Source organism: Panthera onca, chromosome B1 (assembly GCF_046562875.1).
Source record: "Panthera onca isolate mPanOnc1 chromosome B1, mPanOnc1 haplotype 2, whole genome shotgun sequence".
NCBI classification, from domain to species: Eukaryota; Metazoa; Chordata; class Mammalia; order Carnivora; family Felidae; genus Panthera; species Panthera onca.
Window position 1 is genome coordinate 55,789,923 of NC_138342.1, and position 63,468 is coordinate 55,853,390.

At 36.6% G+C, this 63,468-nt stretch overlaps 1 protein-coding gene across 7 annotated transcripts; it reads left to right on the plus strand.

Annotated features, from left to right (window-relative positions):
- The first annotated feature begins 23,231 nt into the window (after positions 1–23,231).
- Positions 23,232–59,152, plus strand: YTHDC1 (YTH N6-methyladenosine RNA binding protein C1). Of its 7 annotated transcripts, none has more exons than XM_060654939.3 (18): positions 23,232–23,637; positions 28,287–28,322; positions 33,108–33,209; positions 33,832–34,160; positions 34,282–34,711; positions 38,925–39,014; positions 39,479–39,532; positions 40,091–40,185; positions 41,684–41,792; positions 41,871–41,988; positions 48,637–48,721; positions 49,689–49,855; positions 52,368–52,450; positions 53,689–53,725; positions 53,798–53,861; positions 53,971–54,033; positions 55,672–55,806; positions 58,143–59,152. In XM_060654939.3, the coding sequence occupies exons 1-18, from the start codon at positions 23,610–23,612 to the stop codon at positions 58,365–58,367; spliced, it is 2,250 nt and encodes a 749-aa protein (XP_060510922.1). In that variant the 5' UTR covers positions 23,232–23,609; the 3' UTR covers positions 58,368–59,152. The 7 variants fall into 7 exon arrangements, with proteins under 7 accessions (XP_060510922.1, XP_060510925.1, XP_060510923.1 ...); XM_060654940.3 differs by having other exon boundaries at positions 23,233–23,637; positions 53,822–53,861; XM_060654942.3 differs by lacking the exon at positions 39,479–39,532.
- Positions 59,153–63,468: the final 4,316 nt, after the last annotated feature.

Below are 63,468 nucleotides of genomic sequence, written 5' to 3' on the forward strand. Positions count from 1 at the left end.
AAAAGATGTGTGAACGGTTGTCCTGACAGGCCAAGGGGTCCCCAGAATTGATCCAGCCACATTAATCAGGAAAGGATAGTGACTCCATCAGCCGATTCTAGCAGATGGAACGACAGCTGTCTGTTTGGACCTTTCAGACCTTCTTGAATCAAAGAGCTCTTCCTTACAAAACTTCTCTCCTTTCAGAACTCTTACTGTTAGTGGCAAGACATTCAGAGCCTGGACTCATGCACAAGTAAACCACAGACCTCATCAAATTATACTGATAGATATTCAGACACTTACCTTCAAGTCTAGCATTTCCACCCAAATTGAGGTGACTGCATCATAATCAAGTTACATACCCTTACTTTTAAGTTAAAGCCTATGGACTCAACGAAGTTTAATTTTAGAGACAGTAAAAGAAGAAACTTTCCTTAATACTTATTTGAAAGACAGACAAAGGATTGTCTACCTACCAATAACAGGGCTAAAGTAAGAGGTCACTAGATCTTAAAGTTACAATAAACATCCAAAATTTGTTTGGATGAGCAAAACAAATGTTACATTTCTCATTACTTCAGATAATGAATAAATGCATTGTTGAGAAATACTAGAGCAACGAGTGACTGTAATTCACTTATGGTGAGAATTAAAATGTTCAAACTCACTAGCAAAAGAAATTCTTAGTTAAGCTTTTTTTTTGTTTAACTCTATCCCCAATGTGGGACTTGCACATTCGACCCTGAGATTAAGAGTCACATGCTCCATTGAATGAACCAGCCAGGCACTTCTGAAATTCTTAGTTTTTAATTGATGTGTCATTTTTCTTTTTAAAAGTACAAACTCATTAATCATGATTGACAAAGTTGGCTGTAAAGAATATAAACTGATATAAGTTTCCAAGAGGGCAATTTTGCAATAATTATGAAAAACTTCAACAGAATTCACACTGTTTGACTTAGAAATTTCACTTCTAGGAATTTATTTTAATTATCATAAAATGATAAATATGTATCAATATTTAAATTGTATACAAAATTGAAAATATGTATCAATCTAAAATCAAAATTCAAAGAATGGTTGAATAATTTATGATTCAGTGCTCTACTTCATATGAACCTACTTCTAATCTTTCTGTGTCTTTGAGGTTGGAAGGTAAAAACTACACTTCCCAGATGCCTTCACTGTTATGGCTGTGGATGGGTTTGTGTTCCACCAGTCAGGGACACTGGATCCACAGACACAGGACTCACAGCAGGGGCTGTTTTTGGTGCTGCAAACATAACAGGAGACTGCATTATTCTGACTGTTTCTGCCTCTTAGTTTGATGACTTCCCGGTGTCAGTGCTGCCTCAGGAATCAGGAATTAGCGGGCAAGTGGAAGTTCTTATAAGAAGTTCACTTAGTTCCTGCCATTCCAAAGAGTTTAAGCCATCGCACACCCAGTAATAAATTTCTGCTTAACTTAGGTAGAACAGTCTGCAAGTGAACCATATCCAACAACTCATTATACGAAGCAATTATGACACATCAATTTAAAAATCTCATTGTTGTGAGATTGTTGAGCACGATGGTCAAGAAAGAAATCTTTGGACATTTTGCAGTGCAACTTAGTAAATTTATTTAGCACGGGGCAGGACTTGTGGGTAGTGATGAAGTTTTGGGGTGGTGGGGGGTCCGGAGCCAAAGGCCAAGAAAGAATTCTTGAAGACATTTTTGGTGCAAAAAGGCGATTTTATTAAAGCACAGGGACAGGATCCATGGGCAGAAAAAGCTGCACTGCAAGTGTTGGGGGGGTAACCGTTTTAGGGAGTCGGGGGAGATAAAGTCTAGAGGGAGTTTCCAAAGAGACTTTCACATGCTAAAGACTTATCAGAGGCCTACCTACTTTCAAGCTAAGGTTGTTTTCCCCTCTAGCAAAGCATTAACATTAAGACAGTAGGGAGTTCCTGGACTTCAGACCACAGATGGGACTGCCTTTTTCTTGTAAACTGGTGGACATTCCTATAGTTTAACCTTTGTTTATTTGTCCTTTCCTGTTTTGGGGTAGCTGGGAGTGTCCAAGGAATATCATACATGTCCCACCTGGGCGGGGGTGCCTTTAGCCTGGACTTTGCCCTCTGCTTGCCTCACACTCCCTCATCAGGTAGAAAGAGCTGCACTTTTGCTGTATGTAGCTAGTGCTTATATGCTTAGTGTTCAAGGGGGAGGGGGGAGGGGATATGCAGGGAGTATTAGATCTTAAATGTCTTCTTCAAATTTCTACTCGTAAAACTACTTTCGGAAGATCTCTCTGGTGCTTATCATTCAGTTCCATATTAACTATCAATGAGATTACGTAAACAGTCATGAGACCCTTTAAGACTGTAGCAACCAGTACCTATTTGATCCTTATCGGATCTATGCAAGCTATAGGTCAGCCTTCTGGGCTAAAGGTGAACATTTTTCTGCTTCTATCCCTCATCAACATTGTCAAAATTAAGATTTAATGAGGTAGGAGTAAATGCCTAGCTTTTTTTTAACGGGCTCAATTTATTTTCCACTGATTTATCTATCATTACTTTCACCAAAAACTGTTTTCTTAAAGGGCCTCTATGTCTTTAAGAGCAAACATTTAAATTTGTGTATTAAGTTCAACCTGGTTTTAGGGAAAATTACAAATGATTTTCTAACTCAGGGCACTAAAAAGATTTCCCTTCTGCTGTTCACCTTAAGCCACTATTGCTATTCTAACCAATTTCCCTCCAAAGCATTTGTTTTTAGGAGTAATGCGGGTAATCATCTGAGGGAGCCTGTCCTTCAATCTTAAGACAGATTTGCTCAAACCCACAAAAACAGTGGAAGACCCGCATATCTCCTGCTTCCAATTGTTCAGTGAATTCTTGGGAAGAAATGGAAGGTGGGAGGGTGGCTTTGTTTTTTTTTTTTTTCATTTTTGTTAATCCTGAACAGTGAATCAAGTGGTCTTCTGCTTGTTATTTCCATTCCTTATAGGAGGCTAAGGGAACAGTACAGAAATGCCTTTCCCTCTAATATAAATTACACTTGCCTATGTCAAATGAATTAAACAAGAAGGCCATTAGACTGAGGTGGTTCTAAATGCCCTGTGGGCCCAGGTAAGCAAACCTAACCCTAAACTGGTAAATGCCTCAAGGTTACTAGGTCAAAAGCTAAGGACAACCAATCACAAACAGCTCATTAGGCTTTAAGCTACAGACAATCGATAATTTCCTTACATTGCTTCCGCTTTTTCCCTATGAAATCTCTCCCCAGCTCCTATGGATGGAGCACCCTACCTACTTTTGGCTTGGCACTACCCAAATTGAATTGATTTTTGCTCAAATAAACTCAAAATGTTTACTTAAATGTATCCGTTCTACAAGATAATTCAGTCATCATATTTTCGTTTGAAAACTTTGTAAACCTGGGACCACACCAGTATGTTCTGAATATATTTGTAGACACCTTTGGGATAAAGACTATGCAATGTAGGGGCACCTGTGTGGCTCAGTCAGTTGAGCATCTGACTTCTGCCCAGGTCATGATCCTGTGCTTCCTGGGTTCGAGCCAAGCATCCTGCTCTGTGCTGACAGCTCATATCCTAGAACCTGCATCGGATTCTGGGTCTCCCTCTCTCTCTGCCCCTCCCCGACTCACACACTGTCTCTCTCTCTCTCTCTCTCTCTAAAAAATAAGTCAACCTTAAAAAAAAAGGCTATGCAATGTAGATCAAAGCTAACATCAGTCATTCAGAGGATGGACTGCAAGGACTGCAAGGCAGTTTCTAAAAAATGTCACTTATTTTTTTTCTTCAACCTCTAGAAATGACTAGAGGTCATCCTGTAAGCCACTTTGTGGCCCTACCAGGTCTTTCCAGGCTGCCATGACTAGGAGGCAGTTTGGTATGCAGGCTAACATGAGATTAAGACTGGTTTGTTCTGGATTCAAGTTTGAGTTCTACATACTTTTGTTTGGCCAAATAAGTTAACCTGTTTCAGTTTCTTCATCTTTAAAAATGAAATTATATGAATATCTTCCTCACATGGTTATTACAAGGATTCGGTGAAAAAATGCATGCAATTACATTTTAACTTTTAAGAGTATAAGGTCCAGGGCACCTGGATGGCTCAGTCTGTTGAGCATCCAACTCTTGGTTTCGGGTCAGGTCATGATTCCAGGGTTGTGACATTGCGCTCCGTGTCAGGGTCCACACTGAGCATAGAGGCTACTTAAGATTCTCTCTCTCCCTCTGTCCCTCTCCCCTATTCATGCTCTCTCTCCCTCTCTTAAAAAAAGAAAAAAAAAAGGGAATAAGGTCCTAGGTGTATGTAAGTGGTGAAGAATTTGGCCCAAATTGAATTTACATTGCTTACAATCCTGATTCTTCTTTTATAATCATTATCTCTGTTAATGACATCTTTTATTTGCTTGTCAAGAACAGATATTATTTCCTTCTCTGAGCTACATATAATTTTGGTTCTTTTAAAATAAGCAACAAGAGGGATGCCTGGGTGGCTCAGTCCTTAAAGCCTCTAACTTCGGCTCAGATCATGATCTCACAGTTCATGAATTCCAGCCCCGTGTCGGGCTCTGTGCCTGAAACCCACTTCAGGTACTGTGTCTCCCTCTCTGCCCCTCCACTGCTCATGCTCTGTCTCTGTCTCAAAAATAAATAAACACTAAAAAATTTTTTAAATAAACTAAAATAAGCAACAAGAAGAAAATTTCAGAGCAGCAATAATGGTAGGACATGTTACACAGGGATTTAATAAGTAAATACAAGGAAAGTTTAAAATAAAATCACTAGTAATAAAATAAATCTCCACTTTATTTCTAGATAATAGAAGCAGTGTGAACTCTTTTCTCTTTCCACCCAAGGAAATATCTAGTCAGGCCCAAGAAGCCTGACCACTTATTGTGGGCAAACTTTATGTCCTACTCCTCTTCCCTCTAAAAAAACAAAGCCAGGGTAAAACTACCACCAATAATAACTGCAAGAACAACAACACCGATAATAAGAACAATAATGTCTGGTTTTTGAGCACTTGCTACAGTGTGCCGGATACCACACGTGCTCTACTTGTGACACTTGCACAGTAACTCTCTGAGCTGGGTGTTCTGATTCCCACATACCCTCAGAGATTAAGACACAGAGTGGAAACAGGTTCATTTGGTCAATAGCTCCTAAATGGCAGAGTCTAGATTACAATAGAGAGCCTGATTCCAGAGTCTTTTTTTTTTTTTTTTTTTTTTAACGTTTATTTATTTTTGAGACAGAGAGAGACACAGCATGAACGGGGGAGGGGCAGAGAGAGAGGGAGACACAGAATCGGAAGCAGGCTCCAGGCTCTGAGCCATCAGCCCAGAGCCCGACGCAGGGCTCGAACTCGCGGACCGCGAGATCGTGACCTGAGCCGAAGTCGGACGCTTAACAGACTGAGCCACCCAGGCGCCCCGCCAGAGTCTTAAAGAGGTCAAAATTTGCAGAGTTGGGTTGCCCACAAACCAAATTACCAGATACACAGAAGCCAATAGACTTATTTTAAAATGTAAATCCGAACAATGCTGTTCTTTTGAATCACTTGAGATGCTAGCTAAAATGGCAGATTATCAGGCCTATGTCAAGCCCCTGAACATGATCTCTAAGATTAAGACTAGGAAGCTGCATTTTCAATAAATTTTCCTTATGGATCTTATGCACAGTACAAGATTTGACTTTGGAAACTCCAAATCAAGAGGATCAAGTTCAAACTTTGTATTTTGGCACAAAAGCCAATGTCTTGAGCAGTGCCTGCCACAAAATGAACGTTCAATAAATGCTTGTGAAAAAAATAAAAACAAAACAAGCAGGCAGAGAGAGGAGGAAGTGGAGAAGGTAGGACTGGCTGCTTAAACTTTAGATAAAATTAAGGCTTAAGACAGAAATAAGGAGAATAGACTAGATACCCTATAGAAATTTTGCCTGCCCGTATTAATTCTAACCTTCATTTTGCCTTCCACCTTGTTTTTCTTTCTCCAAAAGGTAACATAGCCCTGGAAAAACAAATGCAATGATTAACTAAGTATCAATTTGACTATTTAGCTTTTATTTTATTTTACTTATTTTATTTCTTTTGGGAGAATGCAAGTGGGGAAGGGGCAGAGAGAGGGGGACCGAGGGTCCTAAACTGGAAGGCTGACATGAGTGAGCCCAATGTGGGGCTTGAACTCAGGCACCATGAGATCAAGACCTGAGCCGAAACCTGGCGCTCAGCCAACTAGCCACCCAGGCACCCCTAACTACTTAGGTTTTTAATGCTTTTTTTTCTTTCCTTCTCTTTATTATACCTTTCTTTGCTTACATTGGCATAAGAATGCTTGTTCTGATCAAATCCCTTTAGATGGAAGCATTAATTTACAGCTTGTGTTGAGGTCCTTCATAGGCATACACAGCCACACATGCACAAAAGTAGTGGCTGTGCATTCCAGTTAGCCCGCAAATTTTTTAAATGTTCCTGAAAATGTGGCCTGAATGCTACTTCAGAAGACTGGCACAATTGAAATCCAAACTTACCCAAGTAAAAAGTCTCCTAATGATATTTTTAAGAGCAGTTTTAGACTCACAGTAAAATAGAAAGGTACAGAGATTTCCCATGTACCCCCTGCCTCCACACATGGGTAGCCTCCCTCATCAACATCCCCCACCAGAGTGGCACATTTGTTACAAGTGATGAATCTACATTGACACATTGTTATCACTCAGGGTCCATTGTTTACATCAGGGTTCACTTTTCACTACATTCTACAGGTTTGGACAAATGTATTTATCATTATAGTATCATGTGGAGTAGTTTCACTGCCTTAGAAATCCTCTGTGCTTCACCTATTCATCCTTCTCCCACCTCTACCCCCCCCCCCCCCCCCCCCCCCGGCAACCACTGATTTTTTTACCGTCTTAATAGTTTTGCTTTTTACAGGTGTCATATATTTGGAATCATATAGTTTGTAGCCTCTTCAGATTGGATTCTTTCAGTCAGCAATATGCATTCAAGTTTCCTCCGTGTTTTTTCATGGTTTAATAGCTCATGTCTTTGTAGTGTCAACTGATATTCCATTGTTTGGATGTACCACAGTTTATTTATCCATTCAACTACTGAATGACATCTTGGTTGCTTCCAAATTTTGGCAATTGTGAATAAAGCTGCTATAAACCTCTATGTGCAGGTTTTTGTCTGGACATACGTTCTCAGCTCCTTTGGGTAAATACCAAGGAGCATGATTGCTGGGTCATACTGCAAAAGTATGTTTTTAGTTTTGTAGGAAATCACCAAACTACCTTTCAAAGTGGCTATACAACCTTGCATTGTTACCAGTGTTAAAAAGATAAACTGAGGCATATTAAAAAATGTAAGAGTTTTTTGAGCAAAAATGAATTCAAAGAGGGCAGTGCCAAATCAGAAAGTGACTAAGAGACCTCCGCTGATAGAAGCTAGGGGAAAGACACGTAGAGAAAGTGTGGAAGCAAAGAAAGGAAGTTGTTTGATTGGCTATAGCTTAAAGACTAGTTGGTTGTTTGTGATTGGTTGTCCTAAGGTTTTGATTTGAAAGACTTGAAGCATTTACAGGCTTAGGTTTTGATTTGCTTATGAAAGCCACCATGGTGATCGCGGTGCCTCAGTTTAATAGCCTCCCTGTTTGATTAATTTAACAGAAGACAAGGTTCTCTATCCATGTCCAAGGGTAAAATGCAGCCAGGCCTCAGGAAGAACTCCAATTGAAAACTAGATTACTATAGGTCTAACAAGATGTGTGTTTTCCCATTTCTGCTTTTCTCTTTGCATTTGTTCTTTTTTTGTTGTTGTTGTTTATTTATTTTGAGAGAGAGAGAGGGATGCTGAGTAATATTCTATAATTGTATAATATAAATGTGTATATATAGAGATGGAGAGTAATATTCCATTATATATCTATATCTATATCATCTATATCTACCTATATCTGATATACCACCTCTTTATCCATTGATCGATCAGTGGACATTTGGGCTCTTTCTCTAGTTTGGCTATTGTTGATAACGCTGCTATAAAATTCAGGGTGCATGTATCCCTTCAGATCAGTATTTTTGTATCCTGTGGGTAAATGAGGGTAAATACCTAATAGAACAGTTGCTGGGTTGTAGGATAGTTCCACTTTTAACTTTTTGAGGAACCTCCATACTGCTTGCCAGAGTGGCTGCACCAGTTTGCATTCCCACGAATAGGGTAAGAGGGTTCCCCTTTCTCAGCATCCTCACCAACATCTGTTGTTTCCTGTGTTGTTAATGTTAGCCATTCTGACAGGTGTGAGGTGATATCTCATTGTGGTTTTGATTTGCATTTCCCTGATGTTGAGTCATGTTGAGCATCTTTTCATGTGTCTTGGTCATTTGGATTTCTTCTTTGGAAAATGTCCATTCATGTCTTTGCCCATTTTTTAACTGGATTATTTGTTTTTTGGATGTTGAGTTTCCTAAGTTTTTAAGATATATTTTGGATACTAACCCTTTATTAGATATGTCATTTGTAAATACCTTCTCCCATCTGAAAGATTGCCTTTTAGTTTTGCTCATTGTTTCCTTCACTGTGCAGAAGATTTTTATCTTGACGAAGTCCCAATAGTTCATTTTTGCTTTTGTTTCCCTTGCCTCCAGAGATGTATCTAGTAAGAAGTTGCTATAACCCATGTCAAAGAGGTTACTGCCTGTGTTCTCCTGTAGGATTTTGATGGTTTCCTGTCTTACATTTAGGTCTTTCACCCATTTTAACTTTATTTTTGTGTATGGTGTAAGAAAGTGGTCCAGTTTCATTCTGTTGCATGTTGCTGTCCAGTTTTCCCAGCACAAGTTGCTGAAGAGATTTTCTTTTTTCCATTGGATATTCTTCTCTGCTTTGTTGAAGATTAGTTGACCATATAGCTGTGGGTCCATTTCTGGGTTTTCTCTTCTGTTCTATTGATCGATGTATCTGCTTTTGTGCCAGTACTATACTGTCTTGATAACTACAGCTTTGTAGTATAACTTGAAGTCCAGAATTGTGATGTGTCCAGCTTTGCTTTGCTTTTTCAAAATTGCTTTGGCTATTCAGTGTCTTTTGCGGTTCCATATAAATTTTAATATCGTTTGTTCCAGTTCTGTGAAAAATGCTGGGATTGCATTAAATGTGTAGATTGCTTTGGGTAGTATAGACATTTTAAGAATATTTGGTTTTCCAATCCATGAGCATGGGAAGTTTTTCTATTTCTTTGTGTCATCTTTCATAGGTTTCTATAAGTTTCTATGTCTTTCATAAGTTTTCTATAGTTTTCAGAGTACAGACCTTTTACCTCTTTGGTTAGGTTTATTCCTAGGTATCTTATGGTTTCGGTGCAATTGTAAATGGGATCAATTCCTTGATTTCTTTTTCTGCTGCTTCATTATTGGTGTATAGAAATGCACCTGATTTCTGTACATTGATTTTGTATCCTGCAACTTTACTGAATTTGTGTATCAGTTCTAGCAATTTTTTGGTGGAGTCTTTTGGGTTTTCTACGTAGAGTATCATGTAATCTGCACATAGTAAAAGTTTGATCTCTTCCTTGCTGATTTAGATACCTTTTATTTCTTTTTGATGTCTGATTGTTGAGGCTAGGACTTCAAGTACTATGTTAAATAACAGCAGTGAAAGTGAACAACTCTGTCTTGTTCCTGACCATAGAGAAGAAGCTCAGTTTTCCTCCATTGAGGATGATATTAGCTGTGGGTCTTTCGTAAATGGCCTTTATGATGTTGAGCTGTGTTCCTTCTATCCCTACTTTGTTGAGGGTTTTAATCAAGAATGGATGCTCTTCTTTGTCTTTGCTTTTTCTGCATCTATTGAGAGGATCATATGACTCTTATCCTTTCTTTTATTGATGTAGTGTATCATGTTGATTGACTTGTGAATATAGAACCACCCTTGTAAGTCAGGAATAAATCCCACATGATTGTGGTGACTAATTCTTTTAATGTACTGTTGGATTTGACTTGCTAGTATTTTGTCAAGAATTTTTGCATCCATGTTCATCAGGGATATTGGCCTGTAATTCTCTTTTTTAGTATGGTCCTTGTCTGGTTTTGGATTGAACGTAATGCTGCCCTTGTAGAATAAGTCTGGAAGTTTTCCTTCCGTTTCTATTTTTTGGAACAGTTTGAGGAAGAATAGGTATTAATTCTTATTTAAATGTTTGGTAGAATTCCCTTGGGAAGCCATCTGGCCTTGGACTTTTGTTTGTTGGGAGATTTTTGATTACTGATTCAATTTTTTTTTTGCTGGTTATTAGTCTATTCAAGTTTTCCATTTCTTCCTGTTTCAATTTTGTTAGTTGATATGTCTCTAGGAATTAATCCATTTCTTCCAGATTGCCCAGTTTGTTGGCATATAATTTTTCATAGTATTCTCTAATAATTGTTTGTATTTCTGTGGTGTTAGTTGTGATCCCTCCTCTTTCATTTGTGATTTCACTTATTTGTGTCCTTTCTCTTTTCTTTTGGATAAGTCTAGCTAGGGGTATATCAGTTTTATTAATTTTTTCAAAGAACCAGATCCTGGTTTCATTGATATGTTCTACTGGATTTTTGTTTGTTTGCTTCTATATCATTTATTTCATTTATTTCTGCTCTAATCTTTATTATTTCTCTTCTGCTGACATTAAGCTTCATTTGTTGCTCTTTTTCTAGCACGTTTAGGTGTAAGGTTAGGTTGCATGTTTGAGATTTTTCTTCCTTCTTGAGGTCAACCTATATTGCTATATACTTCCCTCTTATGATTGCTTTTGCTGTATCACAAAGGTTTTGGGACATAATGTTTTGGTCTTATCTGCTATTCAGTCCACATTATGGTCAAGAAATGTTTAGCTTTAAACATTCATGTTATAGCTTCAGTCACGCAGAGAAAATGATTCCCACTCTGGTTCCTGAATTCCAAATCCTGAGAGAAGTGACTTTGGACTTGTTCCTATTCCTACTTCATTTTCCTTAGCTGTGGCCAAGAGGTAACTATAACATACAAAAATGGGTACCGAGAGTTGTTTATCTGAGGGGCAGTTAAGGGCAGTAGGGTGCTGGAGCTGTCTTGTAATTGTTAGATTTTTAGAATTCTCAGAAATTCTGCAAGCTGGTTGCTTAACACAGGGATTATTAAAAGTTAGATTATATAAAGGGATAGTTAAGTATATTATATTAAAAACAAAAGTAACAAATCCCAAAACTCACTATTTCCTAATTTTTCAATTAAAATTTAGTATTACCTATGTTCTTGAGGTTATTTATGCTTACAACCATTGCTTCTGCAGAGTGGAAATAATATATAATGGTATTACTGCATACTTCTCAACTATGTATTCAATGATGTGATGTCTCATTGGTAGCTTGAAATAGGTGATAGTGGAAGTATTTATGCCACAGAAGTTGGTAAACACTAGAAAGAAGGTTTCTGTTCTGGAGAGCCAGTTGTTAAATATTTGCCAGCTCACCCCTGGTTAAAGGAGTCAAGATCCCCCCTTACCTTACTGTCTACTACTTTTACTATACTAGAAGATAAATTCCTTCAAACTGGTATGACAGAATTGATTCCAATACAATAGTTTCTTCTATGAATTGTGATATTCATAGCATGATTAGAATTTTATTGTTGATGAAGCTTCAAAGACACCCACATACAAATATATTACTTATGGTAGAATTCGTTCTTCAAATGATTGACTTCCACCATTTTTCTAATCTTATTATCCGTGGCAATAAGGATAGAGGTGAAGTGCCAGATCCTAGAATCAAAAGAGGCAGGTTCAGACTCTAGTTCTGGAATTTATTAGCTATGAACTTGTATCTAGTAATCTGTCAAATGAGAGTTAAATGCAAATGCACATAAAGCATTTTTTATAATGCTTTTATCATTACTCAGTAAATATTGAATAGCTACCTTGGGACATTATTGTCCAAGTATCCGTTGCCTTCATCTGTAGTTTCCCTAACTGTCCCAACACACATATATATGTATAAAACTCTCACCCATGTACAGCCTATAGCCTTGATATAACAGGCCTGTCCTCAATTTAGATTTTCAAGTTAGAATCTCAAATATATACTGAAAAAAATAAGTATTTTTGATTTCATTTTCATGTTTATATTCAATAAATATTGGTTGAATAGCTCCTTGTTTAATACAATGGGAGGATAAAGCTATAGGTAGGATAAGGACCAGACATTTCTAATTTTTCAAAAGATTTTAAAAATTGTTTATCATTTGTTTTCATAAACACTTTATAAACAATTGTACCATTTTGTCACTCAAATTGTATGCATTCCAATTGGGTTCAAAAAATTGGATGGCGGTTTTAAAGGTGAGTTACTGTTTACCAAGAGATGGCTATGAGTTTGGACACAAGGGAAATCCAAGTGTCATGGGACAACAGAACAGGCAGTGGTCACATGAGACAAACTGGGTGATATCTCAAAAAAAAATACATAAATAGTTTTCCTTTCTACAAATATACATACTTATAGAACACTGAGTAAAATTGAAGTCAATAAAAGAAAGGTAGAAAGAAGATGTCATGGTTAGGAGGCATGTTGGAATCCTTAGAAGGAGCAATGAGGTGCCCAACACACAGCCTTTTAGGCAAATGCCACAAACACAAAAAATAAACAACTGGAACATAATTTGGATATAAGAAATAGCTCTGATTGCTTCATAAGTGTCACTGACTTAATCAGTAGCAAATCAGTTACTGACTTAATCTCTAGCAAATATCTCTCAGAGGTGGAAATTTCTCGTTTCCTTCTCCTAGAATCAATCCATCATTATGGTGAGTTAGTGTTGATTCATTTTTTTTTTTTTTTTTTAACTTTGACTACTCTTTATGCCACTAACAGCACCTTTGTCTTCCATTCTTGACCCTGGAGATTTTTTTTTTTTTTAATATTTATTTATTTTTGAGAGACAGAGTGAGACAAAGTGAGAGTGGGAGAGGGGCAGAGAGAGAGGGAGACACAGGATGCGAAGCGGGCTCCAGGCTCTGAGCTGTCAGCACAGAGCCCGATGCGGGGCTCGAACCCACAGACCGTGAGATCGTGACCTGAGTCGAAGTCGGACGCTCAACCGACTGAGCCACCCAGGCGCCCCCCTGGAGATTTTTTTATTCATGGTCTTTGGCTTATCTATCACTTTTTCTGTGCTTCTGCATACTTTACTGTTTTTTTTTTTTTTTTGAGAGATAACTGACATATAACACTATATTCATTTTAGGTGTACAATCTAATGATTTGATATATGTATATACTGTGAAATTATAACCAAAATAAATTTAGTTAATGTCTATCACCACACATAGTTACACACTTTTTTTTATTGTGATGAGAACTTTTAAGCTTTACTCTCCTGGCAATTTTTAAATATGCAATACAGTATTATTACATATAGTCACCATGATGTACATTACATCCTTAAGACTTTTTTGTCTTCCAACTGGACTGGAAGTTTGTACCTTTTGACCACCTGTCCTTATTTTTCCTACCCTCTCATTCCTTGCATCTGGTAACCATTAATCTGTGCTCTGTATTTATAAGTTCAGCTTTTTTTTTAGATTCCACATATAAATGATATCATACAGTATTTGTCTTTCTTTGCCTGACTTATTTTATTTTATTTATTTTTTATTTTTTTCAATGTATATTTATTATTGAGAGACAGAGACAGAGTACGAGTTGGGGAGGGGCAGAGAAAGAGGGAGACACAGAATCTGAAGTAGGTTCCAGGCTCTGAGCTGTCAGCACAGAGCCTGACATGGTGCTCAAACTCACAAACTGTGAGATCATAACCTGAGCCGAAGTTGGACACTTAACTGACTGAGCCACCCAGTGGCCCGTATTTTATTTATTTTAATAGCATAGTGTCTCAAAGGTCCATCCATGTTGTTGTAAATAGTAGGATTTTCTTCTTTTTTTATATAGCTGAATAATATTCTATTGTGTACACACACACACTTATACCCCATATTTTATTTATCCATTCATTAATCCGTGGACCCTTTGATTGCTTCTCCATCTTGGCTTTTGTAAATAATGCTGCAGTGAACATGGAGGTGCAGATATCTTTTCAAGATAATGTTTTCATTTCCTTCAGTTAAATACCTAGAGGCAGAATTGCTGGATCATATGGTAGTATTATTTTTAATTTTTTGAGGAACCTCCATACTGTTTTCCATGGTAGCTGCACCAATTTACATTCCCACCAACAATGCATAAATGTTCCCTTTTCTCCATATCTACCCAACATTTGTTATTTCTTGTCTTTTTGATAATAACTATTCTAACAGGTGTGAGGGGAAACCTCATAGTGATTTTGATTTGCATTTCCCTAATGATCAGTGATGTCGAGCACTTTTCCATGTACCTGTTGGCTATTTCTTTTGGAGAAATGTTTTTTTCAGTTCCACTGTCCATTTTCAGTTGGACTGGTGTTTTTTTTTTTTTTTCTGTTTTCTTCCTTTCTTCTTCTTCTTCTTCTTCTTCTTCTTCTTCTTCTTCTTTTTCTGCTTCTGCTTCTGCTTCTCCTTCTATTGAATTGTATGCATTTTTTAAAATATATTTTTAATGTTAACTCCTTATGAGATATGATTTTCCCATTTCATAGGTTACCTTTTCATTTTGTTGATGATTTCCTTTACTGTACAGAAGCTTTTTTAGTTTGGTGTAGTCCCACTCACTTATTTTTGTTTTTGTTGCTAAATCCAAAAAGTTATTGCCAAGACCAATGTCAAGGAGCTTACCCCTATGTTTTCTTCTAGGAGTTTTATGGTTCAGGTCTTACATTCAAGCCTTTAATCCATTCTGAGTTGATGTTTGTGTATGGTATAAGATAGGTGCCCAATTTCATTCTTTGGCAAGTGGACATCTAGTTTTCCTAGCAGCATATGTTAAAGAGACTACCCATTCCCTGCTTTTCTGTTTATCTGTTTTTTATTTTTTTTTAATTTTTTTTTTTTACGTTTATTTATTTTTGAGACAGAGAGAGACAGAGCATGAACGGGGGAGGGTCAGAGAGAGAGAGGGAGACACAGAATCGGAAACAGGCTTCAGGCTCTGAGCTGTCAGCACAGAGCCTGACGCGGGGCTCGAACTCACCGACCGCGAGATCATGACCTGAGCCGAAGTCGGCCGCTTAACTGACTGAGCCACCCAGGTGCCCCGTTTATCTGTTTTTTAAAAGTAACAAATGTTTATTTAGAAATGGATAAGTAATACAAAGTCTCCTTCCTTATTGCTTCTTCCTCTCCTTTTGAGCAAAAGAGACACAGATGGGGAATGTAGGAGAGTGGTAGGTGGAGAGGGACATAAGGATTGGCTCCCCACATTCTCTTCCTTATTTCCCATGATGACATCCTGTTGGGCAGAGGAGAAAAAACAGGCTCCAGCCCCAGGTGTATCTTATGGCTATCCAGAGGACAATGTCCACACGGCCAGGCAGCTGCAGCTGGGCTCAATGAAACTCTGTAACGACGAAAGAAGCTGGCAAGGGAATAGGATGGGGCAGGGGAGGCTACATATTTACCATCCCTCCTTGAAACAGAGTCCAAGCAGTGATCCAGCTGTCCCCAGTACCTGAGTGACCAAGCACCACCTGTGGGTGCTGTCTCTGGCTAAGAGGGGGAAAGTGTAGGAGGAATGTCTTTCAGCTAAAGAGACCTAAATTTGTACCCATTCAAAGGGAAAGAAGGGGGGAAAAAGCAGCATTTTTAAAAAAGAACTGAAAAGTAGAACACCATCAGGTACAGTCCTTGAATTTCCCAGACCTGGGCAACCTCAGAGCTGGAGAACTGAGCTGGGCTCAAACCCTGGGTCTTTTCTGCTTCACAGATTTAATTCTGTGGAACCATGGGTTTCTAGGTTTTTCTTTTTCTCTGGGCTAGTCCAAGTGTGTCATGAGAGGCTCTTAGTACCGTAAGTCCCTTTTACTTTTAGTCTTGTGCCTTTCACAGCACTTGCTACTGGTTTTGTAGAACTCCGGAGTTCCAGCTCCCCAACTCGCTCCAGCTCTGTCAGCCTGGATTCCTATTTTAGCCCCCCAAAACAAGCAAAATACTGAGAATGAATGACACTGAAGCAGAGACACTGGTATTCAGGGGCTGTCCCTGGGTTCTATGGGCCCTATGTCCAGGTACACACGTTGGAGCATTTGAGCTTCAACATAGGAGTTTTGGGGAACACAATTCAGTCCATAGCACGACCCTACACTAGAATGAGCAAATTGAGGATGGGGTTACCAGAACCCAGATAGGATAGTATTGACTGCTAGGAATCGGGGCCGTGGATACAGGGACAGAGCTGACCTCTGGTAACCCTACATGAAGGGAGTCATGAAAATCAACAGTTCATTTCTTACTTTCCTCCTATTTTAAGATCTCATGCTTGTGCCTTCCATTGTTTGAAATCAACCAAAACCAAGGAAGGGAACCAACTGGGCAGTCCATATGGATCAGCTTTCTAAGGTACAAAGTAGGGTGGAGAGTGTGAAAAATGGGTTAGGATAGCCAGAGATATACAGCACATCCCTGTACCAAGATGCTATGAAGAAAAGAGAAGGAAAAAAGGGAAAAAAGCAAAAACCCTAAAGACAAAACATTACTTAAACTTACCTTCTCAGTAAAATAAAGAAAACAGTAATGCCTCTGGGGTTAGATGAATTGAGGTAAAATATAGCCAGCATTCAGAACCGACCAGCACAGAGTCAGTACTCAATAATGTGAGCTACCAATATTATTGAGAAGTAAGCAGAATAGTTTTGGAAGCCCAGATTTCTTTAAACATCCAAGGAGTAGATAATTATTTTTTTAAAGCTGTGCAAAACTCTGTTTTTTTTTTAATACTTATATTTTGAAAATCTGTTTCCTATTGTGAGAATTAAATCAACATAATTTCTGTTAAAGGAGGCAAGGCTGCCTTCTGTGGGATGCATAAAAACTAAAAGAAACTTGATGTTGACATCTGGATGCAGGAAAAAGGGTTCAGGTACCTGTTCAAATCAGAAGATTAATACATTTCAAAATGTAAAATGCCCTCAATATTTAAATAGTATTCTTATTTTTATTGAGTTTTTTCTATTTAAAAATATAATTTTGCTGTTATTAAAAATGTTTATTGAATCTGATTCACAAGCTGGTTGTGAAGTTTAAATGACATAATACATGTGAAAGGTGAGTTCTAAGTAAATGCTAGTCAAGCGTTATTTTAAGATTCTATAATATGCTGGATTGTGCTGGTGAGAACTTAGTGCTACACCAAGAACTCTGCTTCATACATTCAATAGCTCAGCAGCATTTACTGTGGTATAGTTAAGGTGATCCTTTTTCATTCTTTGGCAGTTCCAGAAGAGCCTTCAAGCAATTCTTTACCAGAAAAGACCTAGTCTTACTAGGAACCAGATATGAATTCAGTCAAATTCTAGACGGGGGTGCAGAACACATATTCAAATATATTTAATGATTCCCATCAAGCTATCTTTGATTTTTTATACTACTACTTTGGATGGGTTCAGGACATTCCCTCTCTAAAGTTTTGCTTCTGATTCTCTTTTCTAGCTTTCTGCTCTCCTCCTGAGGATTTTCAAGTCCTTTGGCCTTTCCTTTTTCTGGTCAGGCCAGAGAGACCCATTTTCCCTTGAAAGGCTTTTTTTTTTTTTTTTTTTTTTTTAACTTTGTTTTTCCCCAGCTTTGTTGAAGTATAATTGACAAATAAAACTTGTATATACTTAAGGTGTACAATGGGATATACATATATATTATAAATGGTTATCATAATCAAGTTAATATAGACACATCCATCACGTCACACAGTTATGCTGTGTTTGTTTGGGTGTGGTAAGAAAACTTAAGATCAAGTCTCTTAGCAAATTTCAAGTGTACAATAAAGTACTGTTTTTTAAAATATTTGTTGATTTTGAAAGAGAGTGAGTAAGAGAGTGCATGCTTATGAGTGGGGGGAGAGTGCATGCTTATGAGAGGGAGAGAGAGAATCCCAAGCAGGCACAGAGCCTGACTCGGGGCTCAAACTCACAAACCATGAGATCATGGCCTAAGCTGAAATCAAGAGAGTTGCTTAACTGGCTGAGCCATCCAGGTGCCCCTGCAATAAAGTACTATTAACTATAATCACCATCCTGTATATTAGATTCCCTGAACTTATTCATCTTGTTACTGAATGTTTTTAGCTCTCCTGCTAATATTGTGTTCTGTTATGCTAAACTTCTTGATTGTGTTATTTTATAAAAAGACAAACTTACAAGGCGTAAGTGAAGATTATTTTCAATTACTATTTAGCTCTGATAGGATAATTATGGATTAGGGAAAATGGCATTTTGATATAAACTCAATTTTTTTGGCTGTTTCTCTTGCTCTTTCTTTAAAATTATTACAGAAAATCTCAAATATATTTTTTAAAAAGTAGAGAGGAGAGTATGTCTGTCCATCACCCATCTTCAGCCCATGAGCAGACTTGTTTTATATATGACCCCCATCTATAACCCCTGCTCTTATATAGTGTATTTTGTAGCAAATTCTAGATACCATATCATTTCATCTGCAAATATTTTAGTATGTGTCATGAAATTGAAAGAAGTGTTTTTTCAACATAACTTATTATAGCTAAAAAAATTAACAGCAAGTTTTTAAAATTATAATTCAAAGTTTTCAAAGCTTGTTGATAGGTACACGTGAGTATATGTATGTGTGTGTACTCATGTGTTCAAATTAGTCCCTAAATAAGGTCCAAGGTATTAGTTTCATAGAGCTGCTGTAATAAAGTATGAGAAACTGGGTGGCTTAAGACAATAAAAATTTATTCTCACAGATCTGGAGGCTAGAAGTCTGAATCCAGGAGTGGACAGGGTTATTTATGCTCCTTCTGAAACCTGTAGGGGAGAATCATTCTTTGGCTCATAGCTTCTGGTTTTTGCCTGTTACCCTTGAAGTTCCTTGGCTGCATCACCCAATCTCTGTCTCTGTTGTCACATGTTTCCTTGTGTGTCTCTATTACAGTGTCTCTTTTCCTTTTATATGAACACCAGTCATATTGGGTTAAGGGCACATTCCACTTTACTATTACCTTATTTTAATGAATTACATATGAAACAACCCTATATCAAAATGTTTGCATTCTGAGGTACTTCAGGTTAGATCTTCAAAATATTATTTTGGGGGACACAATTCAACCTATAACATTCATGAATTATAATTGTTTTATATTTTTAACATTTCTTATAATACTCCTGTAGAGTTTCTTTTTTTTTTTTTTAATTTTTTTTTTAACGCTTATTTATTTTTGATACAGAGAATGAACCGGGGAGGGTCAGAGAGAGGGAGACACAGAATCCGAAACAGGCTCCAGGCTCTGAGCTGTCAGCACAGAGCTGGACGTGGGGCTCAAACTCATGGATCCTGAGATCATGACCTGAGCCGAAGTCGGTCGCTCAACCAACTGAGCCACCCAGGCGCTCCACTCCTGTAGAGTTTCTTATTGCTAATGGTATTTGCATGGGATGGCTTAAAATATTCACCTGTGCTTTGCCTATTCTCTGGAGCATGATTTTTCAGCATGAGCACTATTGGCATTTGGGTAAGATAGTTCTTTGTTAGTGGGTAGGGGTGTGTGTGGGAGTTTTATAGGTTTGTGAGCCTTATAGGATGTTTAACAGCATCCTTGGCCTCTACCCATTACACACTAATAGCGTGTCACACCTCTGTTGTGACAACCATAATTTTTTCAAAAATTGCCAAATATCCCATGGGGGCAGAATCATCCCTGGTTGAAAAATGCTGACAGACATTCTCCTGGGTTTTGTTTTTTGGCAAGATTATTTCATAGATAATGTGTTTCCATCAAGAGGCACATAAGATCCGATTGTCTTTGTTATGTAAATTAGTATCCTTTAATAATCATTGCCTTGATCTGTACTTCATTAATGGTTGTAAAATTCTAACGTCCTAGTTCTGTGATTTTTCACTCTGGCCATGTATTAGCTGTAATTCTTCCACAGAGAAACTTTCCTTCATCAATTATTTGATTGGTAACCCCAAGATACAGTTCTAATTGGAAACAAGATCTATGAAGATTTCTCTTTGTTTACCAGTTTTCAAAATAATGAACTTGTTCCCTAGCATTATCTGAAGAGGACTGAGGGGTTTTTTGGAACTATTAGGGAATTTATGGATTGAAACATATTTCAATGCAGTTTTATCTTTACCTATGCTCAAAATGGCTCATACTTGGCCATTGGCCTATTGGCCAGTGGGAGCCACTTTAGTTAGCAACTCTTCTGAGTCATTTTGACAGGATCCTAGAATTCTTTGATTACTGCTTTCTGGTATAGCAAGATGTCGCAGGTTCATATTGTACATTTGCCGTCTCTAGATCCATATTCTTTAAGACTTGGGACTGAGTCTCCATTACTCCTCACTCTGTATAACCTACCCAGAGCAAAAGAATCAAACTGCCTCCATCCCCCTCCACCCCGCCCCTGAGTCCACACACTTGATACATAGACACTTCAATCAGTAATATTGGACAGGGGTAAGGCAACTGAGAGTGGTGGTGGAGGTCACGTCTAATTGAAAAGTGTCTGATTGAAAGCATTACACTTCAACAAAACCATACAAACACTGTGTTGGTTCAAGGAAAGTCTTAGATCAGCAAGCACCAATTTGTAACCTGCATTATAGGACCTAGACTTGGCCTGATTTAATGTTGAATATTGTGAAAAATATGTCTCAGAGACCCTAGATTTTATTGTCTTCCTCTGAAAGTGTTGATCACTTTGAAATTGTGTATGCGTGGTTTTACATTTTGCAGGTGTAAATTTTTAGAAAGCCTGAGGTGTTTTCATTCCCACCCTCTCGTGGGCTCAACCTCGACATTCTCTCTTCTCAAATCTTGTACTGCTTTTGTTTTAGGCTAGGTCCCGATTAGGCTTTTACTCCTAAGATGTGGCCTGTCCCTCAAACAATATCTCAGTCACTTGTCTTCTCATTATCCATTATCTGGACTCCAGCTCATTGGTGTTTTCTTTGGATCCTTGACCATAACATGGCTTCTTTCTCCCTCAGAGCCTTTGTATGTGCTGTTCTCTGCCTGGAAGACCTCTTACCACCACCTCTTACTAGGTATCAGTTTCAACTTCAACTCCTCACAATGGCCTTTCTAGTTTTTCTCATAGAAAGCTCTCCTCCCCAAGCTGGCCTCACCATAATAGCCTCTTACTTGTTTCTTGCATAGAATTCATCACGTTTTTTAATTTGTTTACTTATGCTTTGTCTCCCTAACTAGAATGTAGAGTTCAACTTCTTGAAGAGAGAAACAAGATTTTATACTAAATATATTTCTTAATCCCAGAGCCTGTAACAATATTTGGGACTGAGTAGCATTTTAATGAATACTAGTTGACTGAATTAATAATTGAGTAGGACATTATATAATTAATTAATTAATTTATTTATTTATAAAGAGAGAGCACATGAGAATGGGGGAGGGACAGAGAGAGAGAGAGAGACAGAGAGACAGAGAGAGAGAGAGATTGGAGAGAAGAGAGAATCCCAAGCAGGCTCCGCACTGTCAGTGCAGAGCCTGATGCAGGGCTTGAATTCACAAACCACAAGATCATGACCTGAGCTGAAATCAAGAGTCGGATGCTTAACTCACGGAATCACACAGGCACCCCTACAACACTTTTCTTGATTCAGCCTTTTCTTACCTATTTAATATCAACCTGAACCAAACCATTGGTAGCTCTGTTACGCAAGACCTTTTTTCCTGAAAAACATCCTTTTATCACCTTTGCCCTTTCTCTCCTCACCTAGACTATTAATAGTCTTTTAGTTTTCAGGTAGGCTTAATTCCTTCTCCAGGAAGCTTTCCTTGACTCTATTCTGCACCCCCACCAGTCTGAGTAACATACCCCTGAAGGTTACAGTAACATTCTGAGTTTACTGGAGGGAGTATTATCAATTGGAGGGCTGGAGGTAAATCTCCTGAACTTGAGCCATATTAATTACTACTACTGGTGACCTTGGACACTTCAATTTCTTACTTCACTTTCCCTGTATGTAAAATAAGGTAATATAATCTAATTGGGGTTTTGGAAGATGAAATCAGATTGTGTAGGTCAAATTCTCAGAACAATACCTGGCGCACAGTAGGAACACACAATTTTCAGCAATTATCGTTAGAGTGTAATTTCTTGCTAACTTATTTCTTCCATATATTTACTGAAAATTCCTTAAAGGCAGAAATACTGTCCTGTTTACCCTTGATTCCTATGCATCTGATGATACAGAGCTGAGTTTTATATTTACTGTTTTTCTTTCGTTTTTTTCTACAAGCCCTCTTTAAATTCTTCCCATTGACTTTTCTCAATTTGTTACAATGGCCATCAAGAGCCAAGACTCTAGATTATTTGTCTTTGAACATTCTATTTGTTTTTATATAACAATATCACTTTCTTTTCCCTCCAAATTTCCTTCCCGCGTAAACTCAGTTACCGAGCAGTAAAGCAAAATGACATTTTCAGTCCTTTGGACCATGAACTTTATGCAAGTTTCCTTGCAGATTTTACCACATTATGTAGTTGAGTAATTTTTGGTCACTTCAGTAGTTTCAATTTCTCAATACTCTGTTTAAATCAACTGTGTACCCCAGCGCCTCAATAAATACCTAAATCAAATGTTATTACATGAATTACAAAGCTATACTAAAGTACAATAGAATTAATTTCCCCAATTAACAGCAAAACTAGTAGGCTTTTGTGACAAGTGAGCGGGTTGCATCCTGCGCTGCCTTTGGCTAACCCTAGGGCACCAACTATGAAAGCCTATTTGGCACTAAGAGTACAAAGTGGCGGCGGCAAAGGGACCCGCCCAGATTTATCCTGTCTCCGATTTCCAGAATTAGGAGATCCGCGTAACAATCAGAAGCATCTTTTGTCCTCGGGAAGGTCCGTTAGTAGGCTTTTCAGGTGAGAAAACAGCGCCACCAGGGTGTACGCATCGCTACGGGGTGCTCAATAAACCGTAATTTCGGCGATCTAATCGCTGAAAAGACTCAATCCGTGGACATCCGGGCTGTGGGAGACGAAGCGACGTGCCTACGTTATCACGTTTCCCTTGCCCACCCCGCGTTTCTCCCGCCCCTCTCCGCACTGTGACGGTCCCAGGGAGGAACGAAGCGTAAACAGCGCAGGGCATTTCGGGAGCGGGATTGTTTCAAGCAGGAAGCAGGCTCCATTTTAGCGCCGCCCGCCGTCGCCATCTGTTTCCCTTCCCTCCCTCCCCCTACCCCCTCCCGTACCCAAGCCCCAACGAGAAGGCCGGGCCTAGGGCGCCAGAGGCTGGAGTGAAAGGAGAAAAGGGAGAAAGGGAAGAAGCGAGGAGAAAAAGGGTGAGTTGAGAAAGGTGAGCGGTAGAGGCCAAGGTGCGAAGCGCGCAGCCCAGCGGACGGACTGACGGACGTGCCCGTGCTACGGCTGCCGCGGCTGCGGCGCCCGCGCGGGTCGCGTCGAAGCGGCGGCGGCGGCGGCAGCAGCAGCAGCAGCAGCGGAAACAGGAGGGGAGCAATGGCGGCCGACAGCCGGGAGGAGAAAGGTTAGTGCGGAGAAAGGTGATGGGCGGAGGCGACACTCGGGAGTCGGTCGATGGAGCCGTGGTTGTCGTTGCGGGGTGGGGGTTGGGGAGGTTAGCCTGCCCCGCGCGGAGCCGATCCGTCCCAACCGAGACACTTGGACCCGCTGGAAGAGACTAGGCCTGCTCTTGCGTCCTCGATCTCCGAACCACCTAGCACTTCATCTCTCCTGGGTTTTTTTGTTTTGTTTTGTTTTGTGTTTTGATCCTAATTCTCTTCTTTTTCCGTTCTGCAGTCCTGGGCGCGGCTGAGAGGGCCTGTTCTTAGTGGCAGGCCCTTGGGTTTATTTCCTGGTAGGATTATGCGGGTGTAATGCGTATTTTCAGAACGACCCTTTCTTTTAGGCAAAATTTCGAAAACCCTTAATGCCACGGCCAAAGCTGGTAGTCTAGTAAGTGAGCATTTTTAAGAAGTGGTACAGGTGGGTTAGTTATCTCGAGAAATATCTACAAGTAATTTGTGGCTCTTCCTGTTAAATAGGCAAAGTGGCAAGAATTGCCCCTCTGGTTCCTCGAACACTTATTTTGGAAAACATGATGTTTGAAGCAATAATTATATGACTTAGACATGGCAAAAAAAAAAAAAAAAAAAAATCCTAGCCACTATTTTGATAGAAACACGTTGTGTTAGCTCCCAGAAGGTACAACCAGGAACAAATGGGTGTAATTTATAGAGAGCTGAAGGAGTAATACAGTTACAGTAAATATGGGAAAAACCGATGTTGGTAGAAAGGGATGTCATGTCTTTTGAAAAACGGACCTCCCAAGTGCTACAGATGTTTATGTATATCCTGGATCAATACCTGTCTGGAGAGTGGTCTAGTTTAGATGCTGCTTTTAGGGTCTTTTCTAACCGTAAGATTATCATGATAGTTTTGGGAAGGTTATAGTTAACAAAAATATGGTGCTGCTGCTGCCCTGTATATACCTCACAGATCTCCTCTTCAGGGTGGCCAACCAACTTGGGGTGGGGATTTGTTGAATGGATTCTAGAGTCAAGTTGCGTTAGGCCCACGATCTCTTTAGTTTTTCTCCTTAAGAGAAAGAGGAGTCTTCATGCTTCATTAAACTGCTCTAGGATAGGGACAAGCTTGGAGCCTGGAGTGTGTGGAAGTATGTTTAAGGAGTTGGGGCTATCTTAAACCAATTCAGTGATTAGGTTGTCTTAGTTTGACCTAAGTCTTAAAAAATGCACCCCTTTGAGAAGCACGAAAAGAATGTGAAGGTCGGGTTGCAAGGTGTTAGTGACAAAAAAGGGACTGCTTTTAATTAGTAGTAAATTTAGTTATTACAATAGATCATTTCAATCAGTAAGAATTCATTCAGTTGACATTTGATTGCATCAGAATGTAATTTGTGAGCTCTGTGTTGGAGTGAGTGCTGGTTGTGATGGGTAAGGTAAACCAAATACAAAATGAGTAAAAGTCCGTACTTCTCAAGAATTCATTGTTAAAATGAACACAGTTAAATTAGTAATAGAGTAGATACAGTAAAGTGCATTTTGGAAGAAGAGTAATTTTCAAGTTTATTTATTTTGAGAGAGAAAGAGAGAGAGAGAGAGAATCCCAAACAGGCTTTGCGCTGTCATTCAACGCAGAGCCCAAAGTGCCCATGTATCTCACGAACTCATGACCTGAGCCAAAATCAAGAGTTGGACACTTAACCAACCGAGCCACCCAGGAGCCCTGAAAGTAGGTGATGTTTTAAAAATTGTTTTAGAGATGGATTTAGTGATGAAAGTTCTTAAGAACATGTAATGCCACCTATTAGCAATACTTAGGGTAGTCATCCAACTTTTGAAAGAACTCACATTTTTGTAGTTTTTTAAAAAAGTTAATTCCCATAGTGGAGTTTATATCTCTTAAATCTTTGATATTAGTGCTTGTCTTTATAGATTAGCTCAAAGATGGTCTCTAGTGGGAAAGCTAGCAAATATAAAACCTATTGGAATTGCTTATTTAATTTTGTAATGGGAAGATTTCCAGAATAATTCATTTTGCAAATAAAGAAACTGAGTTCCAGGGTGTCTCACTTAACTTTATTTATCATTGTTACACAGCCAGAAAAATAGCCAGAATTAGAATACCTAATTCACTCTTCCTTATACTTCTGCAAGAAAAAGTGGGAAATGAAGTATTTGTCAGTAGTTACCTTATGCAAAACATTATGAAATTATAAACTTAAGCCCTCTAAGAATCTTAGACTCCTCACAGGCCTTAAATGATTTCATGAATGATGTAAAATCTTGATGAGAAATGAACTTAAATTGCAGACGTTTGCTGTTGGTCACAGAACAGTTAAAAGACTTGGTTATAGAGTCGTTGGGATTATTGGGCTTTCTACATTGGCTATGTAACAAATAGACATTAACTTCTATTATACTTCTATAATACCCATATTTAGAACCTGAAGCCTATATAACTTGACAAATTGCCAACTCCCGCTGATTCCTGTGGTGATTATTTGTCCAAAAAATAGATTTGAATGATACTAATACTTTATGAGGAATACAGATCTTTTCTATTTTAAATACCTTGTATGCATTTTATTTCTTAAGGTCTTACGAAGTTCTCTCCGAAAAACAGTGTAAAAGTTTATCCAAAATGTGGAAAGTGATTTACCACTTTCATAAGTAACATGTTTTTCTACATTACTGAATGGAAAGCTCCATGAGGGCTAAGAGTATGTCTGTCTTACCAGGTTCCTGACGTACAGTAATCATGACTCAGTGCCTTGAAGAAATGACTTGCAAGGTTGGACTTGGTTCATAACTGACCATGAGACATTTGCCTCTGCTATCCAAAGCTAAGGATTTTGTCAGTTTAAATTGTGTATGTATACACACAGTCACACAGGCAAGAGCACATAAATATGTACACACAGTTATATATACATACACATATTTTATGAACATACTTCAGCCCTCTCTATAGTGAGTCCTTAGAAAAAGATTGACTTTCTTGGTTCACTTTAGCTAGGGCTTTAGAAAGCATAGAGTATGTATTTGATAACCCAGTGTATTTGTTTTACCCAAATAGAAATAGGATAAAAAATTTTAAAATACTCTCCTTAAACTTCAGATTGTATGCTTATTATGCTTAGAGCAGAAAATTTGGATGTGATGGGAAATTCAAGTCTCTCCACTTCATTTAGAGGAATGACAGTTTTGAATGACAAAGTAACTGAGACTGGTCTAATGTAAAATGTAACAGAAAGGTAGGTTCCAGGAAATTTTGCTTCATTGTCAAAGCCGACTAAAACTATATTAAATGAATTAAAAGATATAATGTACTTCGGTGTTCTGTGACGTAAAACAAAAAGTGCACTGGCCAGTTTTCTTTAAATACTCTAGGTCTTTGTTCCCGACCCTCAAATAAATAGCACTTTGTATCTCCTGACCCAGAAGTTTCCAGGTCCAAAACAATGGGCTGCTTTCTCAGATAAAGGTTAATTTTCTACACTGATATCCCTGGAGTTAAGGCTTGCGGCCTTCCTGGGCCAGGAATTGCAAGATTAAAGTGTAATTCTGGTATAATGGAAAGAGCACTACATTTGTATGCATAGTTGTGAGATTTTTGTTATGTCACTTCAATTCTGTGGGCTGCATTCTGGAATTCTTGTTATATACCTAACCTTCTGGTGGTTAAAGTACTTTGAAAGCCAGTTAGATTTCCATTTTCCCATGATTATGTAAAACAAACTGGGGTGCCTTGGTGGCTTTGTCGGTTGGGTTTCTGGTTCTTGATTTCGGCTTGGGTCCCGATCTCTTTCAGTGGGCTCTGTGTGACAACGTGGAGCTTGCTTGGGATTCTCCGTCTCCCTCTCTCTATCCCTAACCCATGCACGCCTGCGTGGACTCACTCATGCGCATCCTCACTCACGCACTCTCAAAATAAATAAACTTAAAAAAAATCCCCCAATAAAACAATAAAAAAGAAGTTTTGTTAGTCCTAACATCTTGAAAATTTTTGAACAGGCTTTAAAACAATGATTGTTTTTATTTTCTTTTGCCTCCTATATCCCTGGAAAACTCAGTTTGGTAATAGTTTGTGACGGTAACTAAGATTGTGCTAGCTTGCACCAGTGATGATAATGAGGTTCATATACATCATATATTGTGAATGCAAAACATTCACAGATGATTGCACTTCCACAGAGCAGTCAAGCTAGCAGCAAGCCGCTTTGTGTTGTTTTTGAGACAATGTTTAAGTCCATCATTTAAGTCCACATGAAAATCTGAGTTTGGGAATCCTTGAAAATTTGGAAGATCTGACAACATGGTGCTTGAATTTTGTCAAGGCAGTTAATCAACTAGAGTTGAGTAGGATTGTCCTCCTTACTGTTTCTACTCTTTCACAAAGTATCATGCATATTAAGTTTATTTGCAGTTATTTGACATTGTTATTCATGAGTTGCAGGCTTTTATGCATACTAGGGTCCAGCAGATAAAGTACTTCTTTAATAGTTAATGGTAGGTATTAGGTTAAACAAAAGGAAAAGAGCAAGCACGGTCTGTGTGCAAGCAGTATTTGTAAATGCACGTATTCATCCGGCATAAACCCAGATTGTCTCTTGCAAAGCCTTGACATGTTACTGCCTCTCTGTCTTAACAGAAGACTATCAGGACTGCTCCAGCTGGTTGCTTTCAGGTGAGAATCTGGATCCCTAATGACCAAATAGTCCGTTCAAAAAATGCAAGGTCTGGATTTTTATATTAAATCCTTAAAGTTTTCAAAACAGTGTCCAAGAGCTAGATTCATGCAAGTTGTTAGGGTATAACTTTGGATGGATTTGAGTTTTAGCTGTAAATAGAAATACTGTTTAATGAGTAATTTTGTTTCATTTGAGCTAATTCATTGTGACAAAATTCATTCTGTTGAGAAACCTTGAACAGTTTTTGAGTTTTTAAAATAGCTTTAAAAAAATACCGTATTCTTTATGTAGATTTTTCCAAAAACAATGTGAAGTGCTTTATCTCATAGAAGTATATACTAGGGTTATTTTTGTAGTATATGAATTGTATGTTCATGGAACTCTTAATGACATTTACTAACCTTTGTTCATTTTAGTATTAATATTCTTAGGTTGGGTGCTGTCAAGCTACTATGATGGAATTGAATGTATATGAATATTTATACAGTATATTAGTGTATAATTTTAGGGCAAAGAGTGATTTAAAACTCTTTATTAAAGGTTTATTTAAAAAATTAAAATAAAAATTAAATTTGTTAAGGTAGTTTAAAGGTCATGCTAGAGAACTAGTGGGTGTTATTTTATGTTAGAACTATTTTTTTTTCCAAAAAGGATATGCCAGTGATGATTAGTATTCAGCAGTAGTAGTTTGAGAATATTTAAATAATCTTCATTTTCTTTATAATTAGTTCATTTTAGGGACGCCTGTGTGGCTCAGTCAGTTAAGCGTCTGACTCTTGGTTTTGGCTTAGGTCATGAACTCATGGTTTGAGAGCTCAAACCCTGTGTTGGGCTCTGTGCTGACAGCATGGGGTCTGCTTGGGATTCTCTCTCTCCCTTTTCCTCTGCCCTTCCTCGTGTGCGTGTGCGCTCACGCGTGCTCTCTCTCTCTCTCTCTCTCTCTCTCTCTCAAAAAAAACATAAAAAAAATGTCATTTATATTAGGGGTTGGCAAACATTTTGTAAAGGGTCATATAGTAAATGACATTTTAGGCTTTGTGGGCCACAGAAGGGTTTGTCACATTTTTTTGTGTGTGTGTCTGTCCCCCCCCCCTTTTTTTTTTTTTTTTTTAAATTTTTTTTTTTCAACGTTTTGTATTTATTTTTGGGACAGAGAGAGACAGAGCATGAACGGGGGAGGGGCAGAGAGAGAGGGAGACACAGAATCGGAAACAGGCTCCAGGCTCCGACCCATCAGCCCAGAGCCTGACGCGGGGCTCGAACTCACGGACCGCGAGATCGTGACCTGGCTGAAGTCGGACGCTTAACCGACTGCGCCACCCAGGCGCCCCCCCCCCCTTTTTAAAACACAACCTTTAAGATGCAGAAACCATTCTTATTTTTACCTTACTCGTTAAAAAAAGCAAGCCATAGGCTGAATTTGTTCTGCAGGCCTTAGTTTGCCAATACTGTGATAAAACCACAGATTATTGATGTCACGGAGTATAATACATAAAAATTTGTAGACCATCAAGTGAGAATGTAGTGTTTGATCCTAAAGTAAATTTCAAGATGTTACAGTGTCACTCATACAGGGCTTTCTGGTGCATTAATTGAAATTAATCTAGTGCACATTACTTTTTAATAATATTTTGCATTTTTTTGTGCCCTTATACTTTGTTTAAAGATTTTACTACTACTTCCCTTCTAATTTAATTATAGATTTTAGAAAACCTGAACTGTAGGCTTGTACCCCCAACTGTTTCTAGACAAGTGAATTTGGTCACCTGGCACTTTTGAGCTTCCTTTTCTTTATCTGTGAAGCAATGGACGATAAAACATACCTTAGGTGATTCATTTATGTATATAGGATATATGTGAAAGTGGTAAAATGTTAAAAGGAAAAAAAAGGAAGCATTGGTTAATATTTGTTGTGTTAAAAATTTGTAGCTACTTTAAAAAAAAATTTTTTTTTAATGTTTTTATTTATTTTTTGAGACAGAGAGAGACAGCATGAGCAGGGGAGGGGCAGAGAGAGAGGGAGACACAGAATCAGAGGCAGGCTCCAGGCTCTGAGCTGTCAGCACAGAGCCCAATGCGGGGCTTGAACTCACAGTCTGTGAGTTCGTGATCTGAGCCGAGGCGGGATGCTCAACTGACTGAGCCACACAGGTGCCCCTGTAGCTGCTTTTTAAAACTGCAACCCGTCTCTACATTTGATTAATACACTTATTTGTTAAGGCTTTTTAAAACAATAATGACCTTTTTTTTAATAGGGAAACCATGATCTAATTTCATGCCTGAAATTTATATTGATTTAAATTAACCTGTACAGTTCATTCTGTGTTAGGTTTAGCACATGTAAAGTATATAATTTAAGGTGAATGTTCAGGCTTTTGGGTTGTTCTTTCTACTAATGGAATTAGTGATTTCATGAAAAGATTTGTAGCACTATGTTTACTTAATTGCTTATTTCGTTGTGATAATTGTTGTTGTTCAGAAATATAGTTAATTCTGTGAACATCTGTTGGATCCAGTGTTTTACTGATCAGAGAGCTAGAAGTAAATAAAAATTCACATAATGTATATATTTTAGAAAAACAGTAAAGAATACTCTTAACCACCCAAAGAAAGGAATTGCTATGCCATTCCAGGCAGTGTCACTTTTGATGTTCTTACACAGAAACTGTGTTTGACTCCAAATACTGAGATGTTACTTTTTCCTGTATCCTATGTAAGTAACCTTGCTTACTTTCCTGTCATGCCTACATTGTGTTTTAGTACTCTTCAGTCACTGATTTCTGTCTCCCTTTGGAGATATTTTAGTCTGATTTAATTGTTTATAGACCTCATGTCAGGTTAATAACCCTTGCTATATATATAAAAAAGTAACCCTAGCTATACTTTTTTTTTTTTAATTAAAAAAAATGTTTATTTTAGAGAGAGTGTGTGTGCACACACATGTGTGCGGGGGAGGGACAGAGAGAGAAGGGGACAGAGGATCCAAAGGGCGGGATCTGTGCTGACAGAGAGCCCGATGTGGGGCTCGAGCTGTGAGATTATGACCTGAGAGGAAGTTGGACGCTTAACCAATTGAGCCATCCAGGTGGCTCCATGCTTGCTATACTTTTGAATGGGCTTTGCTTTTTGGCTTGAACCATAAATGTAATTGTCCTAACCCATCAACGTTTATGAGTTCACATTTCTCTTTACCACACCTTGAATTTGGAAAGATATTTTTGACACCAGAATACTTAAGTGTTCAAAGCATTTACCATTAATTTTAGTGTATTATTTAAAAAAATCAATTTAAGGTAGTAAATATTTACATGTATTTCTTAGAACTTACTTTGTCCTGTTGTATACGTGGGGATGCAGTGACAAAACTGAGTTGTAGGTTTTCATGATCATTCAGTATGTTAATTGTAGTCAGTAGTTCTCTTGACTGAACAAGTTACACTTTTCAGAGTTGATATCAGCAGTTTCAAACGTTTTTGATTGTGTAGCACATCAATACTTTTTTTTACTTTTAATGTTATTTTGACATATTTTGGACAGAATAGATAAATGAATAGTACAAAAATTTTCTTTATCTTTCAATTATATTCCACAAATGTTAACTTTTTACTACATTGTTTTTCTTGAATTCATTCTCTCTTCTTTCTGTGTATATATGTGGATATATGCATATGCAGACACACTTTTTTCCTGAACTGTTTGCCAGTTTTAGACATGGTGCTTCTTCGTCCCTAATACTTGAGTGTGTATTTCCTAAGAAATAGGATTTTCTTTAATTTAACTATAGTAGTATCAAAATCAGGAAATTAACAGAGTGGTACCATACTCTATACAGACCTTATTTAAATTTCACTAGTTTCCCAGTCGTGTGCCTTGTTCAGTTATTGTGTCTCCTAAGTCTTTTAATCTGGAGTAGTTTCTTAGTGGATTGGTATTAGCGGATTGGTATTATTTCATGACCCTTTGTTTCAGTTTGATGTTTCCTTAAGTATAGGTTCAGAGTTTGCATTTTTTTGCATTTTTTTAATTTAATTTTTTTTTGAGAGAGAGAAAGAGCGTGAGGGGGGAGGGGCAGAAAGAGAGGGAGACGCAGGATCTAGGCTCTGAGCTGTCTGCTCAGAGCCCGATGCGCGGCTCAAAACCCATGGACCTCAAGATTGTGACCTGAGTCGAAGTCGGATACTTAACCGACTGAGCCACCCAGACACCCCCAGAGTTTGCATTTTGGATGGGAATATCACAGAATTGTTTTATTCTTAGTTCATCATGCCAAGTCTGTAATACTGATTTGACATACTGCTGGTGATGTTAATTTTGATTACTTGGTTAAGTTAGAATCTGCCAGGTTTCTCCACTGTAAAATTATTTTTTTCTTGGTAATCAATAAGTAGGTTGTGAGGAGTACTCACCATCCTTGGTAGGTGTGTGTTTATGTTACACACAAGTATTTCTGTTCTAATTTTTTATGCACATTTTAAAGCAGTTACAAAAATGAGAAATTAGAGGTTGAAGTACAGATATAGAAGTTTTTAACGTTTTCTCTTATACTCCACTGTGTCCTTTCATACCCTATGGAGTGGGTGTACACTACTCCTGGCTTTGTAGTCCAGAGTTCTGTATCATGTCCTTTATCTTGTATGGTTTTATAGAATTACTGTCGTGTCTTGATCCTGAAATAAAAGATCTTTGACGGTTATGTTTCCATATTTACGTAGACCCAACATAGTCAAAGATAAATGCTTAATGGTAATGATTTTTCCCTATTTTTAATTTCCTGCTTTCAGATGGAGAACTTAATGTTCTAGATGACATTTTGACTGAAGTACCAGAACAGGATGATGAACTGTATAATCCAGAGAGTGAACAAGATAAAAACGAGAAAAAGGGTATGTAATATTTTAAATTTTTTTGTTAAAATAAGGTTATTTTTTTATTAAAATTTTTAAAAAATGTTTTATTTATTTTGAGAGAGAGGGAGGGAGTGAGCTGGGGAGGTGCAGAGAGAGAGAGAGAGGAAGAGAGAAGGATCCAAGCAGGCTCAGTGTTGTCTGCTCAGAGCCCGACATGGTCTCAGACTCATGAATTGTGAGATTGTGCCCTGAGCCAAAATCAAGAGTCAGATGCTTACCCAACTGAGCTGCCCCGGTGTCCCTAAAAAGTTTAAATAGAGATTTAATTTATTAAGAAAGTGACTTTGCTTTTGCTCTTGTTCCTGGGGTCAGTTAACACCAAAAGTGTCCAAGCATAACAAACTGTGGTACCGAATTCAATATGAATAAAAGTAATCTATTTCTTTTCAAATGTGTGAAATTTCTCAAATACATGAATTTATTCCAGTATTTGCAAACTATGGTTTCTTTATGATTAACTTTGCAGTAAAAATATTTCAGAAGACATTTTAAAGATAAGAGCTCTTTTTCTCTCTGATACATATTCTCTGTTAATCTTTGGTGAAATAAGTAGAAGACATAAAACACTTACATGTGTTCTTTAAATTGTATTTTTAAGGATCAAAAAGAAAAAGTGACCGAATGGAATCTACTGACATCAAGCGGCAAAAGCCTTCTCTTCATTCAAGACAGCTGATTTCTAAGCCACTGAGCTCATCTGTCAGCAATAACAAAAGAATAGTTAGTACCAAGGGAAAGTCAGTTGCAGAGTATAAAAATGAGGAATATCAAAGATCTGAAAGAAGCAAGCGTCTAGAAGCTGATCGGAAGATTCGTTTGTCAAGCAGTGCTTCTAGAGAACCTTATAAGAGTCAGCCTGAAAAAACTTGTCTCCGGAAAAGGGATCCCGAAAGGAGGACCAAATCCCCTACACCAGATGGTTCTGAGGTAGTAAATGTTATTGCAGATATAAAACAGAAAACAATTCTTTTTGAGGCATTAGAACTATTTATTCAGTCTGACTTTATCTGTTATATGACTGCTGATTCCCTTTTTCTTTAAACATCAGAGAATTGGGCTTGAAGTGGATAGACGTGCAAGCAGATCCAGCCAATCTTCTAAGGAAGAAGTTAACTCTGAAGAATATGGCTCTGACCATGAGACTGGCAGCAGTGGTTCTTCTGATGAGCAAGGCAACAACACTGAGAATGAGGAGGAAGGGGTGGAAGATGTGGAAGAAGATGAAGAGGTAGAAGAAGATGCGGAGGAAGATGAAGAAGTGGACGAAGATGGAGAAGAGGAGGAGGAGGAGGAGGAGGAAGAGGAGGAGGAAGAAGAGGAGGAGGAGGAGGAAGAAGAAGAATATGAACAGGATGAGAGAGACCAGAAGGAAGAGGGAAATGATTATGACACTCGAAGTGAAGCTAGCGACTCTGATTCTGAATCCGTTTCCTTCACAGATGGATCTGTCAGATCTGGTTCAGGCACAGATGGATCAGGTACTACTCTTTGTATGTATAAGTTTCTCTTAAGAAAAAAAATTGACCTGATTTTATTTTTGAACATACTTAAATTGAATTATAAAATATTTTGAGATGTGGGATGTTAATAAGACTGTCTCATGATTTTTTTACAATTATATGCCTTTGAGTATTAGAAATACATTTGAGTAAGGTTTACATATCTTAGTAAATGTGTTTCCCAACTTCATATTGTATTCTAAATGAATGCAAGTCTGATTGTTTCTCAATGGAAATGTATTTCAGGTTTTAAGGTTATAAATTCTTAGGTTTTCATACCGGTCAGCAGTTTGTTTAAACACTGATACCTGATCTACTTGATACTGACATGGAACCTGTCTGGTTGGCATTACAGTATTTCTATGTCTGATGCCTGTAGATTTCTATCATTTGGCAATAGAAATCAAAACAACTTTCTTTTTCTCTTGGGAACACACACTGTTTTTCCAATTCTGTACCTGTGGATTGACAGACTTGCAGGATTTCCCAAAGGCTGGTGTAAAAGTACAAGAGGTGGAAAATAAGAGTGTAAGATTCTTGTGGGGAGATTGGTTAAGAGTTGTCTTGGGTTATTCCTTCAATACTACATGTCCTACCACTTTATCCCTGTCTGATCAATGAGATGTAAATATAGGAATGGTAGGTAGTTGCAGTCATGAGGCTAAGAGGGGACCATCTTTTGGGGGAAAATTCAGAGTACAACAAGGAGAGGTCAGGGTACTTCAAAGAACCCTTGCCATTATATGATGGTTACACATACTGTCATGACTGTCTTATGTCAAAATGCAGCCAGATCTGCTATATATACTAAATGAACTAAACTTTGGAATATAAGAACAATTCTATTCTTTTGTTATTACACAATAGTTACAATTTCATTATTAATAGAGTTTTATCATTTTGATAGTACATTGTTAGTAAGACACATTCTTAAAATTGTATAGGTGATAGAGCAAATGGCCAGCTATTTTCTAGTGATTGGCAACTGAAGTGCTTTCAACCTTTTGCTCACTGGAGTTCTAGGTTTCAGAGTTTAGACAGGATTTTAAGAGATTTAAAGAGTTAAACTGAATTGATGGGTAGTTAAGTTTGATATAAAAATTTGCAGAATCTTTTTTTTTTTTTTTTTTTTTTTTTAAGGCTTATTTATTTTTTGGAGACTTAGAGTGTGAGTGGGGGAGGAGCAGAGAGAGGGAGGTACAGAATCTGAAGCAGGCTCTCCAGGCTCTAAGCTGTTAGCACAGAGCCCAACTCTGGGCTCAAACTCACGAACTGTGAGGTCATGACCTGAGCTGAAGTCAAACACTTAACCCACTGAGCCACCCAGGGGCCCCATAATTTGTAGAATCTTTAATTCTATTCTCCCGTTATACTTTTTGCAAACTGATGAGATGATGTATTTTTTGTAATTTATAATAATGGATGGAAAACAAAAAGTGCATTGACAATACGAATGAATGTTTGTTCATTTATTGTGACGACTGTAAGAAACATCTGGGGGGTAGAGGATATTTTATTATAGCCATCTTTGGTATCCATGTTATGAACAATATTTCTTGTATGTCTTATTTAAGTCAAACAAAGGTGACTTATTTAAATTGGGTAGGACTTGAAACAGTCTGCAGTTTTAATAAGCTCTTAGATGCTGCTGATACTGTATCAAGGTGCTTAATAATACTTCATATTTTTGTGGATAAGACATTTCAAATTCAGTGGTAACCAATAGTTTCATGAACCTTGATATCAAAACTATTTATAGAAGAGATTTATTATTATAAAAGAGATACCTGGAATTCTTACTTTCCTTATTAAAGGAAACTATTGTCTTTGGAAGATCCCTTATGTGGGACATGTTTCAGAGACTGTATTGTGGGCAGGAAGTTATTCTTTATCATGGAGTACTTTCTCATCATAATGTGTGAAAGAAAAATGGGGGTGGATTTGGAACTCCGTAATTAGGAGATGTCTATTTTTAAACATGGGGGATCACAGTTTAGTTTCTGTGTCATGAATTTTCCAGATTCTAGTTTATTTTACCTTATTTTTTTCTCAGAATCTTTGGTAACTTCTTTATAAAAGTGACATTTGGTGGTCATTAAAGGTTTATTTGTTAGATGACTTTCATTGTTCTTTTGATCTGAAAATAATAGTTGGAAGAGGCGATCATAAACTCTTAAGAGCAGTGGGAGTTATTTCTAATGGTATTTATTTTAAAAGTTTAGAAGCTTTCTCTTAAAAAAAAGTAACAGTTGGGCAGGGTCTTAACTCTGCTTCTCTTTTTTCTTTTTTCCTGTATCATGTTAGTGAGATTGAACCATAAAGTATTGTTTTTTAAGCAGCAGCAAAAGGTGTATTATCATTAGTGATCAGTTCATAATGCTCATTAGACTCCTACATACTCAAAGAGAAAAAAATGATAAAACATGCTAGAATTTTTAAATAAAAATTTAACAAGGTTTTACTTTTAATCTCTGTGAATTTCCTATTTATTGAGTCACCGAATTGGGTTTCTGCTGAGTGCCAGGCACTATGCAGGAATGTGTAGTCAGTGAACAAAACAGACATGTATGAGAGAGATTTAGGATTTGAACCTCCTGGCTCTCATCTATTTGGGTGAGATTTTCAGCCATTTTATACTAAAAAGCTTCAGTCTGTTCAGTTGCAGTCTTCTAGTTTGCCCTGAGGGAAAGGATTCTTAAAACTTTTGAAAGTTGGGTATCATTTAAAGCAGGCAAGCCTGGAAACAAATGCTTTTATCTATAGCTGGTTATTTGAGATACCATTATGCCCCTGAGGGATGCTAGCTTTAAATGGGCTTGGCTTTGTAATTGTGCTTATATGTGCTGCTTTGCTCTTCTCTTTCAGCCCTCCAGTAGGAAAACCAGCCTCACTCACAAGCTTATTGTTATGTCTATTTGGAGAGGCCGCAGAACATAAAAAAAGGGAAAGATGCTTAAACTAAAAGAAAAGGAATTTAGAATGTCTTTGGGATTTTCCATCTCCAGACTAGTTAGATCTGGAAGCCCCATTCAGTAGTAAAATACTTTTTCTTTTTGCTCCTAAGAAGAGAGCTCAGGGCTTCAAGAGGACTTGCATTTGAACTAGGTTCTGTACCCAGAAACTGGGACCCTGGCCATGTTGCTTAACCACTCCTCTTTTCTGTTTCCTTTTCAATAAATGAGAATAATGGCTTTAAGTATTGCATGAGTTTGTTATGAGGATTAAGGAGATAATTTAGCTAAATCTTTTTAAGTAGGTAACTCTTTATAGTCATTCTATAATATAAAATTTTATGCGGGATCATTGATCATTTTTCTGCTGTTTTTATACAAATAAATTTGTGCATTTTCTCTTCATATTTATTCCTTCTTAGTTCCTAGCTGGAAATTAAAAGAGCTTATAATGGTATAATTAAAATACCAATAAACAGAGACAGGAGAGCCTAATCCATTTTAGGTCTTTGTTTTTAAGCCTAATGAAGTTCCAAATTAAACTTAAAATGGTTCTTAACTGACCGGTAATGTAAACTTTTTGGATCCACTGAAGATTCCTAGCTTTTTAGTAGAAATACATAGGCTATCAGTAAGATTTTTGGAATAAACTTTAAATTGAATTTGAAGAAAAGACCAGTAATCCAAGAAGGAAGTGGACAAGAAGAATGAACTCGAAGACACATGAGCAGGCAGTGGCAACCAGAAAAGCAATCACCAACTTACTCTAGTGTATTATTATTAATTTTTTTTACATTGAAAAGCTTTGGGTTCTAGGGCTCATCAGACACCTAAGAATCAGAGTTGGAATTGTAATGAAGAATGATAGTATACTTTTTAGAGAGAGACTTGGAACAGTGGTACCTCATATGTAGAAAGAAACAGTATATTTTACTGAAACAAAAGTTGTATTTGCAGATTTCCTCCCCCTCTTGGAAAACTTTATTCAAAGGACTACCTTTATATATAGGATAAGTCATTCTCAGTTATGGCCATGTGTTTTTAATTTAAGTTGGTGGGAGAAACATGTTTCTGTGTTTGAACAAACCTTTGAAATGGAACACCTTCTGAGGAAATTGAGGGATCAGGGGAGAGATTAGCAATGACTATTAGAGATTGTGCAGAAACCAGGCACGTGATACGTTCTTGTTTGAGTACCTGTCTTGTAATGTTTTTAAAAATCTCATTTGAATTCTTTTTAGATGAGAAAAAGAAGGAAAGGAAGAGAGCTAGAGGCATCTCTCCAATTGTTTTTGATAGAAGTGGAAGCTCTGCATCAGAGTCCTATGCAGGTATCCTCATTTTACTTTCATTTGTGGTCATATCTGACTGATTCTGATGTAATTTGCTGTAGAAAGTGTGGAGGCTGTAGTTTAGTGTGAACTTGTTGATGTTCATTAGTATTGATTTTTGGCATGTTCAGTGTAATAATTCTAGAGAAAACTAAGCTTTTTCTTATTATTTTAATCCTGTTCTGTTACTGCTTAAGTGGAATTTCACTTTTTTTTTTTCTTGGAAGATGATGATTCAGTGACTAGTTTTCTGAGTGGGAAACTGTTCAAATATATTTTTAAAAAATCCAAACAACCCAAAAAACAAAACACTCGTACACATTGAGAAGTATTTTTTTGTGTGTGTGGGTGCGCCAGGAAGAATAATTTGTCTTGAATGAGAACTTTATGTGACAAGACTGTAGAAATTTTGTCTTATCTCTATTAAAGCTCAATCTGAACAAATGTACTTTGGCTAAATACAGGTTCAGAAAAGAAGCATGAGAAATTATCATCTTCCGTTCGTGCTGTCCGAAAAGGTATCATTTAAATTTGAAATTGTTTTCATTGCATGCTGCATAAAGTCATTATTTTGCCTTATTAGTTCTCCATTAATAGTTGGTTTTAATGTAGTAATGTTCTGATATATTGCATTAAAGAAAAAATTAATGATGTAGTTTTACATAGAGACAGCTCCACATTTACTTCTTACTGCATACCTTTTAGAACAGTAACAAAAATCTCAGGATATTTTATAGTTTTGGACACCGTGGATAGTATATATGTTTTTAATAGCATAATTGTCTTTAAATGAGTGATTTTGGAAAAGAAATCTATAAAATTTGTAACCATTTTCATACTTAAATATGAATCTGATATATCGGAACATCACTAGATTAGGTTTAACTTCTTGCAGAATGCTGGTGTCTTTTCTTAGCTTTGCTCTATTATGTGTTGTGGCTTAGCTTTCCAGGTTGAATGGGTGATTATGAATTTTAAAAGTTTAGCTGGGTTGTAGAGGGCTAATTTCAGTTAGTACAGCTTACACGTCTGTGATAATGGCTTCTGGTTAATCAGTTTGGGTTTCTTTTTTTCAGATCAAACCAGTAAACTCAAATATGTACTACAGGATGCAAGATTTTTTCTCATAAAGAGTAACAACCATGAGAATGTGTCTCTTGCCAAAGCTAAGGTATTAGCATCAGTTCTGTTGAAACTATCCCAGTTTTGAAAATTTTAAGTGTGAAGGTAGACTTGAGTATCTTGAGTGGTATACTGTGATTTTCATTAGAGCTTTAAAGATCCACAGCCCACTTGCCACTTAAGGTCTGCTTTGTGGCCATGTAAGCGACCTAATAGTAATTTGAGTTTTCTTTTCAGTCTGAAGGTGATTTTAGAAGTCAGAATATTTGATATTGAAGAATTATGTATGTTTTATACTTTGTACTGTAAAAGTATTTTTTTGGATTTTTGTGTTTCTGTATTCAATTCAAATGCTAACTTACTGAAGTAACGTTTTAAAAGTTTCTACAACCATTTTTTGTTTTATATTGATGCTGGTTTTACACCTTGATGTTGTTGAAAAGAAATCATTCTTTTATGGGGAGTTTCTTTTATTTTTAGAAGTGACATCACTTGGACTTATTTTATTTATTTATTTTGTATCACTTGGATTTAGAAGAAAAGAGAAAGAGTTAGCTAAAAGGCCCATCCAAGCAAGGCTTTACAAAAAGGATATGTCTAGTTGCTGTTAGGATGTTGTAAGATATGAATTTTCTTTTAAAATACCTATATTTGTTACACCGTTACAAAATTTTCCTTTTCTTGATTTAAAATGAATCATTATAGCCTCTACTGATTTTTAGAAAATTAATAATTTTTCAAACCATATTTTGTCAGTATTACTGTCTTACATTTGTCATTATCCATCAAACTAGGTGGAATAATATACCAAATAGCTATCCCGTGGAAGTTTATTCTGTTTCTCTGCTAGAGTGAATTTAGGCAGAAGTAATTAAGCACTTAGTGTGAATGAGATCTAGTTTGTAAGACTAGACTGACTGAATTAGAGCTTCTGCCTTACCTTACCATGCTATTTCTTTTGATCTTTTCACGAACAAGTAATAGATTAAAATGCTTTAGAAATTAGTAGCTTTGTTCTTGCTCTGTGTACAACGGAGGCTTTTTTTAGTCAAACTATTAATTAATGCCTAAAAATTTGAACTTAAATAGGAAAAATGAGAAATGCTAGAAACCAGACAGAAATTTTCCAGTTATAATTTACCAATATAGTATTTTTAATTATTTTGATTAAGTAGTTTAAGGAGAAAAATGTACATGCTGTGATTCACCTTCAGACATGTTTTTACCCACAGTAAATCATTGTGATAATTAAAATAATTCTAGGTGATTGTTTCTATTATGTAGAATTCTATATCATAAGATTTGACATCCTTCCCCCAAAATCTTTAATGATTTTGTTAAGGTTGGGAATTTTCTCCATATTTTTCTTGAGTTTTTAATAAATTAGCACATTATTTTGACAGTTGATAAGTAAGACCTTTCTTAATTATAGCTGACTTAAATTTAAAATACAGCAGTATCAGTAGCCTTGGTCTTTTGCAGATATAATTGCAGTGGTGAAAGATTTGCATTAATTTCAGTCTGTGATCTTTATGTTATTTGTGTAGGGTGTTTGGTCCACGCTGCCAGTAAATGAGAAGAAATTAAATGCTGCATTCAGATCTGCAAGGAGTGTTATCTTAATATTTTCTGTCAGAGAGAGTGGAAAATTTCAAGGTAAGGATAAAAATAATTTGGATATATAAAAACATCATTTATATTAGGCACCTATTTATTGTGATTTGATGCCCTTAGGATTTGCAAGACTTTCTTCAGAGTCACATCATGGAGGATCTCCTATACATTGGGTGCTTCCAGCAGGAATGAATGCTAAAATGTTGGGAGGAGTTTTTAAAATTGACTGGATTTGCAGGTAAATTATACATTCTAGTGTAGATAATTAAATCTGCACTAAATGGCTGCCAATTGGGAGTAATGTTAAAACTCCACAGTTTTTTAGCTTTAATTTATTCTCTCTGATGATTATACTCTCTTTTCGGACTCATTCCTAGGCTGATTTGGATCCAAAAAAATTAACAGTGTTAAAGTAAAGTTAAACATTAATACGTTTTGCTTATCTTGTTCACTGTCTTTATATTTCCTATAGGATGTAAAGGCAAAGGTTTATGTAGTCAGGAGTTTTATGTAGTTCATTTGTACTCTATATTAGTAACATAGCAGTAAGTTTGTCATGAATTAGACAATTGCTTGGAATGTTACCTGGATAGATCTATGTGATTTTAGTGATTTTAACGTGTCATTTAGTAACTGGTATAGGAAAATAGCCACTGTTTAACTTGGCTCATATTTTGGAGGTAACTAATTTAGTTGTGAACAAGTACTTTTTCTTAAGGAAATAGCAAAACATGTTTAGTTGGTATTATATTTTGAAAATGGTAATTAAGATTTAAATATGTTTATTAGAAATAACTGAGTTATTACAACTATTGTTATGTTCTTACTGAATATGCATTGTTAGAAAATGATAAAAGAGGGGCGCCTGGGTGGCTCAGTCAGTTAAGCGGCCGACTTCGGCTCAGGTCATGATCTCGCGGTCCGTGAGTTCGAGCCCCGCATCAGGCTCTGTGCTGACAGCTCAGAGCCTGGAGCCTGTTTCAGATTCTGTGTCTCCCTCTCTCTGACCCTCCCCGTTCATGCTTTGTCTCTCTCTGTCTCAAAAATAAATAAACGTTAAAAAAAATTAAAAAAAAAAAAGAAAATGATAAAAGAAGTAAATTTAGGTGATACAAACTTTAACACTTCATGAAATGGACACTCTCCTGTGGAGAGCTGCAAAATGGGGCAGAAGGTAGAAAGCTTTTAATTTTTTTTATGTTTATTTTTGAGAGAGAGGCAGAGTGCAAGCAGAGGAGGGGCAGAGAGAGGGAGAGATATAGAATCTGAAGCAGGCTCCAGGCTCTGAGCTGTCAGCAGAGAGCCCCATGCAGAGCTCAAACTGAAGAATCTTGAGATCATGCAGGACTTGAGCCAAAGTTGGACACTTAACTGAGCCACCCAGGCATCCCAGAAAGCTTTTATAGGATAAATAACAAGAGAGAGACAAATAGAAAATGTCTTATTGCCTAGGGCTACGTTGTCAACCTCATTTGGGGTGAGAAAGCCCAGACTAAAGGTGGCTTGGTGTTTGGGGATTGGCTGATTGGATATACTGCATTTCTGGTCAAGCTGAGCACATACAGGGACACAAAAGTTAGATCTAAGCTTCTGTTTGCTGACATGACACATCCAGCAGGAGCGGCTACATCTTGAGCCTAGAAAGTTATTTTAACATAAAAAACTAAGTATTTGAGTGAACTTTATATGGCATGTACACATCTATTGCCTATAAAATTAATTTCAGTAAAAAAATATTACTTGAAACAGACCATATGTATTTTTTATAAGTTGAAATTAGCTTAGGTGTTGGATTTTGATGAGGATGGAAGAATTGGATAAGAATGAAAAATGCTATTCATATCTGGTCTGGAAGGCAGACTAGGAAGAGCATGGAAACACAAGCAGAAGCCATGGGGCTTAGGAGATGGGAAAGCGGTGGGGGGGAGGGGAAGGTATGTGAGTGGGATAGGGAGTCCTTTTTTTTTTTTTTTTTAATGAAACAGATGATAAAAGATAGAGATGAACAGTAATGTGGGCCAGCCAAAGGAGTTAAACTTTTATGTATGGGAAAGTGAAGAACTGTGAACTTACGTAAGCAATAATATAGTGAAAATAGTATATTAGGTTGATTGTTGATAGAGTAGCAAAACTGCATAAAAATATATCATCACTTCTCATCCCATCATTACTTTCTATAGGGAAAAATTGGAAGCAATCTAAATTCTTCCATATAGGAAACTGGTTAAGTGAATTATGGTTTGTCACTTAAATGTAATACACAGAAGTAATTATCCATGTGACAACATGGAAAAAACAAATGAAAAATTGCATAATTATAATGTTGGAATGCAGTGCTATGTTGGTGAGGGTGTCAGTGATAATTCCCCTACTCCGTTATACCCAGGATTTTTAAATAAAAATTTATGGCTCTTCAGAAATTAAGGTTATAATTAAGTTATACTTCTATTATAATCAAATTAAAATTATAAAATTTAAAGATCTGGTGGCAGTTTTTAGGGAAAACAAGGTGCTTGCTATTTCTTAGCAGAGATAGACTTATTTATTTGGATGTCTATAACTGTGTAAAAACCAAAGAAGTTTGTTAGTCTGTGGTTTTATGACTAGAAACATTATTGGTGTTATTGGAAAGTATTTGGAGATAATGTTGTCTTAGGATTAGAAGACAAAATAATTACCCATTTTAAATTGGTTGCAGCTAATTTTGTTTTGAATGTTACTTGTTCTATTAACCTTCATTTCCCAATTCGTGATAAGGAAATTTGTTTTTTAATTTCAGAAGGTGAGCTTAATTTATTCATGTATTGTCTTTCTCACTGACTTATTGGCTATTTTACCAACTTGTTTGATATGTGTTCACTAACAAGAGGTACAAACCCAAAATACTAACGTTTTGTACGGAACTTTGGGTAGTAAAGTTTCTTTATTGTACTTAAGTTTTATGTTGACCTGGAAAAAATTTTTTTTCTTTTGTTTTTTTCTTTTTTCTTTTTCCTTTTCTCTTTTTCTCTTTCTTTCTCTTTTTCTTTTTGAGAGCATGTGTGCAGGAGGGGCAGAGGGAGAGTGAGAGAGAGAATCTTAAGCAGACACCATGCCCAGCACACAGTCCCATGTGGGGCTTGATCTCATGACAGTGAGATTATGACCTGAGCCAAAATCAAGAGTTGCATACTTAACCGCCTGAGCCACCCAGGAGCCCCAAGAATTTTTTTTTTTTTTTATGTTTATTTATTGAGAGAGAGGGAGAAAGTAAGCGAGTGTGCACCAGCGGGGGGAGGGGCAAAGGGAAAGGGAGAGAGAGACTCTTAAGCAGGCTCCATGCCAACGCAGATGCTGTCAGGGCTTGTTCCCACAAACCATGAGATCATGCATGACCTGAGCTGGATTCAAGAGTCAGACACTTAACTGACTAAGCCACCCACATACCTCAAGAATATTCTTTTTTTTTTTTTCTCTTTATTGAGGTTTTATTTATTTATTTATTTATCTATTTATTTAAATATATGAAATTTATTGTCAAATTGGTTTCCATACAACACCCAGTGCTCATCCCAAAAGATGCCCTCTTCAATACCCATCATTCACCCCCCCCCCCCCCCCCCCAATCAGCCCTCAGTTTGTTCTCATTTTTTAAGAGTCTCTTATGCTTTGGCTCTCTCCCACTCTAACCTCTCTTTTTTTTTTTTTTTCCCCTTCCCCTCCCCCATGGGTTTCTGTTAAGTTTCTCAGGATCCACATAAGAGTGAAAACATATGGTATCTGTCTTTCTCTGTATGGCTTATTTTACTTAGCATAACCTTCTCCAGTTCTGTCCACGTTGCTACAAAGGACCATATTTCATTCTTTCTCATTGCCACATAGTAATCCATTGTGTATATAAACCACAATTTCTTTATCCATTCATCAGTTGATGGACATTTAGGCTCTTTCCATAATTTGGCTATTGTTGAGAGTGCTGCTATAAACATTGGGGTACAAGTGCCCCTATGCATCAGTACTCCTGTATCCTCAAGAATATTCTTAAAGAAAAACTACAACTTTAATTTTTACAATACTCATCACTTAGTTCAAGAGTAGTTTTATAATGAAGAATTCTGAGGGGCATGTAATATTACATTGGTATTTCCTTGGGTAAGTCTATTGTATTCTTAAGTTTTGTGTATAAAATGAGAATTGCATTTGGTTCAGTTAAGAGGATCAAACTTTAAATATAAATGCTGAAGGCTTTCTATCAGTAATAGTAATTGTTACCGATATTTTTTCTTTTTATGATAGTTTTGATAGACTTATTTAAGCACCCTTTGGATTTAATAATAACTAGACTTAAGTTTATTTAAGTGTGGTCTCTCGACCACTTGTGTCAGTAGTATCTGATCGTTAAAATGCAGAATCTTAAGACACACCTCAAACCTCTTGAATTTCTGATGGCTCATGTATTTTGTAGGCACACTGAAGTTTAAGATCACATGGTGCGTGTTAGCAGATAGGAGAGGAGCCATAAAAAGTGACTTAAGTTATCACTGGGAATTAGCTCTAAATAAGGCTATACTCTATAAAATGTCATTTGTCCAGAATTAAATTAGCATCTACTGATGCTATTTTATACTCACCCCTTCCATGTTCATTCCAATTAGCCCATTTTCTCTTTTAGAATTTCTTTTATTTCTTTTAACTTTAGTAGCCAAACCTCTATATAGTACATAAGAGCCTTTGTACAGTTGTATGTTCTTTTGTTAAATTTGTCACACTTAACCAAACCCCTTAAATCAGCGAGTTACTTCCATGTTCATTGGATTACTCACAATAAAGCTGGTCATCTGTAGTTGTCTTCATTACACATGTCAGTTTAAAAGGTAACTTTAGGATGTTTATTCTATAACTACGATGACTGTGGTCCTGTAGTTTCTCTAAATACATTCTGAGTCCTATTTTGCTTAGGGCCTCACAGTTCTTGGTGATACTCTGATAGGTATTAATTTGTCAACACACACAAAAAACATCTGTAGAATCTAGTTAGAACCAATGCCATCGAGAAGCTTAACCACAAGTGACTCAACCCAACTCAATGTGTGGTTTTATGTTGGTCCTTCAGTATTTCATTGCTAATATTTAAATAACAGTGATAACTTTCTGCAGGAACAATTTGTAACTTCCTGTATTTTGGTGGCTTGTAGGTTATTTATTCCTCTCCTGTAACTGTTTTTTAACTGGCAATTTAGAGGGAAAATCTAAGAAAGTATTAAAGTACAAAGAATTGTTACTAGAGATTTCCCTCTGGATACCCTAGGCTTTGGTATAGACTTGTTTCTTTTAACTTCTGAGAGCTGAAAAGTTTAAAAAAAAAAAAATGTGTGTATATATTTTGTATACATATTAGGTATACGTTCTTGAGCCACTTTTGGTGTGTGAAGTAAGATGTATATTATTACACTAAGAATTCAAGCTTTTTAGTAATACCTAGTGGGTATTTCCATAATTCATAGCCCACTTCCCCCATATATTCACATGATCACCACCACAGAGCATGCCACTGTGTTAACTTTAGATACACTTTACTCTTCCCCAAAGTTTAAAGAAGTTATAAAATTTCAGCATTCTATATTCATCTTTAAGAAAATTGGTGTAAGAGTAGAACAAATGACTATATAGCTTATCCACTAGACCAGGTTGTGTTTTTTCTTCTCCATTATACCTTTGCTCAAGCTCTCTCATTGCTTCAAACGTAACCCTTCCTTAGCTCTTTACATTTGGCTTTTCCTGGGTCACTTTTCTTTCAGGCATATTCCATATGCTACTTCTTCCAGGAAGCATTTTTTGATTATTTTCTTTCTCTCCAAAATAGATGTGACCAGCAAAACTTTTATGTGCTCGTTTATTCTTCTTTGATAGCTGTGGAAGAAATTTACGAATGCAAGCAGCTCTTTATCTTACTCATCTTTGTATGTCTTTGGGCTGAGCAGTTTCATGTGCATTGTAGATACAATAAATAATTCTTTAACGCATTTATTTAATTTGGCATTACTCTGCACACACATAGATAAAGCCTTATTAAGTGCTGTTAACTTGATTATTCCTTGAAAATTAATAAGAATGATTGCATTTAGCATTATGCTAGGTTGATAAAGAATATAAAAATACAGGCTGTCTCTTTTAAGTTGGTGAGACCATTTTGCCCTGTGGCTCAGAGTTTAGAGCATGAGTTTCTTTAAGTTATATAAGTACTGCACCTAAGTGGAGGGCATAATTCATATGTGCAGACATATGAATTTGTACGTATAAACATTTGTATTGTCAAGAGTCATTCCATGGGTGATAGGGAAATATTGTCTTCCTGAAAAGGAGAGGACATTGGAATCTGGGAGAGCAGTTCTGAACGAAGCATAGGGAACACTTTCATTTGGTGTTAACTATCTGATGAAGGTTCAGCTCTTTGTTGATTAGTTAATAAAAAATGCGGTTTGTTTACACAGAAACGAGCTAACTAAACATGTTATATGTCGTTCCATTTGCACACTATTAAAAACAGGTATGAAGTGTAGGTGGTGATACCATTGTTTATAAGCTGAAGAATTCAGCGCAGGCTCAGAGGAGGGAGAGAGAGAGCATGTGAGAGCGAGCCAGCACGCGCTGGGGTTTAAACCCAAACTGTCTTGGTTTCCAAGCTCATGTTCTTACACACTGTATTATTTAGCTTATTTTTGAGAACACTGGAGAATGTGGAAAGAACCCTTCTCTTAAAGGTGCTCCCTCTCTGGGGAATGAATGCTTCTAGCCTAAGTAATTCTTTAAATTTTAGTCACGTTTAAATCAGGATTAACTGCTGAAGTAATATAAGGTCTCTAAAGGATTCTACAAAAGAATATAATTGGTATTACTTTGTATTTAGGCGTGAATTACCCTTCACTAAGTCAGCTCATCTCACCAATCCTTGGAATGAACATAAGCCAGTAAAGATTGGACGTGATGGACAGGTTTGTTGTCTTACTTGATTATTTAAAACACATACATTTAATGATTCCTTTTAGAGAATTTTATTGAAGGACATTTTTAAGCCATTTTTGAAAGAATTCGTGTGAAAGATTAAGGGAAAATATTCTTATTTGGAACTCACAGTCACTGTGGTTTTGACCAATTAGTAAGACCTCCATAAATGTTGAAAGATAGGTAGCTGTATATGGTACTTAATACAATTGAAAGAAAAGTTTTTGATGAGAAATTCTGGTCCTGATTTTAAATTGTTTTTCATTATGTTATTTACTGCACTTTGTATAATTTTAGAAATGCCATTTAACATCTTTGCTGAAGTTTTCTAATTAGAAGGAAGCTATATGAAAAGTATATATACCCAGGTTTTCAAGTCTGCAAATGAAATTATAAGTGTAGTGATTTAAACCTGAATCTTCTGCATGTAACTTTGAACCAGAAGCGGTGTGCTTTCATTACTCATAAATGAAATTGCTGGTGGTTGAAAATAAATCTTCATTTTAAAAAGCCATACATTAGTCTCCCTTTGTAGTTTTTGTAATGTATTTTTTGTAATGTAGTTTTGTAATGTATTTTGGCACACACTAACAATGTTTTTCCTCCGCTGAGTTAAGGTAGAGAACTTTGTCCTGATGTTTTTGTATTTTGCACAAAGAAACATTCCTTTGTTTGCAGAGGATGATTGTCATAGAGTTTTAAGCAACTGCATTTGTGTATTTAACTTTGCAGATTATATAACTTTTAGTTTTTACCCATATATAAATACATGAAACACTTCTGAAAGGTTTTTTAAAACCTTTCAAGGAAGTTTATTGGAATCCTGTATGATCATCAGCTTTAAGAAGGAAGTCTTCAAGTCAGTCTGTTTTTGTTCTTGTACTTCAGGAAAATACAACAAGTCTATTGAAAATTTCTCCTGTTTTCGTCTTGTAAATTACTACTTTCCTGTTCTAGGAAATTGAACTTGAATGTGGAACCCAGCTTTGTCTTCTATTTCCCCCCGATGAAAGTATTGACTTGTATCAGGTCATTCATAAAATGCGTCACAAGAGAAGAATGCATTCTCAGCCCCGATCAAGAGGACGTCCATCCCGTCGAGAACCAGTCCGGGATGTGGGAAGGTTAGAAACGTTCTTTGGACTGATAATAGGCACATGTATCAGAATAACATGATGGAGGAATGTGATTCGTCAAAAGTTTGTCCTGCGGTAAAGAAGAAAGAGAAAATCCTCAAATCAAGCTGCATGGACTAGTTTGTGGCTTCATTGAGGATTTCACATGGTCACCTTGGTCTCAGTCATTTTTCAAGAGGAAAATGGGGATCTTTCCTTATGCAGAAAAAAATTATTTGCTAAAGAGTGATAACCAGTTTAAATTAGATAGTTTCTGATAATACAATGTATGCAATTGCAATGAGGTAGGCCTTTGTTGCTCAGAACAGGCTAGAAAGGAGGAAGAGAGAAGGAAGTCTTTATTTGCAAAAATTGTTAATATTTTGTAAAAAGCCTTTTCTTTCAGGTGTGTCTCTGGATAAGCCTTATCAGATATGGGACTTTTATAAAGGATCACTAATGTTTTTTCAGAAGATGACGCCTCATTTAGAGGATAAAATATTTTAAGTTATTTTGATATTCAAGAGGAGCATTATTGGGACTGTTTCAAATTTTATCACCGTGATGTGTTAACCCCATTGCCAGATATTCTCTAACATGTACCCAGTGAATTCACACATCTTGCTGAGCTTCTGAAAACAATAGGTTCTTTCCAAAGGGGATCAAGTGGCCCTGGGAGACCCGGCAACAAACCGAAAAGAAGGGCTGTTGCTGTGTCTGTTTACAACTTTTCCAGATGCTGGCAGTACCTGTGGACTTAAAATGTTTTTTAGAGGATCGTCATGGTTATTGATCACTACTTTATGAACTAAGCAGCATTTTCCAGGAAAAGGGGGTTTAACTTGTTACAGAATTGGAGAAGTCTTTGCAAAGGACTGATTTAAGCCCTTCCACCCAACACCTTCCCCTGTGTAGATTTGCATACAGCTAAATCTAAAATATTCTGCTAAAGACTGTTGGATGTATGGTTGATGGGATGAAACCTTTGGTTAAGTTTCCTTTTGGTGGAAACATCCTGTGGTAGGTACAGATAATCCAACAAGAGTCCCCATTTCTTTGAGCTTAAAAAGGACACTGTCAAGTAGGTAGGAGGACACCTGGCAGAGCCCCCTTACTTTTGGCCTTAAAGGACTGAACACCAAGATGTCTTTTGAAGTTTAAGCTAAGAGGTTTCCAGTGCAATACAATATATACAAGTGAAGTTTTTACCTCAGTTTTGCAATGGACTGCAAACTATACTTATTACACCACTACACCTTCTCTCAAGCCTGCCAGGGCCTCCATATATGTATGGCTTACAGCTTAAAGTCAGTAGTTGGACTACTATATGAACTGTTTCTATCATGTTTTATACCGGTCGTAAATGCACTCCCCAAACTACAAGAAAGCGGTATGTTTATTTTTTAAACCAGCTTTTAATTTTCTTAGTCTTATTTATTGTAGATGCAACTGTTTTTATTTTGTTGGGGAGGGCGGGGGCTTGGGGTAATTGCACTTTGCAGTTTGAGTGAACTTGTCTTGGAAAAGTTAATGAAAGCAGTTGATAACTCAAACAGCTGGAAAACTAGTGATGCTAGGTTATTATATAGACTTTATTTGAAAGTAAGGGTAAAAAGATACATTTATTGCCAAAAAAACTTGGAATTCTTGTTTTTATTTTGTGTAGCTCTTTATTAAATGCTAAATAAAGTGAAGTGTACTTAATGATGTATTACATTAGCCATTGAGATTTATGGGAGACCATAAAGAGCAGCCCTCTGCAGACAGTAAAATTTCACTTTCTAAAGAATATATACTTTGAACTCGTTTTATGAACTCTGTTAAATTGCTCCATTACTTTCCAGTTTTATTTTAAGACATTGTCTCTGGGAAAAATTCCCTTAGTTTTTAAATGTTATTATAGAAAATTAGTTTTTCCAAGTATTAAGATTATCAAAACTTTCCTGTAAAGTCACTTGGAATAAGTATCAAATTTTCTGTATGATCATGTGAAAAGCATAATTTTGTGCAAAGCAAAAGCAAGAAATAATTAATTCTGTGTAGACTTCTTCTAAGATGGGATTAATAAGTTTGAATATATAGATTTTAGAGTTACCTATTGTGTAATGGTGATAGTTTTTTTTTTTTTCTTTGTTTTTTCACGTGAATGGAGACTTTATTTGGGAAAGTGTTTTGTTAAACTGGATGTTTACGTTAGTTTGAGAGCAGCTCATTTACTTCTGTTTAGAATACTAAAATGTGATTTACGTATTTTGAGCAGACTGCTCTTTCCAAGTTTTTCATGATAGCATGAGATTATAGAGCATATCTACTTCCAGCAATACATTCAAGGATTGATTTATATAGTAATTAGAGGAATTAAAATTTAGAAATTTTAAGATTTGCTCACCAGAAATTAGGATGTTATTTTAAAGGAAATAATGGGCTATTCTTTGTACTTATTTCTGTCAGAAACTCTTGCATTGCTGTTTGTTCTCCCAGCAGTTTTTGGTTTAATTTCTAATGTGTCTAATTTGTGTAGGCGTCGACCAGAAGATTATGATATTCATAACAGCAGAAAGAAACCAAGGATTGACTATGCCCCTGAGTTTCACCAGAGACCAGGTTAATATTTTATAATCCTGCAGATATTTGACTTAAAATTATGAACCAACAACAAAAACAACAACGACACAAAAACATTTATTGTAATCTTGTAGTTCTAAAAGTGAGAAAACTTTAGGACATGACTGCTTAAATCATAGGAAATTATCAATAGTTGTCACTTAAGTTCTACTTCGTGAAGGTTATCTATTTTAGTGTGACTCATCATCATCTGTTAATTACCTGATGTTGCTAATTTACAATTATTTCACAAATGGAAACTGCACATGTGTTTTAAGATTAAAGATGATTAGGGAAAGCAGCCATCTTACACTTTATTATGTTTTTCATTTTCTATGATACTTAGTATTTCATGTGGTATATAGCTTTATTTGGAAACTGAAGTTATGCTGTGTTTTTTTTAAAAAAAAATCTTTCACATGTTTTTAGAGAGGAATGAGAAATATTTGGTTTATAATCTAGAAAGCAGCTTTCAGCTAGTCTTATCAGAATTTAAAAAGGCAGAGTTTAAGAGACGGTGCTTATAATACACTTATAAAAATTAGGCAATTTGGAGGTTGGTATTAGTGAACATTACAGCATTTTTTGGCTTGATAAACCTTATTCTTCTCCAAAATGGATATTCCTGAGAGTGAAATTAGTTTTTCCTCAGAAACATGAGCACTCAAATGTTTTTACATTTTAATTTGCTGAGTCCTTCCATCTTTTAAGATGGGGAGAAAGAATATTTCTTTTTTTGTCATGGTTCTTTCACTTAAAATGTATACATCTTCATTTTTGGGACTTGTTTTTCTCCCCCTTAAGTTTGCATTTTTAAAAACTGTCTGTGGTTGACTTAGCAGAGCTTGTGAATACCTAAGGTGGAAAGTAAACGTTTGTTTTTAAGGAAGTCCTATTACAGTGTCCTCAAGATAATTCCTCTGCCCTTACTTTTCTTATGGAGCAGAATGAAGAAATTTTCTATCTAGCGAGAATTGGGGTATGGATTTAGAAGATTCATATGAAAACCTCTCTAGCAGTTTATAATTCTGTGGTATCAGTAAGTTATTAGTTACTTTCTAGATTATCATGTAATCTAAGAAGAAAATCTGAAAATGGAATAATACAATAATAGCATCACTTAATAGCATCACTATATTTCTTGGAAAGAATTGAAATGAGTGGTAAGGAAGGTTTAATTATAATGCCATAATAAAAAATATAAATTTGATTTACTAAAATGCTTGATGTTTGAACAGGGTATTTAAAGGATCCACGATACCAGGAAGTAGACAGGTAAGTTGGGTTCACTCTTGCTTAGTTTCAAATTACATTCTTAGAACTAGTTTATGAATTACCTGAATTTAGTTTCACAAATCTTATTCCCAACAGACGATTTTCAGGAGTTCGCCGAGATGTGTTTTTAAATGGGGTAAGCATTTCATTTTATACATTTAATGTTCGTAAAACCAGGATCTGATTTATTTGATAGTTCTGGGTTTGATTTTTATTATTATTGATATTGTTATTTTTCATTTTAGTCCTACAATGATTATGTGAGGGAATTTCATAACATGGGACCACCACCACCTTGGCAAGGAATGGTTTGTATTTTTTTTTTTTTTTTTTTTTTTTTTTTGCAAATTATTTCACTTCATTTGCAGTTTCATATATTTTGAATGCTTATTTGGAAGATGACTGTTACAGTTATCCATTAAATAAATTGTTGGAATCTATTTTTACAACTAAAAACTAGTGAATAATTTGATTTGTGTTAATAGTACAAGATTAATTAGTAAGTGTTATAGTTTATTTTTGTAGTAGCTAGTACTGCAAACTGCCTGGGTTCAGATACCTTCCCTTCTTAACTCTGTGATCTTAGGCAAATTTCATAATAGGTTTCTTTCTTAGTTTTCTTTATCGGTAAAACTCAGAGGGTATTTGTCCATTCTTTGGCTCATCAAATTAATGTACTCGTTCTGTGCAAGGCACTCTGCTTTAGGCTTGGTTGGTGAATGAAAACGACATTGTGCCTGTCCTTTTGTGGCTTGAAATTTAATGAATACCAGTGTTTACTCTATTTGGATTGTCAAAATGATTTATAAAATACATGTGAAGTTTAGTAAAGTGCTTGATCCCAACACTCATTAATTTTTTTTCTATAAAATAAGGTTAATTAAATGCTGTTCATAACTATTAAATTTTTTTTCCTGTAAGAAAGCTGAATATTCTTCTTAAGAGTATCTTTTAAGGTATTGAGGATAGCTGAAGAATTAATTCCCAAGAAATAAAAAACTTCGAAGTTTAAATAGTTCTTATCTTTTTTTTTTTTTTAATGCTGCCTGTAATGTGGCCTCTTCATCTGACTTGTTTCACTTAAGGTACTGTGTACAAGATAGATGGATTAATAAGATTGCTTTCCTTAGATTCTGTGAAAATTTTTAAATGTCAAAATACTATCTTGGCACTAACTAGGAAAGTAACCTTTGATTTGCTCTTACACATTTTATAATGGCATTTAAAAGTTCCTTAGGTTCTGGAGATTTTGTTTTTTTTGTTTTTTTTTTTTTTAAGGGTAGATGTTAAGATTAAGATGATTGATTCTAGATCCAGGATGCCTGATTATGGTGTCCAGCTCCACCTTTTTACTAGCAGTGTGATCTTAAGTTACTTAACCAGTTGTTGGTGCCTCCCTCAGTGCTTATTAGGACAGTGTCTGGCTCATTGTAAGCACTGATTAAGGGTTTACTGTGTTCTATTAGTATTTAAATGACACAACATGAAAGTGTAAACATATTAAATCTTCTTTTTTTAAGTTGGTGTATTTATTTTGAGAGAGAGGGGGAGAAGAGTGCACGGCGGGTGCATGGTGTGTGCACCAGCAGGGGAGGGGGAGAGAGAATCCCAAGCAGGCTCCACACTGTGAGCATGGAACCCTGAGGCAGGGCTCGCACTCACGAACCGGGAGATCATGACCTGAGTGGAAATGAAGAGTCAGATGATTAACCGATTGAGCCATCCAGGAGCCCCAAACGTGTTAAATCTTCAAGGATGTGTAATTAGTTTGTTATGCACATATTTCCAACAAGCACAACAAGAGGGTATTCTGACAAACCCTAATTCTGTGGAAGTAAATGGGTAGGACAGATTATTAAATTATTTGTTTGGGTAGTGGAATTCTAAAAATGGTTTATTTACACGGATATTTGGTAGATGCTTATGGAAGTGGTTTCTTTTCTTAGGCTCCTTATCCTGGAATGGAACAACCTCCACACCATCCTTACTATCAGCACCATGCTCCACCTCCTCAAGCTCATCCCCCTTACTCAGGACATCACCCAGTACCACATGAAGCAAGATACAGAGATAAACGAGTAGTAAGTGCACAAGAAGGCAAAAGTGTGAAGGAACTACCTTGAATTCTGTAGATAATTTAAATGTGGGGATATTCTTACTCCATACTGTTTTGGAGTAATTCACAACTTGTTTTTATTAAGAATGGCTAATTCCTTTGGATTATTTAAATAGACTTATTTCTTTCACCGATCAAACAAACTGCTCAAGTGGAGGCAACTTCTACATATAACTCTTAGGTAATACTGTCCTAGGGATATGGTGAATTAGATTTTCTTTCTGTACTGGGGTCTTCAGTTATAAATAATTGTGTAATTTTTATTGTAAATAGGTATTTTTAAGCTTTCTGTATATTCTGACTCAATTTTCATAGATTGGATGGTATGTATTAAGTTAGTTAACCGATCGTCTCTGGTCTTATTTAGTTACTTGTTTCTGTGACAAATTTTGTCAATTCACCTCCTCTATCTGACTCTTAAGAGAATGCTAACAAATAAACAGATGTTAAGAAAGGCAGATGGATAATTTTCCTTTAGTAATTACTGGTTCTAATAATTTGATATGGTTGATATGAAAAGCATTTTTTGATCTCTTCAAAACAGAGTGAATGAAAGACAGTCTCTAGTTTGAGATTTATGGGTGTTTTTTTTCCATTATACTAGTTGGGTTGAGTTTGTTTATTAAATGGTTGATATTCCTTTTTTTTTTTTTTTTTTCCCTTTCCCTAATAATACTTTCATTTTTTAAACTGAAATTGTCTCCTGGCACTTGTTAGCATAATTCCTTTGTATATAAGTTTGGTAGTCTTACGTAGTTAGGTTGTTAAAGTAGGATGTACAGTTTGGACACCTTCTTCAACCCTCTGTCGCCCCCCCCCCCCCCCCCCCAACCAAATTGAGGTGATGAGTCTTTTGGCTGAGCCAAATAAACATTATCTTCCCACTTAGATGAAGAGCATGCATATTTGAGAGGGCCAGTCAGAGCAGTAGTGGCCTAGCCCGTTTTTGAGATAACTTTTTGTCTGTTATTTATTTTCTTATTCTCATAAAGACAGTAACTTTTCAAAATCAAATCCTATTAGGATCTTTAATATTCAGTGAAACAATCTGAGAATCCTAACTGACTAATAGATGTTAATAGTTTTTTTTTTCAGTCATACAGGAAGAAATGTACGGCTTATGTATGATGAAAACTTAGTTGGCTAGATGGGTTGTGGTACTTTTTATAAATGATTACATAATTTTCAAACTAGGAGTTCTTTCTAAGATTCTTTTACTAAAAGGTATTATTGTCCTTTTAAGTTTTAAGCATCTGTATGTAATTTTTTGGTTAGTGTATATATTTTATGCTAGTATAATATTCATGTATTCAAGGTATGTGAGGGTGGAATTGTTTTTGAACACAATAATCTGAATATTTAAGCTGACTTTTGGAAAAAGACCAAGTTCAGTAAGGAAAGGTGAGTTGAGAACTAAGAGTAGAAAGCTAGAGCAGGGATTAAGCTTAGAAGTAGTCACAGTGACACCTTGCACCTCACTTAGACAGTTGCTCATCTTACCCTCTCTTGTTCTCCCCAGCCTTTCATGTATATTTAGATCTATGTGGAGTAGACCTCACAATCTTACTAAAGTACATATTTTCTTAAAATTCTAATTTTTTTAAATAAAAATTTTTTTGTATTTTTTGAGAGAGAGCGAGCCGGGGAGAGGCAGAGGACTCCATACCCATCATGGAGCCCGATGTGGGACTCGATCCCACAACAGTGAGATCATGACCTGAGCTGAAATCAGGAGTCGGATGCTTAGCCAACTGAGCCACCCAGATGTCCCTCTTTTCTTAAAAGTCTATCAAATTTCGAAACTTGCTTGTCATTAACAATGGTTTAGTTTGAAAGAAAATCTGGAATGTAACAACTCCTAGTTTTACCTTAAGAGGGCAGACTTGGTTCAGGTTGTAGAGTCAAAGGAGGAAAAAAAGTAGGGTTCACCTGTTGGAGAAAAACATGGATGATATTTAGCATAGTTGGCATCAGGCTTGCATCTATGATAGTTGATCGTCATCACTAGGTGATTATTTTGGCTTAAATCTTAGTAAAAAGAATTGGCTAGAAAAGTCATTAGAGTTGTATAAGAAACTTCCTGAAGTGAGTTGTTGCAACGAGGTTTGAATAATCAACTGTTGTGGGTGACTAGTTAGGTGTCACAATCTTTTTCTAAGCAGTGTCAAAATTACATTCTGTGAATTAATGCATTAGTACATTTCTGTAGATTGTTTCTCCATACTATACAGTAATTACAGTATGGGGACTCATAAGTTCCATTTGATTTTTGACATACCTAATCCATTTCTTATTTTCTAGCATGATTATGACATGAGAGTGGATGATTTCCTTCGTCGCACACAAGCTGTTGTCAGTGGTCGGAGAAGTAGACCCCGTGAAAGAGATCGGGAGCGGGAGCGAGACCGCCCTAGAGATAACAGAAGAGACAGAGAACGAGATAGAGGACGTGATAGAGAGAGAGAAAGAGAGCGATTGTGTGACCGGGACAGAGACCGAGGGGAGAGAGGTCGATATAGAAGATAATGCGCTTTTGGAAGCACTGATTGTTTAAAGATAAAGAAAATCTTGTATTTTTTTTTTTTTTTTTTTTTGTGTGTGTTTACAAGTAGTAAATTTATTTTCAGCGGTCTACTTAAAGTTCATTGTGTAGAAGGGTTTATTATATCCCTTTATGTTCCAAGCATGCAGTATAATACGAACTGGAAAAACTCAAATCCTCCAAAAATGCACAGTTGACAATTTGAGTTGACACTTTTATTAAAGGAGCAGAATGGAACAGTCCAAGAATGTAGATATTGATTCATTCTCCATAAATGTTCATCTACTTATAGTGTGTTCATCCTAGAGTTATTTTTTGTTTGTTTTCTTTTGGATCTTGATTGATGACTGCCATGATATTTTGCTTTGATGTGTTTCTAAATGTAGTTGCACACGGTTCAGTAAAAATAATGCTGCTATCAAGTATGCAAATATTGAAGTATGATGGTTTGACAGTATGGCAGTGTTGTAGCAGCCTCTTTGTTTCTCCCTTTCCCTCTTTTTTTAATCTTAAAAAGTCACTTTTTATTTTTCTTCGGTCTTCAATGATGAGAGCAATATTAAGAAGACATTGCTATCTAATTTTTAATCTTTTTAAATAAAAAAATTCCTATGTTCAGTAGCATGGTTGATGCTATCGTTAGCCTTCCCCTCCAACTGTATACATTGGCTTGGAATGTTCACAACTTATGTGTGTGGCAGCGGAAGATATTCCATATTCTACATTGCTACTGTTTTGTATAAAATAAATTGGTAAAGATTGACACTTACCTGTTGTACTTCATTTTTGTCTGGATGCCAGTTTGTGTTCTTATGAATTAGTGGACATAAAATGATGCTTTATGTTTGGGTACTATAAGAACCCTGATTGCCACCCTCCCATTTTTTGCATATTTTAGCAGAAATGATTGATCTGGGCCAATTAATCTTAAAAGCCTACTTCTGTTTCTAATATAAGAACTGATGGTATGTGATTGAGTTAGTATTTGATTAAGTATTCATCTGATAACATTTTTGGATCTAGTCTGGTCGTAGGATTGTTTTCTTATTTCAGGTTTTTCTGTTTTCATCTTTGAATAAATTATTTTACAGATGTTTTTCTGTTTGACTTTTAAAATACACTTTTGTAATTTAACTTCTTACAGTTACATACTTTAAATTAACCATCAATCCTTCCTAGTGGTAACAAGCTATATAAAACAGAGGGCCACACAAAACAGTGTATAAAAGCCTTTTTTGTATTTCAGCTTCTTGAGTTTAACTTGAAATTTTGACTTTTATTAAGTTGAATGTTCAGGCATTGGGATATTTAAATATTTGGCCACTTTTTTTTCTTTTTTTACATAGTGTTGCATTTACTGTTGCACTGTGTACCAAATCATGATCACAGTTTTACAGAAACGTAATCTGTATTGGTCTAAAAAGGGGAATGCGGGAATTTCAGTCTTGAAAGATGTTAAAGCTACCAGGATACTGCTTTTATGTTCACTGTATTATGTTCTGCCTGGCATTTAGAATGTTTTTTCCATGCCTTCATAATTAGTAGTTTTATTTACCTGTTTCAGAAATAAAGCCTAAGGATTTATTTTAATTATGTGCAGTGTAGTAGAGAAGAAAGAACATTTAGCTGGGGTGGGGTGGGGGGAGGTTAGGAAACCTGGGTTCTAGTTGCAGCATTGCCTTTAATTGGACTTAAAACAGTCGATAATATAACTGACATTTGTTGGTATTCATCAATAAGGTACAGAAGTTAATAGCTAATGGTTTTCTTCAAGTTTTAAACTGAAAATTTCTAAGATTTAGAGGAATCACCAAAAATGTTATTTTAAGAAATAACCAGTTACGCAAAATTAGGTAATACTAAAGTCATTTTCCTGAAATAATAGTAATAAATTGTAAATCATCGAGTGCTTAGTATAAAAAGGCACTTTGTGCTTCCATTACTCATTTCATCCTTCTGTAACATCTCACTTACTGTTTTTATAGATGGGGAGACAGGCCCAGAGAGATTAAACTCGCCCAAGAGTACAAAGGTAGCAGTTGATGGAGCAAGTGTCCATCCATATTGTATCTAATTTGGTCTTTCCAAAGAAGTCACCTCATCTGTTTTGGAAAGAAAGAGAACATAAATTAATACATGTTTAAAACCAGGGTGCTAGGTTCTCCTAAGGATATTAAACATTTTCTTAAAGCTTTCTTACTAAGGAGAAGTTATTCCTGGAGTGTGTAGTCACTTAGATGTTAACCTATGCTTTATAAGCTTGCTATCCAGTTAATTTATTCTAAAAAATTAACATTTATTGAGTTCTTACTAATTATTAAGCATTCTGTATACTTGCGTTAGCTCATTTAATCTTCACAAGAATTGATTTCTAATTTTTGTTTGGACGAAAAAACTGACAGGAACATAGTGTGAAAGATTGCTTTATAATTTTTCCCCTCTGCAAAGGAGTCATAATAGTAAATAGTTGAAGACATGATCGTTTTTCTTACTGGGAGAGGCATGGTTTCTTCTGTGTACTCTATGATGTTAATTCTAAAAATCTCTAATCAGTAACATATAACATAGGTTCAAGTAAAAGAAATTTCAGTTATTCAAAGTTTAAAAATCAGTCTGGGATTTTATTGGCAAGAGCAAAAGTTCAAGAGTGTGAATCCAGGTGTATCACTTCTCTTGGTTTGGCTTTCCCTCTATGCTTTATTCTTAGTCATAGTCTTTTTTTAAAAAGTTTTTTTAGTTTATTTTGGAAGAGAGTACAAGTGGAGGAGGGGCAGAGAGAGAGAGGGAGAGAGAGAATCCTATGCAGGCTCTGCCCTGTCAGCACAGAGCCCGACACAGCCCGACACAGGGCTTGAATTCATGAACTGTGAGATCATGACCTGAGCAGAAATCAAGAGTTGGGTGCTTAACTGACTGAGCCACCTAAGTGCCCCAGTCATAGTCTTAAGTGTTCTATAAATGTCCATCACCATCTCCAGGCTTCCATTATCCATATACTTCTCAATGTCAGAAAGAGAGAGACCAGTTTTCCACTATGTTTCTATAGCACTTCCTCAGAAGGACTCTGAATAGCCATGCTAGTTTCATGGAGCCAGCTCTGACCTAATGTGTGTCCAGGGAAGTGGGGTTCTTTGACCAACCAGTGTGGGAGGCAAAAGAGGCAGGAGATGATAATGGTCAGCTCCAGAGGAATTCTGTCAGGAAGGATGGCTTCCAAATGGTGGACAGAGTAACATATCTGATAAAAATGTGTGATCTCATACAGAACTAACATCTGAATGTCTTCACTTTTCACTCACTGAGAATATTTTGTCATAGGCATAGCTTCCTTTTCCTGGATATCTCTTTTCCTGCTGTAGAATGCATTGGTCACTCTTCTGAAGGACATAGATTCTGCTTTGCCATACTATTGTAAATGATCCCAAGGGATGTCGGATGTATGGAATACAAAGAAGGAAATGAGAATTGTTGCCAGCATTTCACTGACTTTGCTAGAGTTCCCCGACCTCAAGGTAAGGGTGCCACGTAAGTCATTTTGTTCTGAATTTTAGAATTGTTTGGTTTGGATAGAAAATGCCTAACGCAATTTGATACACAAATTAAAAATGAGACATATGACACTATGGGGGCAAAATTTTATTTTTTTGAGGGGAGGGGCAAACTTTCAGACCTCAAGTTCATTGTAGTGGGGATAGGAATCTTATGAATTTAATTTATAGTAATACAGGTCATCTAATATTTTTGCCTCTTTCCGTGACCCTAAATCTTACATTTTGTGTTTCCCTTTCAGTTTTTTCTGTCTCTTGTGTGGCATCTGAAAGACTGTTCAGTCCTACTAACGGTACTCAGGGTGTAACAGGTCAGTAAATTATTGTTCTAGATTTGACTTCCACTGATGCCACTGAAAGGAACTTTATTTTTTAAATTATATGGCCAGAACACAGGAGGCTACAGTTAGCCTCTCAAAGTTTCCAGGGGACTCTGATTTGAAATGTAAGCTTAGTTTTTGGCTGGAAATATTGGATCACTTGGCACATAACTGGCTTATAGAATGCAAACATGCCTACTTCCCAGTTCATTTGTGGTGGTATTTCGGAAGTGTATGAGAATCGTGGTACAAATTAAGACTTAAGTGGTTTTTATGGGAACATTCTCTAGATGAAGTATTTTTTGTCTATTTAACTTGAGAGAGTTTTTAACTGAGATCTGTGGAGATAGAATGTTACTGGGATTAATTTTCAGCTCACAATACTTAATGTGTGTTTTTTTTTTATTTTTGTGTTTTCAAACTTTAAACGCATATAAAATATGTACTGTATACAGACTTTCTTTGGGGGATTTTGGGTATGATTAAATCCCATTTTTGTCATATCTTATTTCAAAATCACACCCATGTCCTGTGTAGAAAACCTCATGCAAAAGTGGGCTATTCTCATACTTTGCAAGCAGACATCTTTAGAAACATACATTGCCTTTAGTATAGCAGCTGTCTGTTACCACTGCCATGAGGACACACAGTTGAAGAGTTTGAGAACAGATTCCACTGACTCCTTTTATTAATAAATTTTAAATAACGGTTATGGTGAACGTTACTGGTTTCCTGTATGGCTCCGTTCTTGTATTTATCCTAACAGTTCTTGAACTATCACTGAAGTATCCCCCCCCCCCCCCCCCCATGTGGTTCAGAAATAACTGGCTCTGCCTTGTATTCGTTTTTTCCCACAGGAACTCCTAAATCAGTCTGGGCATGGCATTCCTTTTTCCCAAGACTTGGTTTAGAACTGAGCAGTTTACCCTACATATGCCAATGAATGCTGTGAGAGTTTTTCTGAGGATTTCTGGAAAAGAGATTTACTTGCTCTTAGGAAAGAGACAGTAGAATAGATACTTTTTCACCTTAGGGGACTAAATTATGTGACAAGCCTGAAGTTGTTAGAACTATTTTGTCAGCTTCAGGAAACTGGTTTAAGATAAATCCAACAAACAAGACAAAGCCAGAAATATCTTGCATGATAGAATAGAACTTTTTTTTTTTTAATGTTTGTTTATTTTTGAGAGAGAGTGTGTGCGAGTGGGAGGGGGGCA

Excerpts from the sequence above, each read along its gene's own strand:
- YTHDC1 (XM_060654939.3), top strand. The coding sequence starts at position 23,610 with ATGGCGGCCGACAGCCGGGAGGAGAAAG. Across the intron at positions 52,451-53,688 it reads TGAGTTTCACCAGAGACCAG|GGTATTTAAAGGATCCACGA; the intron begins GTTAATATTTTA and ends ATGTTTGAACAG. Across the intron at positions 55,807-58,142 it reads GATACAGAGATAAACGAGTA|CATGATTATGACATGAGAGT; the intron begins GTAAGTGCACAA and ends CTTATTTTCTAG.